The sequence below is a fragment of the Narcine bancroftii genome, chromosome 5 (genome assembly GCF_036971445.1).
Source record: "Narcine bancroftii isolate sNarBan1 chromosome 5, sNarBan1.hap1, whole genome shotgun sequence".
NCBI lineage: Eukaryota > Metazoa > Chordata > Chondrichthyes > Torpediniformes > Narcinidae > Narcine > Narcine bancroftii.
The window spans coordinates 149,182,937-149,255,025 of record NC_091473.1 but is presented as its reverse complement, the minus strand read 5'-3'; positions in this window follow the sequence as shown (position 1 = coordinate 149,255,025).

Here is a 72,089-nt window from a genome sequence, read left to right as displayed (position 1 = left end):
AGATTTAAGTCCAGGGGTTATACAGGAATGAAAATAATTTGATGAGGTCAAGTGGCAATTCCGGGCAAAGAATCTCAGGTACTCCATGGTTTATCCAGTGACCTTACGGCTGGAGGGTTTTCAAGATAAAACAAGAAGCAGAAGAATTTGCTTGTAGACTTTAAGAAGAAAAATGACTATGGAAGAGAGATTTGAGAAGATTGTATTTTTGTGAACCTAGTAAAGACTTACTGAGGGCCCAGGGAAATGTTAAATGTTGAATAAGATAATAGCAAGGAGTAGAGACTGGTCTAAGTGGGGGGGTAAGAGTGTCAGGAGGGAAGTTTGTTTTAGGGTGGGGTCTTTCCAAGGCTTTTTCTGCTGACTTCCAGGGTTTCTTGTTTATGTCACCATCAGAGCTAATGCTTTGCAACTTTTTTTAAAAGGGAAGAGTTCACGAGATGGTTTAATTATTTTTTGTGTCTCTATTACCGTGTAATATTTGTCTAAAAATCAATATGGATAAGATGTTAAAGTTTATAAGTTTTAATGTTAACAGTTAAGTAATCCCTACGCCATCGATGCTCTGTGATTATTAAAGGATTGCTTAAGGTGTGATATGGGTGGAATTAAAAAGTTTGAAAACCACTGTTTTAATCGTACCTTATTGACTCATTATGTGCACGGTTTCAGAACTCCAAAGGAAATGGTCCAATTATCATTTTTTTCAAGCCAAATATTTCAGTAACAATTGGGTCTAGAGCAGTGATTCTCGACCTTCCCTTCCCACTCACATCCCACCTTAAGCAATCCCTTGCTAATCACAGAGCACCAATGGCATGGGGCTTACTTAAAGTGGGATGTGAGTGGAAAGGAAAAGGTTGAGAACCATTGGTTTAAATGGACAAATCAAGCGGTAGGCCTTAGCTCACTTTAAAAAAAAAGGCAGATGTGGTATTTTTACAGGAAACAGATCTTACTAAGATGGAACATGACAAGTTAAAGAGAGGATGGATGGGGCAGGTTTTATTTTCATTGTTCAATTCTAAGGCAAGAGGGGTTGTGATTTTAATAAATAATACTAATCCGGCTACTGTAGAGAACATATCAAAAGATCAAGTAGGGAAATATGTGATGGTAAATTGTAAGATTTATTCAGAATCGTGATGTTTATGAATATTTATGTGCCAAACTGCAATGGAAAAGAGTTTATGAAGGATATATTTTTGAAAACTGCGAAAGGGAGACAAATAATTTGATAGGGGGAGAGTTTAAACTATGTTTGGATCCAATATTGGATAAATCTGCAAGAACAGTGACCAGGGCTGCTATAACAACATTATCCTTAATGAAGAATTTAAACTTGATTGACATTTGGAGGCAGCTTAGCCCAATGCAGAGGGATTATTCTTTCGACTCAAGAGTACATGTCTCACACACAAGGATCAATTTATTTTTACTGTCAGCAGGATTAAAAGATAGGGTGATGAAATCAGAATACTTATCAAGGTTACTTTCTGACCATTCACCACGTATGTTGACTATTTCAATAGCAGAAAAAAACAAGAAGGTGTTTATCTGAATCGATAATGTTTAAACAGAAGGATTTTAAACAATTTATTAGGTGACAATTGGAAATCTGAGAAACAAATATGGGTTCAAAAGATAATAACTTTTTAATATGGGGCACAAGGAAGGATTTTTTGAGAGGTCGGATGATTTCATTTATGAAAAATGTGAAGAGGAAATATAATGCAGAATTAAATAATTTGGAAAGAGAAATATTAGAATTAGAAAAAAGTATATCAGAGAACAGGGGAACAGGATAAATATAGAACAATGGATTTTTTTAAAAATGACATTATAATACCTTACAAACATAAAGAGTGAAAAAAAAATACTTAATAATATTATGAACTAGCGAACGGGTTCATAGGTTTGACATGGAAATTAAAAGCAAGATTCAGCAAGGGTGATACATGCAAAACAGAAGGAAGCCAATGTAGTTACATATAATCAGAAAGAAAGAAATGATGCCTTTGGACAATGCTAAACTGAGCTTTATAAATTGGATATACCTCAGGATGAAAACAAAATATATGAGTTTTTAGAAGGGGTTGAATTATCTAAATTGGATGAAAATGATAGGAATAACCTAAATGTTGCCTTTATAAGGGAGAAGATTAAGAAAACACTGAGTATTTTACAGGCTAACAAATCTCTGGGAGAAGATGGGTTTCCACCTGAGTTCTATAAAGAGTTTAAAGATACATTAATGGCATTAATGATGGATATATTGGACCAAGAGGTGGCAGACACAAACAGTTCCAGAATATTTTTCAATGGCAATAATTACAGTATTATCTAAAAATAATAGAGACCCATTAAAAAAACATCATCATACAGACCAATTTTTTTTCTCAATGATGACTACAAAATTGTAGCAAAGGTACTAGATAATAGGCTAGAGCAATATCTACTGAAATTAATCCATCCTCATCAGGTAGAATTTGTCAGGTTAGACATTCAGTGAATAATTTATCCAGACTGTTTAATATAAAACATATGGCAAAATTGGAGTGTAATCCAAGTATAACAGTTTTTCTAGACACAGAAGAACCATTCAACCAATTAGAATGGTCTTTTTAGTCTAAAACATTGGAGATATTTAGTATAGGAAGGGGATTTATTAATTGGATCAAGGCACTTTATCAAAATCCACAGGCAAAGACAATTACAAATAGTCAAATGTCAAAGGTATTCCCTTTGAATAGATCGAGTAGGCACTGTTCATAATGGCAATTGAACCTCTAGCTGCAATTATTAGAAGAGATCCAGAGATTAAGGGCTTCGTGGTCAGACAGGATGAGCATAAAATGTGTTTATTTGCAGATGATGTATTATTGTATCTGTCAGATCCGGGAGAATCCCTGGAAAAGTTACAGGAGATTCTTAAAAAATAGAGTATCTGGTTACAAAATTAATACAGATAAAAGTTAAATAATGCCCTTAACAAATCATAATTATGACAGATAGAAAAGAGATAGTAGGTTTAAATGGAAAACAGCTGGAATTAAATATTTGGAAGTAGTAACAGACAATAATTTACAAAATCTGTATAAGTTTAACTACGTTCCTCTGCTTAGTAAAGTAGAACAGAATGGAAGGATTTTTCATTAACATTAAGGGGAAGAGTGAGTTGTATAAAGATTAAAGTCATGCCGGGACTTCAATACTTGCTCCAATCATTGCCCTACAGCTGTATCTAAGAATTTTTTTTTTAATTGTTAAACAATCAAGTAAGACAATTCAGATGGAATAACAAAGTGTGCAGAATTGTGTTGGGCCTGGGATTATAAATTAAGTGGGGGGTTGGGGGGAGAGGTGGTGAGACTTCTAGATTTTAAAAAAGTTACCTGGCTGCACAGACAAGATTTTTCGCATCTTTCTTTGAAGGGAATTCACCAAAACTGGGTTCGTATTGGGCTGCATTCGATGAATGAAGAAATAAATAAAGATTTTATCTATAAGTGAAGCCTTAAATCAATAAAAAAAAGACAAACAATCCTAATTTGGTACACATGGTATAAAAAAAAATGGCAGGAAATTAATGAATGTATCGGGAGAAAAGCAAGTATTGCGCTAAGAGCAAAAATAATACCTATGAATTTGGGTAACAGGATTCTAAACATATAGTTAGAAAAGGCTACACATTATATATTAGACTGTTGGTGATGTAAATAGCTGGGATAGTGTAACTTCAACTATGAAAGGTTCGATTTAATTTTTTACCCCATTTGTATCTTACTCCACAGAAACTGCACAAACCTCAGCCAGAAATGTCAGAATTGAGCTTTAGGTGCGAAATAGAAGAAGGAACATTTTTTTCATGCACCCTGATCCTGCGAGAAGGCAAGAAATTTCTGAAGTATTAACAAGAATCACAAGGGTGACCTTTCCGGGCGATCCAGAACTTTATTTATTAGGCAATTTTAAAGATATAAACAAAGATCTCACACAGTTTCAAATTTTGTTTGATAAAATTGCATTGGTAGTGGCCAAAAAGTGTATGGGAGACGGACTCTCTGGTTACCTTGGCGAGACGAACAGCGGAGATGGATAGTTGCACACCAATAAAAAAAAAACATACATTTAAGGAACAAGTAGAATATGTTTCTTAAAATATGGTGACCATCCTTGAACTATGTCAGTGCTCAACTTCAATAATGCTTCAAAAGTGATCTCTCCCTTAGTTCGAAGGTCAATATAAACTGTGAGCTCTGGCGGTGGACAAGAGTATTTAATAAAGAGGGAGGTGGGAATAAAAGTGGGCGGAGTTAGGGGTTTTTTTTATGTGTCTTTTTGCTTTACATAAAATGTAATTTTTTTTGTTGAAATTTTATAATTGTTAAAATGAGAAGCAACCTCAGTAAACATATTTAAGGCAAGGTTGAATAGATTTTTACGTATAAAGGCAGGGAGGTGGAACTGAGCCTATCATCAGATCAGCCATGATCTCATTGAATGGTGGAGCAGGCATGATGGGCCAGATGGCCGACTCCTGCTCCTATTCCTTATGTTCTTAAGTTTTTATGCTTGCCTTCTTCAATCAGGGCACTGTGTGTTGGAGCAGAGACATCATGTCACACTGCACAAGGTATTAGTATACAAAACATTAGCCAACAGGCCAGTTTCTTCCCCACATCCATCAGGTTCCTGAATGCAGAATGTTATGTCTCTGTGTTATTCGGGAAGCTTCTTAAATAACTTAGAGATGCAATAATCAAATAACAGAAGAGACTTTACTTACTGATGTCTTCCACCATCTCTGGAAACTGTTCACACCCTTGCACATACATATACATACAGGCCACAGTGCGGCACTACAGTTACTACAGTGAGAAAGGTGTATTCTTACACGGTTACAAAATAGGTCACATTATCCTGATTATGTAACACAGAAGGAGGCCCTTAAGCACACCTGGTCCATGCCAGTAAACCCACCCATCTCATCCCTATTTCCTTATTTCCCAAGAGATCAATAACAGTTTCTCCCCCATACCTACCAACTTTGATTTAAGAGTCTTCTAAGTATGAATATGCATATAATAGATGGATAATGATTATATTCACGCTCAAGAGTTTTTGTGTAATTTGGCTATCACGCTTGACACAGACATTGTAGGCCATAGAGCCTGTTCCAGAGCTGCACTGTTCTGTTCTAGGTTCCCGATGCACCATCAATGTGTGGTGAATCTATGTTGAGCTGTCAGTCTACCACTCTGCCTACCCCTGCCTTACTGACATTGGACCACTTAATACACTCCCCTTGGGTCTAACTGTGTAGGCACCCATTGTCTTTCATTATTGAACCATGAGTTTCTGCTAATAAAAGCCATGATTATGGACTGACTACGTCGCCTTTGTCTACTTCATCAACTGGCTCTTCAATTTTCTTGGCAGAAATGGATGCAGCCCTCAGGCCAGAGCAGCTGATAATCGACCAGTCTGCCCCGAGGGCCAGAGAAATTTTCAACCACTGGTTTGGTTAAGTTTCAATTACTACATGGCTCAAAACAACGTGGTCAATGAGATGATGCTGTGGATCCACCTGAATTCCCTGCTGGGTGAGGTCCCTTTCGCCGTAACGCAGGGAGCTACCACTCTGGCTATAGCCCGGGAACGTCTGACTTCTTACGATGCAGCGCCACGGAATGTGGTGCTTGCTCAACACCAGTTGCTGACTAGACGCCAGAAACCCGGGGAAAGCGATGCTGCCTTTGCACTGGCCTTCGACTCACTGGCAAACGAATGTGATGTCAGGGCAGTCAATGTGCAACAACACCGCAATGTCTTGAAGGTGGATGCTTTTGTCAATGGAATCGACTCCAGTTACATCTGACAGAGGCTGCTGGAGATGGAGCCCTTAACCTACGACCGGGCAGTCACTCTAGCCAAAACACTGAGAAGTGCCATTCAGTCCAGGGAAATGCTGGAAATTGAAAGGGAAACATCCAGGAGTGATGGAACCCCTAAAGGGAAAAAGGGGCAAACCCCAAACAAAAGTGCTCAGCTTGATTTGCTACCTGCAGCTATTGTGGGGAACTTGGTCACTTCACTAAAGCATGTAAGGTGAAAAGTACTCCCACTGATAAGAAGAAGAAGAGAAGCACCAAGAAAATTCATCCTGAACCTGCTGGAATGGAAGTCAACTATGAAAGGGAGGAACCTTCAGACGAGCAGGCTGAACCGACTTCAAGTGACGGCGAGGTGACATCAACACAAAGGTCTCCTGTGATAGCTCGATTGACTGTAAAGCTTGGGGGTTGTGATGGACTGGAACGGTTGACCATGAAGGGGGAGGTTAATGGTGAGACTGTCGATTACTTAATAGACTTCAGGGAGAACTGACAGCTACATCCATGAGAAGGTCGCCAAAGCCTTAAATTTGCGGAGATATCAAGCAGACAGAAGGATATTGATGGCTTGTAGTGAACTTAAAAAAACTATACGGGATAAGTATAAGGTTACTTTGAACTTTCAAGGACATTGTCTCGCTGATGTTTGGCTCTTCGTAATGCCTGATCTCAGCGCTCCCGTGTTACTGGGGTTGGATATTCAATCTCAGATGAAAAATGCAGTGTTAAATTTTGGTGGTCCACTACCCACACTTACCATCCCCTTCACTAGTCACTGCAGCCTGTCCACACTAAAGATCAAAGCTCCCTCGCTGTTCAGTAATCTGTCTCCCGAGTGTCGAACCCAGTAAGAGTCCATGGTGAGCTCAGGTGGTAGTTGTGAAAAATCACACTAAGAAACAACTGGCTATTGACTACAGCCAGACAATTAACTTGGATGTCTAACCGCTGCCACACATCAATGAAATGGTTAATCAGATTGCACAATACAAGGTGTACTCGACTATCGACCTCAAGGCAGCTAACCACTAAAACCCCATTAAAGAAAGTGAACGACCCTATACGGCCTTTGAGGCTGATGGAGGGGGGGGGGGGTTATGCCAGTTTAAAAGGGTACCTTTTGGAGTCACTAACGGTGTGTCAGTGTTACAGAGCGAGATGGATAAGATCGTTAGAATGTATGAGTTGCAAGATACATTCCCCTATCTGTATAATGTCACTATCTGTGGGAGGACCCAGAATGAACATGATAACAACTTAAAAAACTTCCTAGGAACAGCTAAAAGACTCAACCTTATATTCAACGAGGGCAAATGTGTTTTCAATGCAACCGAACTACCCATTCTGGGCTACATTGTCCGCAAGGGCGAAATCCGCCCCGACCCGGAAAGAATGTCCCCCTTAAGAAGTTACCACCCCCAAACTCAGCAAAAGCCCTTAAAAGGTGTATGGGATTCTTTTCCTACTACTGAAAATGGGTTCGGAACTACACCATGAAGGCACACCCTCTGTTTGACACTAAATCTTTTCCTCTCTCTCCAATGGCCAAGAAGTCTTTGGAGAGAATTAAAGCTGATATTGCCAAAGCTGCACTCTCGTCCATTGACGAGGATGTCCCATTCCAAGTGGAAACTGATGCCTCAGATTGTGCCTTGGCAGGAGCTCTTAATCAAAAGGGCAGACCTGAGGCATTCTTCTCCCGCACGTTAGACGGACCTGAACTTAAACATCCTGCCATTGTAAAAAGAAGCCCTGGCCGTTACCTTCTAACAACAAAAATCTATTTTTCCTTACTGTAATCGATGAATATTCAAGATTTCCCTTCGCGATACCTTGCCCCGATGTCTCAACAGCATCTGTCATAACGCACTTGACAGAATCTTCAGTATTTTCAGTTTTCCCAGTTACATTCATACAGTCGGAGGCTCAGGATTTATGAGCACAGATCTGTTATGAGCCAAGCTCTGTTACACAAGGGGATTTCCACCAGCCGCACCATGGTAATGACACTACAGTCTGGAAGACTGTTAACCTCGCGGTAAAGACACATGGGTACCCTGTTACCCGGTGGCAGGAGGTGTTGCCTGAGGCACTGCATTCCATTCGGTCTCTACTATGTACAGCAAAAAAAATCAAACACCTCATGAAAGTATGTTTACTTTTCCTAGGAAATCAGGAACCAAGATGGACTGGCCAGCCTGTCTATCTGAACCTGGAACCATACTGCTGAAGAGGCACGCTCGGACACATTAAACGGACCCTCTAGCCCAGCCAGTTCAACTACTGCACACTAACCCCAATTATGCCCACATTAAATTCCCAGACGGGAGCATGGGCACAGTACCCCTAAGAGATCTATCCCCGCCTGCTTCTCCCCCTCCGTACGCCCCCACTCGGAGTGATCCTGAGAGGTTGGATGCACCACCCCAACCTGTGAATCCCAGTAAGCATTCAGACGGCCATGTCGAGGCCCCACTACTTCACGCTGGTGATTCTGGAGCGGGTCCAGAAGTCCTACCATCTCCCACTACAGACTTACTGGTCATGCATAAAAAAACTGTATCCATACCACCAGTTCCCAAGGTTTCCATTCCTGCACCTGTTTTAATAAGGAGGGCTACACATATCCATAAACAACCTGAGAGGCTTCAGTATTCATAAACATCTCATTACATTCCGGTTGCCCTGCTAGTTTCTATCCTTGTTTTGGCTATGTCAGTGAATCCTCAGTGCCATTTATTTTATTGTTGTATCGTTGTATAACGCTTGCAGTAGATTTGTTTGCTTGCTTGAATTCGACTCGGCAGTTGTCCCTTTCACTTTAACCCTTGTTCTGCCGGGGGGAGACTGTGGTGAATCCATGTCAGTCCACCGCTCTGCCTAGCCTTGCCTTACTGACATTGGCCGTGTATTATCTCTACCACTTAATACACTCCCCTTGGGTCTAACTGTGTAGGCACCCATTGTGTTTCATTATTGTACCATTAGTTTCTGCCTAATAAAAGCCATGATTATAGTCTGACTACGTCGCCTTTGTCTACTTCACTAACTGGCACTTTACATGATTCCAAAAGACTGAAGTTTGCAATAGAATGAAGGCACATTCCTCTGAACTGAGCAGGGGGCTGAGGAGCAGTCACCTTTATTCTGGAGTCTGTGGGAGGGGCCTCAGGTAACAGTCGGCCAAGTGGGTGGGCCCAGACAGTGGTTTACCACAGTTCCCCTCTGAACATTCTACCTGAATGGGTAAGACACAGCTGACATCCCCAGGAGAAAAGAGGACATCAAACTCAACAAAAAAAAATCAGAGATTCATTTAAAGACTCCTTACTTCGCAGATTACTTGTTACCGAATATTTAGTTTCTGTATTGCACAGTTTGTTTACCATGATCTCTTTTGTATACCTGTCTTTTCTTGAGTTCCATTCATTCAATCGATAAGTAAAAATTCTGCCTGGCCCGCAGGAGAAGAATCTCAGAGTTGTGCGTGATGTCAGGTAGGTTCTCTAACGATGAATATGAGTGTTGAACTTCGAACGGTGGCAAACAGTGCAGAATAGGGAAAAGTACCGTTATAAAAGGCCAGTTTCGTTTTTGTTATTTTGTAGTTTTTCATTACAAAGAACCTGTTCAGATTTCAGATTTCATTTTTATTATTAGATTACATACATGGCATCTCATGGAGATTCTTTTTTTCTGTGGGTGAGACAGAATTAGCACTTAGTGGTCTTGCATAAAAAAAAACGTGCAGAGTGTATACATGTAATCAAATAAAGAACTTTAAACAGATAATGAATGCAAACTGTGCAATACAGAGAGAATAAATAAAATCGATACAGTGCAAAAGTAAGAGGCCTTAAATGAGTCCCTGATTGAGTTTGTTGTTGAGGAGTCAGGTGGTGGAGGGGGAGCAACTGTTCCTGAACCTGATAGTGTGGGTCTTGTGGCACCCATACCTCTTCCCTGATGGTAGCAGCGAGAACAAAGCGTGTGCTGGCCAATGTGGATCCTTGATGATGGCTGCTGCTCTCCAACTGCAGCCTTCCCTGTAGATGTTCTTGATAGTGTGGAAGGTTTTACCTGTGATGTCCTGGGCTGTGTCCACTGCCTTTTGGAGGGCTTTAATCTCAGGATTATCGGTGGCCCCATACCAGACCATGATGCTGTATAAAGAAAGGTGATGAGTGAGCATAGAGGAGGGAGATTGAAAACTTGGCTGAATGATGGACCGACCACAACCTTGCACTCAATTTCACGAAAACTAAGGCAACTGATTGTTGACTTCAGGAAGGGAAAGCCAGAGATATACAATCCAGTGATCTTTGGCAATTTGGAGATAGAGACAGTAAGAAAATTTAAGTTCTTAGGTGTCACTATCTTGAAGGAGCTTTCCTGGACTCAACACGGCATCATGAAGAAAGCACGTCAGCCCCTCTAGGAGTCTGCGGAGGTTTGGTATGACATCAGAAACCCTGGCAAATTTCTTCAGATGTGAGAGGGAAAATGGTGTTGCTGTAGCAATTAAGAGTTTCAGAGCCCATCTGCATGGTTTAACGTATAGGACAATATAGTCATATCATCTTTTGCCAGGGAGAGGCCCATATAAGTGGCTGACAACAGCAGGAAAGTAGCTGTCCTTGAATCTGGAGGTTCATGTTCTCAGACACGTATACCACCTGGCTGATGGTGGAAGGAGTCACTTGGGTGAGATATGCTTGCCCCAGGCCCCAAGCCGCCTAGATGAAGTAGAAGGAGGGGAGGTTGGTTTGAGCTTGATGTTCATATCTCTCTGCAGTTTCTTGCGGTCTTGGACAGTGCAGCTCCCGGTCCAAGTTGTGATGCATCTTTGTCAGTCTGGCTGCTTCCTGTGGGACAGCAGCATGAATTTGTAAAAGATAGTGGCGGCAATAGAAAGGTCACAAGATCCTTGTTGGACATTTAGCTTTGGAACGAGTGTGGGATAGACATTCTCAAGAACAAAGGGTTAAATTTCAAGGGAAAGCAACATAAATAAGGAATAAGGTCCAACAAAAGTCTGCAGACTCTGTGGTTGAAGTGTGCACACAACGCTGGAGAAACTCGGCAGATCGAACAGTGTACTTGATAAGATAAAGATACATAACCAACGTTTCGGACTTGCAACCTTCATCAAAGTATGTATGTATAAAAAAATAAAACTTTCCGACACCAGAAATTATGCCATAAAACGGCAGTTGTTTATTTTAAGACTGAGAGGATTTTTTTTTTAAATAGCCGCAGGCATGGTGGAAATAGTAAATGGGGAGTAACCGAGGGGACAAATCAACCTCATCTTCCTGAATGAAGGATGAGATTCCAGAAGATATGTTATTCCTTTTTTTTTTTTTTATTTTTCACACCATAAATCACATTAGCCATGATATACACTTTTTCTTTTTCACACATATACAGTGACTTTTTCTCCCCCCCAATCCCTCCTCCCAAGCCACCCCCCCACCCCCCCCCCTCATCCATTTTAGGTATACAATCTAGGTTGCATTAAACCAGTCAGACAATGTTATTTCTTAGCGGAAGTGAGCTCCATGGAAGGTAGTGCCTGAATGGCGTTTGTGAGACGGTCACCCATTACGCAGACCACCCAACGGAGACGAGGGTTAGGGGAGTGGAATTTGCAAGGAAGCAGGTGTACACCCCCCCGCACCAATCAACATGTTGTCATCTGGTACGGGAGAAATTTAAATATCGAGTCCCCAGGAAAGATCAGCAGTGCAAATACCACACAGGACAGACTCACGTGAATGGAGGCCCTGAACATTTTAACCTGAATTAGTCTGTGGTTGGGTGGATGATAGTGTGGTGGGGGTAGGGGGTTGGGAGGGGGGTAGCCAGTTTATCAAAATGAGCTGCATACGGGCAGTAAGCCATTTGAAAAGAACACAGTGATGTCAGAGACTTTGTTCGGAGAGTAGAGTCCCAGAGAGATTTATAAATCCAGGACAACTGACATCTCAATGTTTTCCTTAAAGGGGGATAATCAGTTACTCTTGGCAGCTGTTGAAAACTGTTCAAGTTCATGAGATTTGCTTTATATTCATCTTCATTAACTGAGGATGCTGAGAGTAAGAGTGAATGATTACTTATTTGTAGCGGGCGCCATGGCAACGCACAGTGCCTGCTCCCTTCCCACTAGAGGGCTTGGAGAATCTGAATGGCAAACTGTAGGAGACTGATGAGGGACTCAACTACATGTGCTCCTGGTCATCTCCTTTGAATCTTCCAGGAATCATTTACCAACATTTGACTTGCTCACATTAAAAACGTGCAAAGGACGTGAGTTTTGTTATCGACGATCAATTTCTGAAGGAGTGCCAGCGAGGAATTGGGCTTCGCTCACCAGCGGCTATATTTGCGTCATCAGGTCTGGAAAGGAGGTGCCAATGCACAGGACAGGAAAAGGCTACAGAAAGAGTTGTGAACTCAGTCAGGGCTTTCATGGGTATCAGTCTTCACTCCAGTGAGGACATCTACAAGAGAGTAACCTCTATTATCAAGGACTCTCCACACCCCCCCTGCCCCTCCCCAGGCCTGTTCTGACTGCTACCATCAGGAAGGAGGTACAGGAGCCTGAAGGTACATGCCCACTGGTACAAAAGCAGCTCCTTCCCCTCCTCCATCAGATTTCAGAATGGACCATGAACCACAATCACTACATCACATTTTTCTCTTCAATTAAAAAAAAATTAGGTAGTGTATTTTACGGAAATGTGAAATATAGCAATTTTTGCCCCTGAATTACACAGTAACGACACCGCAAAACAGGAAATTCTGTGACAGGTTCACGGGCAATAATCCTAGTTCCGATTCTGACTTTGCAAGAATATCCTGTCCTTTTCCAACACCTTTCCTGAAGTAGCTGATCCATGGAGGAGTGGGTGGAGAACACATTTAAGACCTTTGAATCATACCAACACATTAACAGTCCTTTCAGCCCATCTTTTACAGAAGTGGTTCTCAACTTTTTTTTCTTTCCACTCACATCCCACTTTAAGTTTTCCTTATGCCATCGGAGCTCTGTGATGAGTAAGGGATTGCTTATGGTGGGATGTGGGCGGAAAGAAAAAGGTTGAGAACAACTGCTTAATCGTCCCTCATTGACTCGTTATGTGCAGGGTTTCAGAACTCCAAAGGAAATGGGTCAATGACAATTTTTCTGAAGCAAAGGTTTTCAGTAACAATTTGGAATAGAGCAGTGATTCTCAACCTTCCCTTCCCACTTACATCCACCTTAAGCAATCACTTACTAATAACAGAGCACCGATGGCCTAGGGAATACTTAAAGTGGGATGTGGGTGGAAAAAAAACAGTTTGAAAACCACTGTTTTACACTATCCTTGACCCAGTACCTTCAAGAAGGAGGTAGAGGACCATCAAAATCAGAACTGCTGGGCTGGGAAATAGCTTTATCCCACAGGCTGTAATTAATTAGTGTCCCATAACCTTGCGACTCTAATACATGAAACTAAATTATTCCAGAATATATATTTATATATATTTTATATGATATTTCCATGTATATATGTGATTGTTATGTGCTGTGTGTAAAAAGTACATTATGAATGCGTGTGTGTGTGTGTGTGTGTGTGTGTGTGTGTGTGTGTGTGTGTGTGTGTGTGTTTATGTATCGGAGCTCAAGTGTATGTCTGTACATATGCATGTGTGTGTGTGTGTGTGTGTGTGTGCGTGTGTGTGCGTGTGTGTGCGTGTGTGTGCGTGTGTGTATGTTTATGTATCGGAGCTCAAGTGTGTGTCTGTACATATGCATGTGTGTGTGTGTGTGTGTGTGTGTGTGTGTGTGTGTGTGTGTGTGTGTGTGTGCACCTTGGTTGGAGAAACACTGTTTCACCTGCTTGCAAATGATAAAAAAATCTCTAACTCGTGCCAAACTCGAAGAGAATTGGAAAGGGCTTCAGATCAGTAATTGATGACGCTTGAACCATTGACTACACTGAGGTCAGACAATGGGAGGTAGCATCAATCAATGGTCATGCCACCTCTCAACCTGGCTTAAGGAAGGGGGATGCATCCCATAACTCAGGGGCACTTCCATTGTTTTTTCACTGCTTCCCCCTCAAATGATCGGGAGGTGGTCCTCATCTCAGCTGCCATCTCTGTGGAATTTGCACATGACTGTGTGAGTTTCCTTTGGGTTCCGCCAACATCTAGATCACTAGATTAATATAAATTGCCCCTCATTTCAGGTCAATGGGATGCATAAAATTAAGAGAAAAATTGATAAGAAACAAATAGATAAGATGTAATTGGGTGTATTTAAGGCAGAGATTGATAGGTTCTTGATTAGCCAGGGCATCAAATGTTATGGGGAAAAGGCTAGGCAGTGGGAAAATGGATCAGCTCATGATTGAATGGCAGGGCAGATTAAATGGGCTGAATGGCCTATTTCTGTTCCTACATCTTATGATCTTAAGAATGAAACATAAGTTGATGGTATATATAAGAGAGAGAAAAAGGGATGTCGGGGAATAAGGAGACAGAGAATAGGACTGATGGAAGCTGGCACAGAACTAATGGGTATTGGTTCAGCTTGCATGATCTGTTAAACTAATGCAGAACATCTGAACTAAAATTGGAAAATGCAGAGAATATTCATCAAGTCAAGCAGAAATTGTGGAGAAAGAAACAGATATCAGGAAAAAATGACCTTTGATCTATTGGGAGATTCTAATTATGGTCTTCCACTTGAAATACCATCTCTTTTTCTCTCTCCGACCTGCCTGTCCTACATTCCAAAATATTTCCTTTGGAAGGCTTTGTATATCAATGGGTAAGTAAGTAGGCAAGTGAAACAATTTTGCTTCGAATGAAATCCTCTTTGGTGAACGCTGAATGAAGGGTTTTTTTTGTAATAGACATGTAATCATGTACAGTGCCAACATTCTCAAATGGTGAAGCTACACAGATACATCAAAAGCATAAATAACCACAATATCCCCCAAGAAAGAAAAAGATAATAATACATGTCCTCTTGTACGTGACCTATCTATCAACATTATAGTTCATAACATAATAACATAACAATTACAGCACGGAAACAGGCCATTAGGCCCTTCTAGTCCGCACCGAACCAAACACCCCTCTCTAGTCCCACCTCCTTGCACAATGCCCATAACCCTCCATCTTCTTCTCATCCATATACCTGTCCAACCTTTTCTTAAATAATACAATTGACTCCGCCGCCACTATTTCTCCCGGAAGCTCATTCCACACAGCTACCACTCTCTGAGTAAAGAAGTTCCCCCTCATGTTACCTCTAAACCTCTGCCCCTTAATTCTTAACTCATGTCCTCTTGTTTTAATCTTTCCTCCTCTTAACGGAAATAGTCTATCCACATCCATTCTGTCTATCCCTTTCATAATCTTAAATACTTCTATCAAATCCCCTCTCAACCTTCTACGCTCCAAAGAATAAAGACCTAATCTGTCCAATCTCTCCCTATACTCTAGATGCTTAAACCCAGGTAACATTCTGGTAAACCTTCTCTGCACTCTCTCCACTCTGTTTATATCCTTCCTATAATTAGGCGACCAGAACTGCACAAAGAAATCCAAATTAGGCCGCACCAACGTCTTATACAATCGCAACATCACCTCCCAACTCCTATATTCCATGCAATGATTGATAAAAGCCAGCATACTAAAAGCCTTCTTCACCACCCTATTCACGTGAGTTTCTACCTTCAGGAAACGATGTACCGTTACTCCTAAATCTTTCTGCTCTTCTGTATTCCTCAATGCTCTCCCATTTACCATGTATGTCCTATTCTGATTCTTCTTACCAAAATGAAGCACCTCACACTTAACAGCATTAAATTCCATCTGCCATTTTTCAGCCCACTTTTCTAAGCAGCCCAAATCCCTCTGCAATCCTTGAAAACCTTCTTCATTATCCACTATTCCACCTATCTTAGTATCGTCTGCATATTTACTAAAAAACATAACAATTACAGCACGGAAACAGGCCATTAGGCCCTTCTAGTCCGCACCGAACCAAACACCCCTTTCTAGTCCCACCTCCCTGCACAATGCCCATAACTCTCCATCTTCTTCTCATCCATATCCAATTCACCACCCCATCATCTAGATCATTAATGTAAGTTAATGTAAGTCAAAGTTCAATGCTGACATTTATTGTCAGAAAACCTACGTGATATCCCAAACAACCCTGAGCTTCTTTTTTTCTGCAGGCCAAGCAGAATTTCTAATTACTGGCAAGAATTAACTTACTGTTCATTTTTGCAAACAAATTCACTCTGGTCCATGTTGAAATCCAAATTAAAACTGAAAATTAGTTGACCTTTCATATCCCAAGAAAATGAAACACTTTCCATCACACGCAGAGCGATACAGGAAGTCACACATCCAAGGTTGCTCAACGCGCTCTGAAAATGGGATAGTGATAATGGATGACTTATATTTTGTGGTTACATGAAGGATAAACGTATACCAGGTTCCAGGGATAACTTGTATTTTGTTCTAGTTATGTTCCAATCTTTTATATCCAATTGAAAGAATGGGCAAAAGTTTGGTTTCATTCCAGAAGGCAATGTGTCAAACTGCGGTCTCATTCCTTCAGTTCTATGCAGTCAGATGTGATTCCACAAGTCTGAATAAGAGGCAAGAGTGACATTTCCTGATGCTTTACAGATGCATCTGACAACAACAGATCTGATTGAAACCTTTCCCTCTTGTGTCGCTAAAAAAAAGAATATCTGCAGACGCTGGGGTCCAATGGAGTACACAAAAATTCCGGAGAAACTCAGCAGTAACCATGGGGAGTAAAAGGTAACCAGCATTTCTGGCCTGAACCCTTCATTGGGAATAGGTAGATGCCTGCATAAAACGGTTCTGGGTGGGGTGGGGGGAGAGAGAAAAGGGTAGGGGGAGAAGCACAGGCTAAGAGAGGATACGGGGGGAGGGTCGAAGAGATGGAAGCTAGGAGTAATGGGGTGGGGGAAGAGGGCTAAACAGAGCAGTTCTCTGAAAGGAGAAGGAGTGGAAAGGGGTGGAAGCTGGAGGAAGGGAGACAGAAGGATAAGGAAAGAGAAAGAGAGACCAGGTAGGGGATTAAAGGAAATTGGAGAAGTTGTCATTGATATTGTCTGTTTGGAAACTGTCGAGACAGCATGTGCCGTGCTTTTGCTGTTCAATCACTGCATTACCTTTTCATCAATTTTTTCTCATATTCTGTTCTCTCCACAGTTTTATATTTCCTCAAAACCCTAATGTAAGTTCATCATGTGGTGATTGAAAAATCTGCCTGTTATACTCCAGTAAATTGGGAGTTCATTGGGAGTGCTCCTGCATGAATTGCAAAAAGGTTGGTTTGCAGATGTAGCAATGGAACGCTGGCCTTCATTGCCAGAGAGATTGAATTTTAGAGCAGGGAGGTTATGCTGCAACTGTACAGGTGTTATGTCTCTGGAGTTACTTGGGAGGCTTCTTAAATAACTTAGAAATGCAAGATTCAAATAACAAAAGAGACTTTACTTACTGTTGCCTTCCACCATCACAAGGAACTGTTCACACATACATTTTCATATACATGCACCCCACAGTGGGGCACTACAGTTACTACAGTGAGAAGGGTGTATTCTTACGTGGTTACAAAATAGTTCACATTATCTTGACTATATTACACAAGGTACTGGTGAGGCCACATCTGGAGTACTGCTTGCAGATCTGGTCTCCTTTCTTGACAAAGAATGTACTGGCTTTTGAGGTGGTGCATAGGAAGTTCACAAGGTCGATTTGAGGGGTGAAGGGGTTAGCCTATGAGGAGAGATCGAGTTGGGATTTGGAGGTGTAGAAAATAAAAGTCTGTGCACAGCCTACACATGTAAACAAATGTGAACAAACAGTTCAGTAGAGCTAGGGGGGCCACTCTCCACTGACCATCGATGGCTCCATTGTCCTTCAATTCTTTGGCATATACCTGGCAGAGGAACTCTCCTGGTCCCCCAACACCAGATCTATTGCCAAGAAAGCCCAGCAATGCCTTTACTTCCTGCAGAGGATGAGGAAAGTTCAACTTCTTCCCTCTACCCTCCTTTGTAACTGCATCACTGCCCGGTTAGGGAGGCAACCCAGAACTCAAGCCCCTGCAGCGGATAGTAAAGACTGCTGAGGGGATTATTGGGGTCTCTCTCCCTGCCGTAATGGACATTTATAACGACCATTGATGGCAGAAACCCAAAAAACATCGTGAAGGACTCCACACACCCCTCCCACAATCTATTCTCCCTTCTGCCATCCAGGAAGAGGTACTGAAGCATTCAGTCCATCGCTACCAGATTACGAGATAGCTTTTATCCCCAAGCCATGAGGCTTCTGAACTCCGGGGAAACAGGGCTAGCACATGTAACATGATATTTAATAAGTGATATGTTATTTATAAAAATAGTTTCTGAGGTAATTTAGCCATGTAAATAGCCTGCTCCACGGTCCGGACGAACACTACCTCGTTTTTCATTGTACACTGCGATGGTTCTGGTATGAACAACAAATAAACACGACACGACTTGGCAATGCAGAGAGGGTAAAAACCTTGTATTTCCTTTTAAATATATTTTTATTAGGTTTAACATGTAAATATAAATACAAAATTTACAACTAAATAATAATTAATTTGTATACAATTAAGCACACACACAAAAAGTGGCAATGGAAAGAAAAGTAGATAAAACTACATGAATAATTGCTTGTAATACCTCAAAAGCATTAATTGAATTGTTCTATGCAAACATGCTAAACCCATTTATTGAAATAACATGTATAACATAAAGGAAAAACAGAAAAGAAAACTTAAAAAATCTAATCTACCTACCCCTCTCTCAAATCAAAGTCACTTTATGAGCTAAAAGAAAAATTAATATAGTGGAACCACCGACGACCCCTGGAGAACAGGCAATGAACCATCGGAACATGCAGCCATTGTTAATTCTTCCAGTTATAAATAAAATTCTAGGAATGGGCCCCACAATTTCAGAAATTGAAACATGCTGTCTTTAATCTTGTATCTAATTTTGTCCAAACTTAAATAGGACATTACATCATGTAACCACAGTGTATGAGTAGGGGATGAATCATCTTTCCATTTCAATAAAATTGCTTGTCTGGTTATTAACGTGGTAAAGGATAAAACTTTTTCCTAAGATTCTGATATAAGTTTATCTGAATCACGAGAAAAGCAAAACAGAGCAAGGTTCCAAATTAATCTTAAAAATCACTGATAAAGTTTGGAAAATGCCTTTCCAGAATATCTGTAAATTTGGGCACTCCCAAAATACGTGGATCAGAGAAGCTTCAAAAATTTTACTTTCTCATACAGTGGATCAATATCTGTGTTAAAAATGGTATTATGGGAGGAGTCACGTGATGGAGTAGTGGCCGGACACTGAACTCCAGCCCTCTCCAGAAAAGTCGGGAAAAACAAAGGAAAACACAAAGGCACAGAAATAAAAGTTAAAGAAAAGTGAGTATAAAGGTGGAAAGAAGATGGCGACAAAAAAAGAAAAATCGAAAGCAACGGTAAGAAGAGAGGAAGAGAAGACAACGGAGGAAGAAGGTGAAGGCCTTACCTGTTCGAAGAGGCCCGCTGTGGAGAGAGAAGCCCGCTCCCTCAGGTCGGTAGATAATGGACTACAAAAATGGCTCTCGGAGCCGAGTAAAAATGCGCAACCGCGCATGCGCGACTCCTCGCGCATGTGCGATGCGCATGAAAAAAAACACACCGACGGGAGGGGGGACCAGCTGGGGAGTCGATCTCCACAGCCGGCAACGACAGCTGCAGAACACCTGCAGCAAGAAGAGACCACAGAAGACAATAGAAACAAGAAAGAAGAGGAGGAAAGGGCACCAAAGAAACAACAGATGGCCAACCCAGAGGAAGAAGAAGAGGAAGAATACAGTGAAATAGATAAAGGGAAAGGCAAGGTAAAGGATATACTTGCTCTTATTAAAGAATACATGGAGTCATTTAAAGAATGGCAAACACAGGAATTTAATGATTTAAGAAAAAGAATAAATAACACAGAAGAGAAAATGAATAAAATAGATATGACCTTAACAGAAATGGGAAAGAAAATGGACAAGATGGAAGAGCGGGCAGTAGCAGCAGAAATGGAGGTAAAAGACTTAAAAAAGAAATTGGAGGAATCTAATAAAAAAGCAATAGAGACACAAGAACTGTTAGCTCAAAAAATAGATATAATGGAAAATTATAACAGAAGAAATAACATAAAGATAGTGGGCCTTAAGGAAGATGAAGAAGGCAAGAATATGAGGGAGTTTATAAAAGAGTGGATCCCTAAGACCCTAGGATGTCCAGAACTACAGCAAGAAATGGAAATAGAAAGGGCACATAGAGCATTGGCCTCTAAACCACAACCACAACAAAAACCAAGATCTATTGTAGTAAAATTCCTAAGATATACTACAAGAGAAAAGGTACTGGAGAAGACAATGGAAAAAGTAAGAGAGGGCAACAAACCACTGGAGTATAAAGGGCAAAAAATCTTCATTTATCCAGATATAAGTTTTGAACTCCTAAAGAAGAGAAAAGAGTTCAATACAGCAAAGGCGATTTTATGGAAGAAAGGGTATAAATTTATACTAAAGCATCCAGCGGTATTGAAAATATTTATTCCAGGACAACAAAACAGACTATTCTCGGACCCAGAAGAAGCACGAAAATTTGCAGAACAATTACAAAAATAGACTGAGGGATGAAGACGGGTAATGAGAGTAAAAATGATCACGATTGATATGTATGTGGGTAAAGATGTATAAGAGTGAATAGATAAAATGTGCATACGTGAAGGTATCTGTACTTAGAGGAAAATATAGATAGAATAGACAAGAATGAATAAGGGAAGGTAATGGAATAGAGAGAATAAGGAGGGAATTAAAAGAGTGACCTTTGTTACATATGAAAAGTGAAATCTTTTCTGGGGAGGGCTGGGTGGGGAGAAATAGCGGTCATTGCAAAATCAGTTGACGCTTGCGAGTGAATTCGCAAACCCAAATGGAGAGGGGAGATGTGGTTGTCCGACAAGGGATAAAGGACAACTCAGGAGGGGAAGGGGATATTGGGGATAAAGAAGATATAAATAGGAGAATAAGGAAAATGTTGGATGTTGTAGGAATGTTGTCTTATAAAGAGTTGAAAATAAGAAAACAGAAATGGAAAAGGAGGAAAGGTAATGATGGAAAAACGGAAGGAGAAGATAAACAAAGTATAAAATGGCTACGCTGAACTATATGACTTTAAATATTAATGGAATACATAACCAAATTAAAAGGAAGAAACTACTAAATTTACTGAAAAAGGAAAAAATTGATATAGCATTTGTCCAAGAAACACACTTAACTGAATTGGAGCACAAGAAATTAAAGAGAGATTGGGTAGGACATGTAACAGCAGCATCGTATAATTCAAAAGCAAGAGGAGTGGCTATATTAATTAGTAAAAATGTGCCATTTAAAATAGAAGAGGAAATAATAGATCCAGCAGGGAGATATGTTATGATAAAATGTCAGATATATTCGGAGTTTTGGAATCTACTTAATGTATATTCACCTAACGAAGAAGATCAAAAGTTTATGCAAGATATCTTTTTGAAGGTAGCTAATACGCAAGGGAACATAATAATAGGAGGGGATTTCAACCTGAATTTGGATCCAAATATGGATAAAACGGGGAAAAAAATTAACAGGAAGAACAAAGTAACCAAATTTATAATTAAATCAATGCAAGAAATGAAACTTTTGGATATATGGAGGAAACAAAACCCAAAAGAAAAGGAATACTCATACTACTCGGCTAGACATAAAACATACTCAAGAATAGACCTATTTTTGTTATCAGCTAGTATGCAGGATAGAGTAAGAAAAACAGAATATAAAGCGAGAATACTATCGGACCATTCACCCTTAATATTGACAGTAAAGCTAGAGGACATCCCTCCAAGAAGGTATAGATGGAGATTAAACCCCATGCTACTTAAAAGACAGGATTTTAGAGAATTTATTGAAAAACAATTAAAAATGTATTTTGAAGTAAATACGGAATCAGTGGAAGATAAGTTTATACTATGGGACGCAATGAAAGCATTCATTAGAGGGCAAATAATAAGCTATGTAACCAAGATGAAGAAGGACTATAATCAGGAAACAGAGCAGTTGGAAAGGGAAATAGTAAACATAGAAAAAAAATTAGCAATGAAGGAAGATACAACTAAAAGAAGAGAATTGGCGGATAAAAAAATAAAATATGAAACATTACAAACATATAAGGTAGAGAAAAATATAATGAAGACAAAACAGAAATATTATGAACTAGGGGAAAAAATGCACAAAATTCTAGCATGGCAGCTTAAGACAGAACAAGCTAAGAAAATGGTATTGGCATCAAGGAAAAAAGACAAACAAATTACATATAATCCAAAAGAAATTAAAGAAAACTTTAGAGAATTCTATGAACAATTATACCGAACTGAAAACGAAGGGAAAGAAGGGAAAATAGAGGAATTTTTGACTAAAATTGAACTACCAAAACTACAAATAGAGGAACAAAATAAATTAACAGAACCATTTGGAATAGTAGAAATACAAGAGATAATAAAAAGATTACCAAATAATAAGACACCAGGAGAGGATGGATTTCCAATAGAATTCTACAAAACATTTAAAGACCTATTAATACCGCCCCTCCTGGATGTAATCAACCAGATTGATGAAACACAAAGCTTACCAGATTCATGTAAAACAGCAATAATTAAAGTAATACTAAAACAAGGGAAAGATCCACTCTTACCAGCATTATATAGATCAATATCTTTGCTAAACACAGATTATAAGATAATAGCTAAACTATTAGCAAACAGATTAGCAGAACAGGTACCAAAAATGGTAAATTTAGACCAAACTGGATTTATCAAAAAAAGACGCACAACAGACAATATTTGTAAATTTATTAACTTAATTCATGCAGTACAAGGAAATAAAGCACCTATAGTAGCAGTTGCTTTAGACGCAGAGAAGGCCTTCGACAGAGTAGAATGGAATTATTTGTTCAAAGTATTGCAAAAATTCAGTTTACCGGAGAAGTATATTAATTGGATTAAAGCATTATATAAGGGACCGTTAGCGAAAGTGACAGTAAATGGACATGTATCAAAGCAATTTAACTTAAGCAGGTCAACGCGGCAGGGATGACCACTATCACCTTTATTGTTTGCGCTAGCTATAGAACCACTAGCAGAATTGATAAGAATATATCAGAATATAAAAGGAATAAAAATAAAAGACAGGGAATATAAAATCAGTCTATTTGCGGATGATGTTATAGTGTACTTAACAGAACCAGAACTATCAATAAAAGAATTATATAAGAAATTGAAGGAATATGGAGAAGTGTTGGGTTACAAGATAAACGTAAATAAAAGTGAAGCAATGCCTATGAATAATGCGGATTTCTCAAAATTTAAGAAGGAATCTCCATTCAGATGGCAAATGCAGGCAATAAGATACCTAGATGTACAAATAAACAAAAATCTAGGCCAATTATATAAACTCAATTATAATCCACTAATGAAAAAATTACAGGACGATTTAGAGCATTGGAAAGATCTACCACTAACACTGATAGGAAGGATAAACTGTATTAAAATGAACATTTTTCCAAGGATATTATACTTATTTCAGGCACTGCCAATACAACTGACAGAAAAATTCTTCAAAGAGTTAAAGAAAATAATAAGGAAATTTTTATGGAGAGGGGGGAAACCGAGGATAGCACTAGATAAATTGACAGAATGGTATAAACAAGGAGGCTTACAATTGCCAAACTTTAAAAATTATTATAGAGCCGCACAATTAAGATACCTATCAGATTTTTATCAAACAAGGGAAAAACCAGACTGGACGAGATTAGAATTAGATAAATAGGGGAAAAGATACCTGAACACATATTATATAAATGGGACGAAAAATTGGTACAACATAGAACTTCTCCAGTATTGCATCATCTCCTCAATATTTGGAAGAAGTTCCATGTAGAAAGAAATAAAACAAATTATCAATTACCAAAACTAATATTGACGCGAAATAAGCTATTCCCTTTACAATAGACAACCTTTCCTTTAGAGAATGGGAAAAAAAAGGGATTAAAAGAATAGAAAATTGTTTTTCAGGAAGTAGATTCTTATCCTTTGAACAAATGAGAGATATAATATAACAATATAACGGGAGATACAGCGCTGGCATATTACCAACTGAGATCCTACTTGAAGGATAAATTAGGAAGCAATCTGAGTTTACCAGAGGGAAGTAACCTTGAATATGTGATTACAGATACAATGTTAATCAAAAGATTTATAACAAATATGTATATTAAACCGCAAGAAAAGGAGAATGAGGAAACAAATGGTAAAACTAAACAAAAATGGGAACAAGATTTAAATATAAAGATAAAAAAGGAAACATGGGAGAAATTATGTTCTGGAACGATGAGAAATACAATAAATACGAGGCTACGTATGATACAATATAATTGGTTACACAGACTATACATTACACCGCAAAAGTTAAATAAATGGGACCCAACAGTATCTGATAGATGTTTTCGATGTAAAAAAGAAATGGGAACAACAATTCATGCAATCTGGACATGTGAGATAGTAGAAAAATTTTGGGATGATCTCAATCAGATATTAAATAAAATAACAGAAAACAATATACCAAAGAATCCAGAGATCTTTCTCCTAAGTAACATAAAAAACAAAGAATTTGGAATGGATTTGGAGGATGCACAAAAAAGATTTGTTAAGATAGCCCTAGCCGTAGCAAAAAAATGTATTATGTCAACCTGGAAATTGGAAGATAATTTGAAAATACAACAATGGTATATAGAAATGAATAAATGTATTCCATTAGAAAAAATAACATATAGTTTAAGAAATAATATTGAAATATTCGAACAAGTATGGGAGCCTTACATTAAATACAATAGCAAAAACCTACCGGGGACAAACATTACCTAAGTTGATGGAAGGAGAAGGAAAGAAAAGAATGGACTCAGTAGAATTTCTGGTGTATTTTTGTTGAATGACAACATTGTCTGACTGGTTTAATGCAACCTAGATTGTATAACTAAAATGGATGAGAGGGGCGGGTGGGGGGGTGGCTTGGGAGGAGGGAGGGGGGGGGAGAAAAAGTCACTGTAAATGTGTGAAAAAGAAAAAGTGTATATCATGGCTATTGTGATTTATGGTGTGAAAAATAAAAAATTTAAAGAAAAATGGTATTATGCAGAGAGGGCTTAAATCAATAAATTGCAAGAGTCCCTGATTGAGTTTGTTGATGGGGAGTCTGATGGTGGAAGGGTCTGGTGGTGCGAGTCTTATGGCACATGTGCCTCTTTCTTGGTGCTGGTGGTGGGGGCACTGCATGTGATGGGTGGTGTGAATCTTTGATGTTTGCTGTTGCTCTCCGATGGCCAGCATTTGACTTCTTTTTGGGCACTGTCTTGCTGCCTTAACACGGGTCACTTGATCGCGCTTCTCCTCCGGTGGTGAAGTTTGATGTGCCATAACCATGGCAGAATAGTTCTCGGGTTGGTGTGGCTGAAGTCACCAGTGACGATCGTGGCATCGTCAGGGTGTGACTTCTGGGATTTGCAGACAGCACTGCAAAGCTCCTTCGTGGCTTCATCCTCATTTGCCAAAGGTGGAGCATAAATTTCAGCAATTGGCATGGCCAAGAACCACAGGGTTGGACCCAGAAGGAACCTTGGCTTTGTGGATAAAAAAAATTGGCAGAGAATAGTAGTGAATGGAAAGTGTTCTACCTGGAGATCAGTGACTAGCGGAGTTGCACAGGGATCTGTTCTGGGACCCCAGCTCTTTGTGATTTTTATAAATGACCTGGATGGAGAGGCAGAAGGATGGGTCAGTAGGTTTGCAGATGATATGAAGCTTGGAGGAGTTGTGGATGGTATGGAAGGTTGTCATTGGTTACAAAAGGATATAGACAGGATGCAGAATTGGGCAGAAAAGTGGCAGATGGAGTTCAATCCTGATAAGTGAGAGGTGATCCATTTTGGAAGGTCAAACCAGAAGATTGAGTACAGAGTTAATGATCGGTTACTTATGAGTGTAAATGAGCAGAGGGACCTTGGGGTCCAAATCCATTCATCCCTCAAGGTCGCCGCACAGGTTGATAGGATAGTTAAGAAGGCCTGTTGGATGCTGGGCTTCATTAGTCAGGGGACTGAGTACAGGAGTCATGAGGTGATATCTCAAATCTACAAATCTCTGGTGAGAACACATTTGGATTATTGTGTTCAGTTCTGCCCACCTCATTATAGGAAGGATGTGGAAGCTATGGAGAGGGTGCAGAGGACATTTACCAGGATGCTGCCTGGTGTGGAAAAGAAATCTTATGAAGCAAGGTTAGCAGGGCTGGGATCTTTCTCTTTGGAGAGGGATAGAGGATTCTGAGAGGTATAGATTGGGTGGACACCTTTTTTCCCAGGGCTTGAATAGCAAACACCAGAGGAAATAAGTACAAAGTGAAGGGAGAAATGTTTAGGGGACATGTTTAGGGATTAAGTTTTTAACACAGAGAGTTGTGGGTGCCTGGAATGCATTGCCAGAGGTGGAATATTAAGGACATTTAAAAGACTCTTAGATAGGCACATGGATGAAATAAAAATAGAGGTTTACGGGGTAAGGAGGGCTTAATGCTTTTTTTTGGTAAGAATATATAAGTCAGGCTGAAGGGCCTGTACTGTACTCACTGGAATTTAGAAGGATTAGAAGGGATCTTATAGAAGCATATAAAATTATGAAAGGCATAGGTAGGATTAAGTTGTTTCCATTGGTGGACACAACCAGAACTAAGAACATAACCTAAAGATTATGAGGAGGAACTGCTTTTCCCAGAAGGTGGTGATTCTGTAAAATTTGCAACCCATTGAAGCAGAGAAGGTAACCTCAGTAAATATATTTAAGACAACGTTGGATAGATGTGTACATTGTAATGGAATTAAAAGATATGGGGAAAAGGCAGGTCGGTGGAGATGAGCCCATCATCAGATCAGCCATGATCTCGTTGAATGGCGGAGAAGCCTCGACGGGCCAGATGGCCGACTCCTGCTGCCATTTCTTATGTTCTTAAATAATTACCGATGGCCAGTTCTGCTTTTTGTTTGCAGTGTTTCAGTAGCTTTGCTAGTCCTCTATTCATTTTCTGTCACTTCCTTTCCTGTACATGGTAAATCATTCCTGTGAGTATTCCCCATATTTACAAATTCAGTTCATATGATTTATTAATGGGAGGGAGTTAAACATGAGCTACTGGATTGAGTGTATCCCAGGCCTATGGTGTTATGCTTCAATAAAACATTCCAGGGTTAATTGAGACAGCTATGTCCAAATTAATGGCATCATCCATTATTCAGCGGAGTTACGCACCTTCAAATTCAGTTAGTGGTCTTTCACCATTTAAATGTTAAAAAAGGCATCATGAGGAATAACATTCTGTCACTTTTAGTTGTAAGAAATGATTAGTTAAACACTAAGCCTCTTCGTGTGTTAAAATGCTGTCACTATCGAAAAATTGTATTAAATCTAAGTTGGATCAAATGGATTATCACTAACATCAATGTTCATTAGGTAAGATACCAAATTCACAAATATCATCCTGGAACTGCTCCAGACCAGAAACAATTTTACAGTATTCCCATTATGAAAGGTATTGTTCCCTCGCTGAATCTTGACAGGATCACAGAACGATTACAGAGTCGGAAAAGACCACTTGGCCCTGTCAATTTGCATTGATAGAAATTCAACACGTGCCAATCCCAGTCTGAAAATATAGACGAAGAGCAGGCCCTTCGGCCCAAACGTGATGTCCGAAGCAAACTCAAACCTTACTGCTTGCAACTGATGGACATCCCTCCGTCCCCGCCCACACATTCATGTGCCTGGCGAGAAGCCTCGAATGATCCTGTTTTATCTGCTTCCACCTCTGCTTTTGGCAGCTTATTCCAGACACCCACCACTCTCTGTCTCTCTTCCCTTCTCCCCCTGTCTCCTTTCATGGAGCCAAAATCACCTCTCCTCTTATCAGATCCAATTAACATGGTCTGGTCTCCTTCCCCTCCCATTCTTCCCCATTTCTCTCCCATTGTTTAATTCAGTCACCTGCCTGCTTTTTGCTTATACCTTGAAGAAGGGTCTATATTTTACACAGAGAGTTGTAGGGGGCTGGAGTGCCTTCCTGTGGATGGTGGTGGAGGCTGAAATATTTTGTTCATTTAAGATGAAAGAAAAATAGAGGATTATGGGGTTAGGGAGAGTTTAGTATTTTTTTTTGGCATGGAATATCTGGGTCAGCACAACATTGAGGGCTGAAGGGCCCGAATGGTGCTGCATTGTTCTGTGTTCTATGCGTGTACTGTCTCATTGTGTGCCTGCATGTTTTGCGCCGAGGACTGGAGAATGCTGTTTCATCAGGTTGTACTTGTGCAATCAGATGATAATAAACTTGAACGATAGGAGACTCTCGAGCAGTGGTTCTCAACCTCTTTTCCTCCCACTCATATACCACCTTAAACAATCCCTGACACATGGCATCCATTGTCCTTGGTGCTCTGTGGTTAGTCAGGGATTACTTAAGGTGGGTGGTATGTGAATGGGAAAAAAAGTTTGAAGACCACTGATCTATCAACAGACAGGAAATTCTGCTGTCGCAGGACAATAGACAGTAGGTTTTGTGGCCATGGAAGAGATGCTGGGATTGTGTATTGCCTCCTGTGTGCTGGAGCCAAGGAGTACATTCTCAATGGGGAAGATGGGCTACCAATTATTGTTGTACAGATTGCTACAAATGATACAGGTTGAGTAAAGTATGAGGTCCTGCACCATGTGTAGAGACAGTTGGGTAAGAGGTTGAGTAACGGGACCTCAAGGGCAGCGATCTCTGGATTTCACCTGCTGCTATGTGTGTGTGTGAGTGAGCTCAGAAATGAGAAGATAGGCTGAGGGATTGGTGTGGGGAGGAATTCAGGTTCTTGGATCTTTGGAATATTTTCTGGGAAATAGATGAAAGTGGTTTGTTCTTGAACCAGAGAGGAATCAGCATCCTGGCAGGCCCTTGTCGGGATTTGTGAAATCATCATGGAAGAAAACACAAGTTCTGAAACCTCCATGAAAGGGTGGGAAAATCATTCGTGTGAAGGAACAATTCCCTGAAAACAAACCTACAGGGATTTACGAGTTTGAAAACTTTTGAACAGCAGTGAAGACTTTTGAGTTTCAACACAAAAGCTTTCTGAGACTAAACTTTAAAATCATCTCTTCTGAATTATGCCTAAACTCTAATGGTTTGGACTTTGCTACAGACATACATATAGACATTTGCGCAGAGTGGGGTTAAGTTAGAGTTAAGTAAGAAATGTTATTAATAATTTGGAATTGTATTATTATTAATCTTTAGTTATTATATATTTCTCAATAAAGTTATTTTGTGGGTTTGGATTCAGAGGCACAGACACTGAGGCAAAGAAACCATTTTGAGAGATGAAATGTCTACTGGTTTATTGTTGATTGAAGCTGTATAAACAGCCATAAAAACTGTCCATTGAAATGTTAAAGACAATGGTGTTGGCTGAGAGATGACATCTGTTCAAACAAGTTGGTTTTTTTCTTCAATGATCTGTATACACAAAGCCATCTGCTGAGAAGACAAATAAGAACCATCTACTCATACCTTTGGAAGAGATGAGACCAAATAAAATATCACATCATGCGATTAAAAACACTTCAAAGAGACCATTTTAATATTGCACCAAGAAACATCTGAAGTCAGAAATGCAGTAGCCTCTAGAGCAATGGTTCGCAACCCTTTTCTTCCTCTCACATCCCACTTTAAGTAATTCTCTATGCCATTAGGGTGCTGTGATTAGTAAGGGATGGCTTAAGGTGGGATGTGAGAGGAAAGGGAAGGTTGAGAATCACTGCTCTAGACCCAATTGTTACTGAAATATTTTGCTTCAGAAAATTGGTCATTGACCCATTTCCTTTGGAGTTCTGAAACCGTGCACATAACGAGTCAATCAGCTATGATTAAAACAGTGGTTTTCAAACTTTTTCTTTTCACCCACATCCCACCTTAAGCCATCCCTTACTAATTACAGAGCACCAATGGCATAGGGATGGCTTAAAGTGGGATGTGAGAGGAAAGAAAAAGGTTGAGAAGCACTGGTCTAGTGAGTGAGATACTGTTCTTTTTGCATTCTCTTTACCATGGGAGATACACAAATCAGTGGCAAGGAAGAGCTCTCTTTGAAAAGAGGACAGTTTCACTGTGTCCACTTTTACATTCCTTGTCGGGATTTGTGAAATCATCATGGAAGAAAACACAAGTTCTGAAACCTCCATGAAAGGGTGGGAAAATCATTCGTGTGAAGAATCAATTCCCTGAAAACAAACCTACAGGGGTTTATGAGTTTGAAAACTTTTGAACAGCAGTAAAGACTTTTGAGTTTCATCACAAAAGCTTTCTGAGACTAAACTTTAAAATCATCTCTTCCAAATTATGCCTAAACTCTAATGGTTTGGACTTTGCTACAGACACACATATAGACATTTGCACAGAGTGGGGTTAAGTTAGAGTTAAGTAAGAAATGTTATTAATAAAAATTAATCTTTTTTTTTCACAACTTTATTTATTTGATTTTAAATTTTAAATTTTAAAAATTGGATTCCCCAGATGTTGGGGGAAGAGTCTTTTCCTGATGGATTGGTATTGGAAAGAGCACATAGAACTTTAAGAAGAACATCTTTATTTACCTGGTCAACCTCCAAGAGCTGTGATAGTTCGCTGTTTGAACTGTTTGGATAGAGAGACAATTCTTCGACTTGCAGTTCAAAATGCAAGACAAAGTCAAGCTCCAATGATGGTTCGGAATAGTAGAGTTTTCTTCTACCCTGATTTGAGTCAAGATGTCATCAGACGTCAACGTGAATTTAATCTATTTAAAGATGTTTTATGGCGTAAAGGTTACAAATTTGCTTTCCGTTATCCTGCTGTGTTGAAAGTGTTTTATGGAAACTATCAGTCTCAATTCTTTGAGAATGACCATGAGGCAATGGTTTTTGCTAATTCGCTACCAGATGTCAGAGGACAAAGAAAGAGTCCACCATTATTTCCTAAAAGAAAATCTGATGGTGTTGGAAATGGGAAAAATGGCAGAAATGGAAAGAATGGGATTGGAAAGAGTTCATCTACTCTTGAAATGAGTTCACCACCTGGACTAGAATCTCAAGGCTGAACATTTTTTTTTAATATGTTAATATTTCTGACTGGCTGGCTGGGGAGGAGTCATCAGTCACTAGTGGGTAATCCACACCCAGATTTTTAGGGAGTTACTACCTTTTGGTAGGATATTTTGTTGTTTTTTTCTTATTAACAAATATTTTTTTTTGGAGGGCCTATATATTTTAATTTGCCGGTTCTATATATAAATGTTTTTATTTATTTTTTCTTTGTTATTGTTAATTTTATGATTATTTTTGGTATTTAGTGATTGTATTAGATATTTCGAATTTGAAATTTGCTGCTTTTAACATTCAGGGATTAAACAACCCAATCAAGCGTAAGAAAGTTTTGGCATATATCAAAAAGATGAAAATTTGTGTTGCTTGTTTACAAGAGACACACTGGAATGAAAAGAAAATATGAAATTGAAGAGGGATTGGATTGGACATGTGTTTTTTCTTCATTTAACTCTAAAGCTAAGGGAGTATCAATTTTAATACATAAAAAATAATCTTTTGAATTACAATCAACGGAAATGAATTCAGGATGTATTCTTAAATTGAATTGTAAGATCTTTCATGAATTTTGGACTTTACTCAACATTTATGCACCAAAATTAATAGTTATTAATAAAAGAGTTATAATTTAAAATGATTGCTTTGAAGATATAATTGTCTTTGTGAATTTCTATTTCTGCAGGTAATTGTAACAGGCAGATTCACTAGTGCTACTTTGATGGGTTTAAACTCGTGTGGCAGGGGGTGGGACATGAATGAAGACAGGCAGGTGAAAGTTAGAAGCTGGTAAGGAGGGTGACGTAGGAAAGTTTAACGGGCAAGAGACAGGCAGGAATCGATGAAGGATTGTTGGCTTATGAGGTCAGGGGCATGGATGAACTCGTGATTGGGACATGGCAGCTGTGACAGAAACCTGGTTAAAGGACTGGTAGCATTGCAGGTTATAGTTTGTTTTTTCAGAAATGACTGGTGGGGGTAACAGAGGGTGTGCAACTTTATTGGTCAAGGGGGATATTGTGGTAATGGTAAAGATGTATTTACCACGCCAGCGATCAGGGTTCAAATCCTGCGCTGTCTGTAAGGGTTTGTTCATTCTTCCAGTGCCTGCATGGGGTTTTGCCTGGGGGCTCTGGTTTCCTCCCATCCTTCAAAAACATACCGGGGTATAGATTAATGTGATGTAATTTGGAAGACGTGGACTCGTAGGACTGAATTGGCCTGTTACAGTGTGCTGCATGTCTAATTTAAATATATATTTGTCTCTTGTCTTTGGCTTGGCTTCGCGGACGAAGATTAATGGAGGGGTAATGACCACGTCAGCTGCAGACTCGTTTGTGGCTGACAAGTCCGATGCGGGACAGGCAGACATGGTTGCAGCGGTTGCAAGGGAAAATTGGTTGGTTGGGGTTGGGTGTTGGGTTTTTCCTCCTTTGTCTTTTGACAGTGAGGTGGGTTCTGCGGTCTTCTTCAAAGGAGGTTGCTGCCCGCCGAACTGTGACGTGCTAAAAAGCACGGTTTGAGGCGATATCAGCCCACTGGCGGTGGTCAATGTGGCAGGCACCAAGAGCTTTCTTTAGGCAGTCCTTGTACCTCTTCTTTGGTGCACCTCTGTCTCGGTGGCCAGTGGAGAGCTCGCCATGTAACACGATCTTGGGAAGGCGATGGTCCTCCATTCTGGAGACGTGACCTACCCAGCACAGTTTGATCTTCAGCAGCATGGATTCGATGCTGTCGGCCTCTGCCATCTCGAGTACTTCGATGTTGGAGATGAAGTCGCTCCAATGAATGTTGAGGATGGAGCGGGGACAACGCTGGTGGAAGCGTTCTAGGAGCCGTAGTTGATGCCGGTAGAGGACCCATGATTCGGAGCCGAACAGGAGTGTGGGTATGACAACGGGGGTGTGTGTGTGTGTGTGTGTGTGTGTGTGTGTGTGTGTGTGTGTGTGTGTGTGTGTGTGTGTGTGTGTGTGTGTGTGTGTGTGTGTGTGTGTGTGTGTGTGTGTGTGTGTGTGTGTGGAGTTGAGTATCTAGAAAGGCATGTTCACCTTGTGGGACTGTACTACAGGTCCACAGATAGTCAACTGGAATTAAGAGGAGCAAATATGCTAGGAGATTGCTGCCAGATGTAGGTCAAGTAAGGTTTTCTCAGTTGGGGATGTTAACTTTCCAAATATTGAATGAGAAAGTTGCAGAGTGAAAGGTTCAGACAGGGTGGAATTTGTCAAATGAGAGAAGACAATTTAAGTGGATGCTGCCAGGACTCGGGGTGCCTAAGGTACAGGGAGAGGTTCAGCAAAGTGGAGCTCAATTCATTGGAGCACAGGAGAATGAGGGATGATCTCATAGAGGCGTGCAAAATCCAGGGACTAGTGTGGATGGGAGATTTTGGTTGGTGTGGACAAGTTGCGCTAAAGGGCCTGCTTCCATACACTGCGTGAACTCAACATATCTGGGCACATGTAAGCAGGAGGGTGAAAGTGGCCATAAAATGTCCAAGGTGAGAAGGAATAAGAAAAATCCCGACGTACTCCGCATGCATTAAAAGCAAGTGGGTAACTCGGGAGAGGGCAAGAACATTCAATGATAAAGGATGGAATTTGTGTCAGGACCCAGAAGAAGTGGACATTAATAAATGAGTACCACGCTTTGGTGTTCACCAAGGAGAAGGGCATGAGATCATTGTGGGGCTTGCTAATATTCTGGAGATTCTTGGTATCAAAGCATAGAACATTACAGCACAGAAACAGGTCATTCAGCCTTTCTAGCCTGTGCTAAACATTTTTCTTTTGCCTAATCCCACTGACCCACAGCCAGTCCATAGCCCTCCAAACCACTTCCGTCCAAATCCTGCTTAAATGTTAAACTTCAGCTCACATTCAGCCCTCAGCTCTTCAGCACATTCCACACTCCCACCACTCTCTATGTGAAGAGGTTCCCCCTCATGTTCCCCTCTAAACTTTTCCCCTTTCACCCTTAACCTTAATCCTCTGGTTTGTATCTCACCGACCCTCAGTGGAAAAAGCTCATCTAGATTTACTCTGTCTACCCCCCTCATAATTTTAAATATCTCTATTAAATCTCCCCTCATTCTTCTACGCTCCAGGGAATAAATTCCTAACCTGTTTAACCATTCCCTATAGCGTTGTTCTTGAAGTCTGGGCAACATCTTTGTAAATCTTCTCTGCACTCTTTCTACCTTATTGATATCATTCCTGTAGTCAAGTCACTAAAACTGCATGCAATACTCCTTATTTGGCCTCACAAATATCTTATACAACTTTACCACAATATCCCAACTCCTACACTCAATATTTTGATTTATGAAGGCAAACATGCCAATGGCTCCCTTTACAACCCTATCCATCTATGACACCATTATCAGAGAATTAAGAATTGGCATTCCCAGATCCTTCTGTTCTATCGCACTCCGCAGTGCCCAACCATTTTTACCGTGTATGTCCTTTCTTGGTTTATCTGTCCACCTAACTATGGACATCAAGAAAGAGGAAGTACTAAATACTTTGAAAAACATTTTAGGTGGAAAAGTCCTCGGGACCATTTGGGATCTATGTTGGGTTGTTGAAAGAAGTAAGGTGGACATCTTTGTATCCTCTCTTTCTCATCATGGACAAGGATTGAGAGATCTGTAGAATAACTAATATTGGTCTTCTGTTTAAGAAAGGGAATTGGGATAATACAGCAAATTGTCAGTTCATGAGCCTAACATCAGTGCTAAGATTATCACCCAGGAGAGAATTTGGAAGGAACTTCACCCCATAGAGTGGTGAAAATATTGAACAGAGTGTTTGAAGTGAGTAATTTTAAATTTAGACATACAGCAGGGTAATAGGGCCTTTTGGCCCTCGTGCCCGTGCCACTCATTTACACCCAATTGATCTACTCCCCTGTACATATTTTGAAGGGTGGGAGGAAACTGGAGCACCTGTAAGAAACACACACAGACACGGGGAGAATGTACAAACTCCTTACAGACAGCGCCAGACGCGCACCCTGGCCGCTGGCGCTGTAACAGCATTGAGCAAACTGTGCAGATGTATTTAGGGACAAGGGAATGGAGGTCCTATTGATTCATCGAGGAAATAGGAATGGAGCAGGGTCAGGCTGAACTAATTCCAAACCATCGGCTCAGGATTCAAAACCCTTTTTATTAGTTTTCAATAATGATAAACAAGGAAAAGCCATTAAACAGAGTAAGCCCTTAAAAAGGAATATAAATGTGTAGTAATTATATGTAGAAAAAAATCTGTTATATGTAGAAAAAAATCTGACTAAAAGAATGACAAAAAAGGTTAATGATGTGGTGAAACAAACATAAAATGGCTAATTGAAAAAAAGCAAAATCAAATCTTCAAAATCTACCTCGTTCCCTTCCGAAGTTGTTGGTCATCGCATATAGTTCACTACCATATAGAGAAGACTAACATTGCAAAACAATATCAGAGTATTCCTAAAAATTATGAAGATAATTAATAAAAGGGCCCCATTCAGAGCCAAACCAACATGATCAGTGCCCGAGGGCCCTCTGGAGCCCCTCCCGCATCCCGGTTCTGATTACCAGGTACCCCTTTCAGGCAACCTCAAACCAGGCTCCAGCCATCCACAGTCTGGTGCAGGTCCCTCAAATTAAAAAAAAATGGCAATAAATGCAAACGATAATAAATATTCACAGTTACCACAGAAGTAGGGAGAAAAAAAGTGCAGACGGGCCATTTGTGGTGACTTGAAGCGAAGGTTCTGCTGAAGAGCAGAAGGGAGGACGAGATTGGGCCAATAATGATAAACAAATGTGTGCGAGGGTTATTTAAATAGCTCTCTTACTTCCTGTAATGTGAAGGTGAATGAACACTAATTGTCTGGCCATGGCTCTGAGATGCTTGGCAGCTCGCAATTTGAGTGGAGTGATATTAAATTGACCAAGTCAAAAATTCTTATCAATGATTAATTCAGGCTAACAAATCCCAACAGCAAAAAAAAAATCAAGTGCCATGTAAAACCATGTGGTAAAGGCTTCCCTCTTGTCTGATAAGGAACTGTCTCGTACATATCTTAAGCCTGCTGTGCTCTAAATCTTTTAGAACAGCTATATTTATCATTGTTGGGTTTAAGTGTTCATACAGAGGAGCGCAGCGAAGATTCCATGCTACCTGCCAAATGTTAGGCTTCTCTCTATCTCATTAGCAAGAATAAATACCGACCATGACAGACAGTTTGAGCTCTCTTTTAACTCAGCAGGACTGGAATGATCAGTGATTTTACCCTGGCTTCACTTAGTTTCTAAGATAATCCACTTAATTTTTCACCCACTTGAAACATTAGTGGATTGGAATCACGCTGTGTTATAAATAGTAACAAATGTATTAACATCAAGATTTGCAGACGGATTAGTTAAAAAAAAAACTGGAGATCTTGGGTGGGCAAATATCTGGATAAATAAAGGATTAAGAAGATGCTACGGAATTCTAAGGTGGATTTCTCATTAAGGATGAGAGTGAAGTTGTAAATTGCATTGGGTAATATCAAACTGTTCTGAAATCCCACTTGACCAGTCTTTTCATCAATGGATAAATTCTATCTATATGGCTGTGCTATGGAATGTTAGTGCTGTTATATAGCCAGCTCAGTGGTCCTCAACCTTTTTCTTTCCACTCACATCCCACCTTAAGTAATCCCTATGCCATAGGTGCTCTGTAAGGGATTGCTTAAGATGGGATGTGGGTGAAAAGAAAAAGTTTGAAAGCAACTGTTTTAGGCGTCCCTCATTGACTCATTATGTGCAGTTTCATTACTCCAAACGAAATGGGCCAGTGACAATTTTTCTCAAGCCAAATATTTCAGTAACAATTGGCTTCTAGAGCAGTGATTTTCAACCTTCCCTTCCCACCTTAAACAATCCCTTACTAATCATAGAGCACTTAGAGCATAATGATTACTTCAAATGATACGTGATTGGAAAGATAAAGCTCGCTCATCAGTCCCTTCTCAGTTCAGAGTGATTGGCTGACTTGATTATGACACTCGTACCAATTTCCACCCTCGCTGACTGGACAATTCCCTACTGCATCCAACACACTTCCAAAGCAGTGGAGCAAAGGGAGCATGTTCTGAATGAGCTGCCTCAAATCTTGTGGTGGCGGCTTTTGAAACATTCTGCCCTCTGAGTTCAGAGACTGCATGTTCCAGGCTCACTTCAGAGACCTAAATGCTTGGTGTATTCTGTTACACCCCAGAACTGCATTGCTGGAAGGTGTCATGTTCGAATATGACCCTTGGTCTAATCCTATCCTCTCGGGTAGATGCGGGAACAGACGTTTGCACAATTTTGTACCGCAAGATGTAGACCAGAATTAGGCCATTTGGCCCATTGACTCTGCTCCACCGTCCAATTATATTTTTTTTCCCTCAACCCCACTCTCCTGCCTTCTCTCCATAAATTTATTTTAAATGTAGACACACAGTGCAGTAATGGGCCATTTCAGCCCACAAGCCCATCCCACCAATTAGCCGACACTCGGCACTACATTTTGAGCGGTGAGAGAAAACTGGAGCCCTGAGGAAAACTCACACAGGCACGGAGAACCTGCAAAATCCATACAGACGACACGAGATTTGAAACCAGTTCCTGATCGCTGGCTCTGTAAAGGCATTGCATTAAAGGCATTAGCCGCTACTCCTACCGTGGCTAACAACTTCTGCTTTAAATATACCCAATGACTGTCCGTGGTAATGAATCCCACAGATTCACCAAGCTGGCTGAAGAAGTTTCTAGTCCAAAGGGATTCTTTGGTTCTGGAATCTCCCACTGCTGAAAACATCTGCAGTCAGTTTATCTCACCATCTCACTATCTGGTAAGCTCCAATGAAATTCCACCTCACCCTTCAAAACTCCAGAGATTACAGGTCCAGAGTCATCAGATGCTCCACGTACATCAATCCTCTCCTGCTCGGGATCATTCCCGATAAACCTCCACCCCAATGCCAGCACATCTTTCATTAGATGTAGGGCTCAAAGCTGCACCCAATAATCCGAGGTATTTCCTCACCAGCCGACAATTTTTGATGAACTTACATCAGTAAAACAGTCAATACAGAAAAGCACAGGGATAAACTCAACAAATTAAGCTTTGATGAAGAGCTCAGGCCCATAAATGGATTGAACATTGGATTGAACATTGGATTGAACATGGATTGAACATTGGCTGAAAGGGAGAGGCCAGAGAGTGGTAGTGGATAATTGTCTGTCAGGTTGGAGGCCGGTGACCAGTAGTGTGCCTCAAGGATCTGTATTGGGCTCATTGTTGTTCGTTATATACATTAATGATCTAGATGATGGGGTGGTGAATTGGATTAGTAAATATGCAGACGATACTAAGATAGGTGGAATAGTGGATAATGAAGAAGGTTCTCAAGGATTGCAGAGGGATTTGGGCTGCTTAGAAAAGTGGGCTGAAAAATGGCAGATGGAATTTAATGCTGATAAGTGTGAGGTGCTTCATTTTGGTAAGAAGAATCAGAACAGGACATACGTGGTAAATGGGAGAGCATTGAGGAATACAGAAGAGCAGAAAGATTTAGGAGTGACGGTACATCGTTCCCTGAAGGTAGAAACTCACGTGAATAGGGTGGTGAAGAAGGCTTTTAGTATGCTGGCCTTTATCAATCATTGCATGGAATATAGGAGTTGGGAGGTGATGTTGAGATTGTATAAGACGTTGGTGCGGCCTAATTTGGAGTTCTGTGTGCAGTTCTGGTCGCCTAATTATAGGAAGGATATAAACAGAGTAGAGAGAGTGCAGAGAAGGTTTACCAGAATGTTACCTGGGTTTAAGCATCTGGAGTATGGGGAGAGATTGGACAGATTAGGTCTTTATTCTTTGGAGCGTAGAAGGTTGAGAGGGGATTTGATAGAAGTATTTAAGATTATGAAAGGGATAGACAGAGTGGATGTGGATAGACTATTTCCGTTAAGAGTAGGAGAGATTGAAACAAGAGGACATGAGTTAAGAATTAAGGGGCAGAGGTTTAGAGGTAACATGAGGGGGAACTTCTTTACTCAGAGAGTGGTAGCTGTGTGGAATGAGCTTCCGGGAGAAATAGTGGCGGCGGAGTCAATCGTATTATTTAAGAAAAGGTTGGACAGGTATATGGATGAGAGGAAGATGGAGGGTTATGGGCATTGTGCAGGGAGGTGGGACTAGAAAGGGGTGTTTGGTTCGGTGCGGACTAGAAGGGCCTAATGGCCTGTTTCCGTGCTGTAATTGTTATGTTATGTTATGTTATAAAAGAACACAGAACTCTACAGCACAGCAAAGGCTCTTCAGCCCTCAATGTTGTGCCAGAACATTGTTCCACTGCCATCCCTGGCAAGGCTTTCCAGTCACCCACAACTCTGTATAAAAAAACATACACCTAAATGTTTGCCTCCTCTGGATATTGTTTCCCCTGCTGAGTTTCTCCAGCACTGGGTGTATTGATCACATCACCACATCTGCAGACTTCCTTGCTTCACATCACTAAAAGAGTGACCGTATAGAATGATCATCTATACTGTGCTACTATAGACATCAGTGCACATGCTAGTCTAGTGCAAGACTAACACCTCCAGGCTTGCATGCTGGGCTTATATACATCACTGCTTCTGTCACATGGACAGGAAGTGACATCATCAGTGATGTCATCAGCCCAGATTCAAATCTGCGTTGGATGGAGGTCAATTTCCCGCATTTTCCACAGTACGGCTGCCACTTTGCGAGCCGGTAAGCTTGTTGGTAAAAGTGGGCCTCCATAACCATTTAACTGGTTGTCAACTCATTTCTAATTGTAGGAAAGTCCTTACCACTTTGTGGCTGAGACTGGACTTTGAAAGGGTTTCCTGCCAATAAAGTGGCTTGAAACGTTTTGACCGCTTTTAGAAAAACGGAAATCTTCTCTTTTGCCATTTTTTTTTCAAGAACATTGTAAAGTGTCATTGTTAGTGTAGTGGTTGGCACAGCTGCATGACAGTGATCGCCACCCAAGTTCGAAATCGTCACGGTCCGTACGTTACTCCGTGACCCGTGTGAACTTGCTCAGGATGCTCCGGTTTCCGCTCACATTCCAAAGGTGTACAAGGTTAGTGGGTTAATTGGTCACGGGTGTAATTTGGGCAGTGCAGTCTCTTGCACCAGAAGGGCCTGTTACCGTGCTGTATCTCCAAGTTAAAATTAATTTCCTTTTGCTTTCGTGATTCACAGCTCCTTTGGGTCATCCTTAAAGCACAGATGCCCAGGTGAACGAAATATAAAGGTTTATCTTTGGAATTAACCTTGAACCTCCTTGAACCAAAACAAAATAAGATGAGGAGCAGATCATTAAATGACCCCATGGTCAGATTGTAAACAGGTAACAGAGACGGCAGGTTAAGATGCAAGTTCAGAACACAATGCCTTTTATAAGGCTAAATACACATGACTGGAGGAACCTAGTGGGATGACTGACCTTCTGAGTTCCTCCAGCTGAGAGAGGTTAGCTTCAGATTGTGTAACACTCTGTTATAGGAGAAACAACCTTACAGATATATTAAAACCCCTGTTACCTGGAATTCAAGCAACCGGCAAAAAAAGGAAAATAAATAAAATTAGGTAAAATATGGAACTTTAAAAGTGAAAAGCCAAAGTTCTCTGAAGTAACAGATAAATCTTCGGTGAAGTAAATATTTAGCCAGCGGAGGGCCTTGGCCATGCTTTGCTCATAGCATCTGTTTGAATAAAGTCATGCGAAACAGCAATGGCTTCGCCCAGGACGAAGAGCTGGTTGATGCCGCTTGCTGTTGGGGTGACTCTCTTAAAGAGCCTACTTATCTCAGCTTAGTAAGAGTCTCCCAGGTCAGAGGCTTTATCTGTAAACGTGCAAGAGGAGGGTGTTTAATTATCTGTAATGTTATTGTTCTTCTTTCGAAGTGCTCTGTGTTGGGGAGGAACCTGCAGATGCAGCGACGGTTAAATGTTTTCACAGAATGTGACTGAAAATAAAGTGAAATGCCAGTGAAGTTTGTTCAGTTAAAGTACATGTTTTTTTTTCTTTGGCTTGGCTTCGCGGACGAAGATTTATGGAGGGGTAAAGTCCATGTCAGCTGCAGGCTCGTTTGTGGCTGACAAGTCCGATGTGGGACAAGCAGACACGGTTGCAGCGGTTGCATGGGAAAATTGGTGGGTTGGGGTTGGGTGTTGGGTTTTTCCTCCTTTGTCTTTTGACAGTGAGGTGGGCTCTGCGGTCTTCTTCAAAGGAGGTTGCTGCCCGCCGAACTGTGAGGTGCCAAGATGCACGGTTTGAGGCGATATCAGCCCACTGCCGGTAGTCAATGTGGCAGGCACCAAGAGCTTTCTTTAGGCAGTCCTTGTACCTCTTCTTTGGTGCACCTCTGTCTCGGTGCCCAGTGGAGAGCTCGCCATATAACACGATCTTGGAAAGGCGATGGTCCTCCATTCTGGAGACGTGACCTACCCAGCGCTGGGAAAGTACATGTAGTGCGCGTCAAAATAACCAAAGACGTTGATCCAAATCAAGGAATTTATTAACTAAAAGACTGGAGCAGATCACAAGTAGGTCGACCAGTCCAGAATTACCTGGTCTGGCGCGGAGCAATCCTTTAAGACCTGCCAGTAGGTGTGGCTACCCTCTCAGCCAATCACAGTCATCCTACACGACCATCTGTACATAGACACATTGGTGATAGAATCTGGACTATCACTGTACAGTGTATACATTTGTCTTTTAAAAGGTTTATTCTTAATCCAGATGTATTAGTTAAGCATTGTAAGATTGTCTCAACCAATGGGCAAATATTCTTATACAGCATCTGCCATAGGTGCAGATACCAGAGTTTAAACTGTACTTGAATATATGAGGTCTTCCTACTGTGGATGAAAAAGGAGAGAAAATTTGGTTCATGCTTACTTGTGCATGAAGCAGTTGTTGGAAGCATGTCCATGATTTTTATTCTTCTTGGACAGCAGGCCAGGGCTAAAGGTGGCTCAACCTGCGACTGGTAGCTGAGTCCCTGTGTGAGATCCACAGACTTCGTCACGAGTGGGGCAGCCAGTCCTTGATGGGGTTACTTGGATTGCACTCCCTTCTACATATTTGGCATGTCCTCATCTGCTGGCAATGAGATGAGGTTCTCCCTTCCTTCCTGGATGTTCCTTCTCCATTTTGGGGAGTCATGGGCCAGGATTCTCGTGGCTCAGTGGGAAATCATTTTTCAAGTAGATATTTCGAGGGTCCTTGAATATTCAGAATGGTGCACCTATTTTGAGTGTCTGGCATGCCTATGGTGGAGTTTTGAAGGATGAAGGAGGAATCGCGTCGAAACCTACTGAATATTGAAAAGGCTGGATAGTGTGCATGAGAAGGATATATTTCCAATGGTGGGACTGTCTGTGACTAGAGACTCAACCTCCGAATAAGACGTCCCTTTAGAACAGTGATAGAGAAAAAATTCTTCAGCCAGAGGGCAGTGAATCATAGGAAATTGTCGCTGCAGGTGGCTGTGAAGGCCAAGTGATAGAGTGTATTTAAAGCAGATATTGGTTGGTTCTTGATTAGTCAAAGATGAAAGGGAGAATTGACATGAATGGGGTTGAAAGGAAAAATGCATCAGTCCCGATTTGAATGGAAGTAGATATACAATGGGACGAATGCCCTAATGCTGCTCCAAATTCTTGTGGTCTTGTCATGCAAGAAAAGTGGCCCATTCTTTAGAGCTGTTTGTAATCTCAGTGCTGAGGATTCTTGCTCTGTGCAATTGCAAAACTGCTCCAAAGCCAGCACGGCGAAAGAAAGCACTTCAGCTGCTTCTCATTAGCTCTGAACCACTTTACACCACAAAGGCATGAAAGATGTTTTGCAAACCCCTGTTCCTTTGCCTTGCTTTCACCTGCCTAGGAATGTTGACTGGCCATTTCTATCCATCAATGCTTCCTGACCGGTTGAGTTCCTCCAGCAACTCATGGTTTGGTGAAAGCACAAAGTTGGATAAACGCTGTCAGTAAGGAGGTTGTACTTTCTCCCTGTGACCTGGGTGGGATTCCTCCCACCCTCTGCAATGTGAGGTTCTGTTCAGTTCGTCGGATGCAATAGGTCGGCGCGGGTTTCATGGCTTTCCACCATGATGTTTCATTATAATTTTTTTCAAATTTAAAATCCTCTCAAGGATTATAAAGGATGGGTAAAAACATGAGGCTGGAGAAACTCAACAGGTCCAACACCGTAGTGCTATTACAGCGCCAGTAACCAGGGTTCGAATCCCGCACTGTCTGTAAGGAGTTTGTATGTTCTCCCCTTGTCTGAGTGGTTTTCCCCAGGGGCTCTGGTTACTTCCCACCATTCAAGTCAAGTCACGTTTATTTGTCGTTCATACCACAAACCTTAGAGGGTACAGTGACAACGAGATAGCATTTCTCTGGACCGTGAAGCTGGTTATTTGCATGGATAAATTACCTCAGAACCTTTTTTATATACAATATATCACATAAATATGCTAGCCCTGTGGCCCCGGTGTTCAGATTCCTCATGGCTTGGAGGAAAAAGCTGTCTCGCAACCTGGTAGTGAGGGCCCAAACACTTTGGTGTCACTTCCCAGATGGCAGGAGGGATTGGGGGACGGGGTGTGTGGAACCCCTCCCGATGTTTGTGGCTTTCCGCAAGCAGCGGCTGTTATAAAGGTCCATCATAAAAATCAAAAATGCACTGGAGGTTGCAGACTAATTGGACGGCACAGGCTTGTGGGCCAAAATGGCCTGTTACCATGCTGCAAGTCTAAAATTAAAATTGAATTTAAAATGATGAGAAGACAAACAGTGAAGAGCCTGTAAGGTAAAAACATCATGAGATGGGACCAGAGAAGGAGTCACCCAGTACTAAGGAGTAACAGAATGCAGATGTGACCTTGTACACTCAAGATAAGCTTTGCACTAACAAGAATGATGAGCAGCAGACTAACAGAGAAGGGTAGCAACAGTTTATTCATTGGACAATGTCATGGTATGATAATTTACTAAGTACGTATCCTGAGGTATAAAAAAACACCACTTGCTGATAACGGCAGAATGCATTCTCCGACTAACATGGTTAGTCGCAAGTGTTACAATCCGGTAATAAAGAACAAAGAACCCTGATTTCGACTCAGCCTGGTGTTTGTCTCACTCATTCATGAACAAAGCAGACCTAACAAGCCCAGAGTCCATTTGCTCAATCAGTGGTAAAGTTTTGCCTCCGATGGGAAGTGCAATTTGAGTTCTATCGTTTGATGCTCCCCAAGACAAAATATATTTCCTTTCTCACAAAAAGAAACAAACTATTAGAGAAACTGCATTTATTCTAACTGGTTGATTTGCAAGAATGCAATTTCTCTGGCCCCAATCAGCGACGAAACAATGAGTCAAAACCAATCTACATAATAATTTGTTTGGGCTTCTCAATTTACATGAGTCCAGAGTCCAGCTGTGGAATGTACAATTATTTTAGAATTTGTCTGAATAACAACAGAAATGCTCATTTAGCCACAGTGTCTGGAAAGTGTAGGGAAGCATCACAATGGAATAATCTACAGGAAGGGATCAGTTCCACCTCAGGCAAAGGAGACATTTGAGATCACAGCAGGAACGAGATTAAAATGAAACAAACACCAAACAACGAGTTCAACACGAAAGTCTGCAGATACCACGGTTGAAGTTAAAACACGATGCTGGAGAAACTCAGCAGGTCAAACTGTGTAATTTATATAGTGTGACAGATTATGTTATATTTTATATTGCACATAGATATGTTTCAAAGAAGATAGATTGTGGAGGTTTTTTTCAGTGTAGGTCACACACAGATACCAACATTTCAAAACAGATCTCATTTAAAATGCAGGAGCTCTGCTCAAGGCAGGCATTCCGGGGGTCCGGGTGCATTTGCAAAAACTTTGAAGGATGCCTATCAGGACTTCACAAGTAGGTGTTAATTGGACATGTTGTGGAGAAAAGGATTATTGTCTTGGAAAGCAACAGATGAATGGACTCAGAAGATTGGGTCTAAGTGCTGTAGACTGTCTGAATGCAGTTTGCTGTTCTAAGAGGGTTATGTGATTTAGAGAGAGAGAGAGAGAGAGAGAGAGAGAGAGAGAGAGAGAGAGAGAGAGAGAGAGAGAGAGAGAGAGAGAGAGAGCAAAAACAGTTCTACTGTTCAGCAGCAGCAGATGGATCTGGAACAAGACGAGCTGGCAAGCTTGTGGAAATACCCCATTTGGAAGACAGGTTGTGAGTGCTTAGTTCATCAGCCTGGTCAAAGCCCTTGTGGTCCATACAAGAGGAGAGGACTGGCTGCATAATATTTCACTTGAAATGAGGGAAACAGGAAAGGAACTCTGTGGTGACCTGAAAGAAAGAGGTGATCATCTGGAGAACCCTGAAGGGGCAAGTTTCTTCAGTAAGGCACTGAAGTGGTCGATCGGAAGGAATAAGTTTGTGTCCAATGAGCAACAAATCTCTCTCTGAAAACTGACAAGAACCTTCGTGAGTGGTAACCATTTACCTTTCAAGTACCAAAGCCTGGTGAAGATTCATAAATGTTAAATTCTGTGCACAGTCTAAGAATTGCTTGAGACCAGTGAACTTGGAGGAGTGAGATGTGAGATTGGACTGTGAATCAAAGAACTTTTCTGAATTTACACACACACATTACATACATGTGCGCTTGGAATTAGAAGAGGATTAAATTAGGTTAATAGTATCAAGTTAGAGTTTGATCCTGTTTTCACGTTTAAAGATAATTAAAAGCAACTTTTGTTTAAGTAACCATTAGTCTTGGTGAAATTTTATTGCTGCTGGGTTTTGGGGTCCTCTGGGCCTGTCACATTAGCAAAGATAAAGATACATGGGGTAAACTGGTAATGCAGAATTATCTGGTCAAGCATACCTATTGGCCAGTTGTACCTGGGTCCCCTCCCCACAGGCTCCTGTATAAAGGTGACTTTCCATAGCCCCCTGCAACTCAGTGCAGGACAAGCGAACAGTAGGGATATGCTCTGTTCTCAAGTGAATTAAAACTTATTGGTTCCTCCACAATAGTATCCTCAGTGATTGATGAGGATTTTAATTCACTTGAAGTTTTCTACAATGGAGCAAATCCTTAAACCAGAAAAAGCTGGAAATCGACCCTCAATCGCCTGAGGCATCGACCAGCTTCAAACTCTTGTTCCGCTGTTTTGAACCTCCTGCAGGCCTCCTCTGCCTTTGTGCGATCAGAGACTGACAAACTGCAAATGTTACACTCCGAGGACACCACATTGGTATACTCTATGATCAGAGACGGCACAACGTATCAGGCGGCCATGGACATCCTGAAAGAGCAATACCTGCGCCATATCAACGTTGTCTATGCTGGACACCTTCTCGTGACTCGAAAACAACGTCCTGGTGAGTCAAACTCAGAATATCTTCAGGCCCTGCGAGCTCTTGGGAGGGCCTGCGAAGGCAAAGTAGTGTTCACCATGGAGTATACAGAGGTCCTGATCAGGGACACCTTCATCACGGGGATCAGGGTGCATTACGTATGACAGAGACTCCTGGAGCAAGAGGAACTCGGTCTTCAGAGAGCTGTTGACCTGGCAGATATGCTTGAAGTGCCTCTCCAGGTCATGGAGGCCTACTTGACCGGCAATGCAGCCACCCTGTGGTCACAACCCCGGTCACAGCCATCCTGGGACACGCCACCATCCTCTGCTCCACTAACAACCAGACTACAGCAGCAGTGCTCCGCAAAAGCTTCCTGACCCTCTGGACCCACTCGGATAATGACCCAACCTCAGCTGTGGTGTTCTGGGAACCCCCAAAGTGCTACTTCTGTCACCTGGGCAAGCATCAGAGGAAACGTTGCCCAGCTGTGGAAAGAAAGGCCACTGCGCCAAAGTGTGTAAGCCCAAACCCCTACCTAGCAGTCCCCATGAGGATCACGTGTGGGCCATCTTCTGCACCACAGCCATCATCCAGGGCCAGCAGTGCCATGTGCAATCCATGGGGGCCACCATTGTGGACGCCATCTTCAGGACCCAGCTGCGCCATGTGCAGGCTTCAACCTACCGTACTCTATTGTTGAGATCGGGACCATGACAAACGACTGCCAGGTCTGCGCTGAGTGCTTCTACCGTCCAGACTGAGCATAATTTATTAAAGTCACCTGCCCCTTCGAGCAACTCAGTGTCAACTTTAAAGGACCTCTGCCTTCCAATGACCATAACATAGACTTCCTTAACATCGTCGACGTTTTCCATTTGCCATCCCCTGGTCGGACATGGACTGCTGCCACAATCAAGTCCCTGCACAGCCTTTTCACTCTGTATGGCTTCTCCAGTTAAACTCACAGGGGGCTTTCCTTTATGAGTGACGGAGCTGCGCCAATACCCGTAGGCCAGGAGCAGGACCACTCGTTACAACTCCTAGGGTAATGGGCAAGTGGAGAGGGAGAATGCTATGGTCTGGAAGGGTGTCCTCCTAGGCTTGTAGTCCAAAGGCCTCCCAGTCTCTTGCTGGCAGGAGGTTCTTCCAGAGGCCATCCATTCTACCAGTTCCCTGCTGTGCTCTAGCATATCCAGATGGACACGAGGACACAGTTTCCATCAGGGATTTGGCTCCCTCAGGGGCCCTGGAGACCACCACTAATCACCCCACATCATGTGCCTGACATCCTGCCTCCGCCCCGAGGGAGGGTACACCAGACATGGTGCCGCCCCCCCTCCCTCCCCCACCACCAGCACAATACTGATGAACACGAACAGGTGCCTGAGACCATCCAGGTCTCCGCTGCTGCACCGCAGCCGCAACCGGTCCTACGACGACCCCAGCGAACAACCAGACCGCCTGATGGGCTGAACCTGTGACTTTCAAATTGTAAACTTGTAACTTTGTAAGTTCCCCTTCTCTCTGTGGGACTCCTTTTTTTTAAAAACAAGGGATGTATGTTGTAAACCACTGTGATGTATAATTATCTGGTCAAGCGTGCCTATTAGCTAGCTGTATCTGTGGCCTCTCCCCACAGGCTCCTGTATAAAGGAGAATGTTCCACGGCCCCCTGCAGCTCAGTGCAGGACAACTGAACAGTAGGGATATGCTATGCTCTCGAGTAAATTAAAGCCCATTGGTTTCTCCACAATAGTCTCCTGAGTGATTTGTGGTGCGCCAATACATGGCCAACATTTCGGACTTGAGCCCTTCATCAAATAGAGGGTACATTCTGCCCGAAACATTGGGTATCTTTATTTTAGCCGTATAAAGTACACTGTTTGACCTGTTGAGTTTCTCCAACATTGTGTCTTCACTAAACAATGAGTTGCTGGAGGAACTCAATGCACCAGGCAGCATCGATGGGTAGAAATGGTCAGTCAATATCCCAGGTCAGGACAGTGTATGAACATTATCTCAATAAAGCATCCCAACTTGAAACACTGGCTGACCATTCAAGATTTGTTTATTGCCATGTAATGGTAGAGTGCAGGTAATATCTCATGCTATCGCCTTCAGCCTGCCATAAAGCAGAAAAAGAGTGTACCTTAGTGTTGCGCGGTGTCCCCTTCAGTTAGAGAGAAACAGAAGCAAAAAGCAGTCCCTTCAGAGACACCAGCCATTTTCACACCGTGGGCGAGCGGTGACCTGACTTTGCCTCTTGGGTCTCTCATAAATCTCTCCCGTCTCACCTTAAGCCTATGTCATCGTGTTCAAAAATCAACCACCCTGTGGAGAAATGTCTGTGAATATCCACTTTATCGATGCCCATCAAGACTTGGCGAACCTCTACTAGATCATCCCTCAGCTTCCTTCACTCTTGGAAATAAGGACCCAACATATTTCCACCCCCTCCTCCTGCAAACTCATACTCTCCATTCCCAGTGACTTCCTGGATGGAATCTCCTCTACACTTTTTTTGTAATTTATTGGTGTCCTTCGTACATCTGGGTGACCAGAACTTGCAAATGCAAGGATTATAGTGAAGAATCACTGAGTTAATTCCTGGGATAGCAGGAGGTTTGTCCTGTGGGCCAGGATGAAGTAGTCTGCAACTACACCCTCTGGAGTCTTGCAGAAAGAGAGGTGATCTAATTGAATCCTGTATCTTGCTGATAGGGTTTACCAGAGTAGATAGAGCCAAGATGTTTTCCCAGACTGAGATGTCTTCACTGTCCCAAATTTTGTCTACAAGATTATCCAAGAGGCATAGATGGAGTTGACAGCCAACACATTTTTTTCTCCGCAGGGTGACAGTAGCAGATACTAGTTGACATCTTTAAGTTTTCATATTTTTTAAAAAGTTTAGACATACAGCATGGTAACAGGTCCTTCTGGCCCGAGAGCAAACGCTGCCCAATAACCTTACAACCCCCCCCCCCATACATTTTGAAGGGTTAGAGGAAACCAGAGCACTCGGAGGAAACTCACACAGACACAAGAAGAATGTACAAATACCTTACAGACAGCGGTGTATGCGAACCTGTGTCACTGGCGCTGTAATAGCATTGCGCTAGCCATTAACATCTGTACAAGGAGAGGGGAGGGAAGTTTAGTGGAGATATCAGGGGGAAGTTTTTTTTACAGAGAGCGGTAGGTGTCTGGAGTGCATTGCCCGGTGGGGAGGCTGGAACATTTTAAAGATTCCGAGACAGGCAGGCAGACACATGGATGCAAGAAAAATAGAAGGTTACGGGTGTGAGGCAGGGAAGGCTGGGATTGTTGAGTGCACCATCATGGACTGAATGGCCTGTACTGTGCTGTAATATTCTAGAAAAATGAAACACTGTTCAATATTGAAATGAGGAAAAGTTCATCATACAGAGGTGGTGAGTTTTGGGAATTCCTTCCCCATGAGGGAGAGTTGAGGTAGATACCACTGAGGGTAATGGAGTCCCAGCGGCAATCTCTAGGGTACCCCACTAGCAGCGTTCCCTATCATTTTTAATACTGAGTGTGTGCAAAAATCTTATGCTGTGATTTTTTTTTCCTGTGACAAAATTATGTGCCTGTTGATGCAAATGCAAACTTCAAATTGTTTCAAGATCATTTTGGCACAGCTATCTCTCATGCCTTATAAAACTGCATTTTAATCTAATACAATCATGCTTAACTACTTGTTTAACTTACTAACTAGTTAACAGTTAGCCAAGAGATTATTTTCAGTCAGTATGATTTTTAATTACTACATTATCTTAGGTGCGCACATTCATTTCCTTTGTGCGTTAGTTGCACAACGTGTATGCTCACACAGCCTGGAGGGAACAGTGGCATGAGGTGCATTTAAGGTGGAGTTTATGGAACTTGTGAATTTATAGGGATTTAAATGAGGGTGGAGCTCATTCATAAAATTGGAACTGAAGTAAAAGATCAATAATGGAGGCATAAGATAGAGCAGAGGCTGGAATATGGAGTAAAGAGCTAATAACTGGAGGAACTCCATGGCTCAGGCCGTAGCTGTGGAGGAAGAGGGATGTTTTAATCATCCTCATTGACTTGTAATGTGCACAGTTTCAGAACTCCAAAGAAAATGGGCCAATAATAATTTTTCTCAAGCAAAAAAATTCAATAACAATTGGGTCCAGAGCAGTGAGTCTCAACCTTCCTTTCCAACCCACATCCCACCTTAAGCCATCCCTTACTAATCACAGAGCACTGATGGATTAGGGATGGCTTAAAGTGGGATGTGAGTGGAAAGAAAAAGGTTGAGACCCACTGACTGCAAGTCGGCTTTATCTTTTGTGGGTAAGTGAGATACAAGTGAGAGGATGTGGATGAAGTGTAATAGGGGAAATGCTTAGAGGGAACAACAGGATTAATTTCTTCACACAGAGAATGGTGGGAGAGTGGTACAAGCTGAAAGCTGAAGAGGTGAATGCAGGCTCAATTTTAACATTTAGCAAAACATTGGAGAGATATGTGTATGGGGGGATATGAATAGGGTGCAGGTCAGTGGGACTGGGCAGAATAATAATTAAGCACTGACTAGAAGGGCTGAAGGGCCTATTTTTGTGCTGTAATGTTTTATGGTTTTCCCAGTAGTTTGTTTTCCATTTCATCAAATCCATCTTGGCCAACTGCATCACAGTTACTGCAGAAAATGGATCGTAGGTCATTCCACAGGGCCATAAGAGTGATAGAGAGGATTCATTGGAGTCTCCCTCCCACCATCAACTGGGGTTATTGTCAGAAGAGGGTTTGCTAAATCACTGAGGACCCCTTCCACCCTGCACACAATGTCTTTCAGCTGGTCCCATCGAGGAAGAGATGCAGGAGGATCAGAGCCAGCACCACCAGGCTGAGGAACAGCTTCTTCCCACGAGCAGTGAGAACGTTGAACGACCAAAGGAACTGCTCACACGAAACATCCCAGACTCTCATATGTACACTATTTATTTGTATAGATGAAATACTTGTCCTGCATATGTATCACATGTGTGTGTGTGTGTGTGTATGTGTGTGTGTGTGTGTGTGTGTGTGTGTGTGTGTGTGTGTGTGTGTGTGTTACGTCTGCTTGTGTATCTGCGTGTTTTGCACCGAGGGCCAGAGAACAATTTCATTGCGTTGTATTTGTACAATCAAATAACAATAAACTTGACTTGACAATTGTCATAGAATCATTGACTAACAAACAGAATAGAACCAATACCTTAGCCCAACTTACCCTTGCCAGCAAAAATGTCCCGCTCACACTGTTCTACTTGCCTTTTTTTGACACCTACCCCTCTAAATTCATTCTATCCATTCTGTCCAAAGTTTTCTTAAATATTGCAAGAGTACCTGCCTCAACCACCTCTGACAGCCCATTTTATAAACCCACTGCTCTCTGTGTCTCTTCTCTTTGGCTTGGCTTCGCGGACGAAGATTTATGGAGGGGTCAGCTGCAGGCTCGTTTGTGGCTGACAAGTCCGATGTGGGACAGGCAGACACGGTTGCAGCGGTTGCAGGGGAAAATTGGTTGGTTGGGGTTGGGTGTAGATAGATAAATAAAAGTGCCCCTCATGTTCCTGTAAATCTCTTCCCTCTCACCTTAACCCTATGTCCTCAGGTTACCAAATCACCCACTCTGGGCAAAAGATTCCATGTGTTCACCCGATCTACTCCTGTAATGATCTTGTACACCTCTTTAATTTCACGCCTCATCTTCCTGCACTCCAAGGAATAAAGCATCCGAAAGCTCAGGCCCCAAAGTCCTGGCAGCATCCTTGTAAACCTTCTCTCCACCCTCTCGAGCTTCTCTGTAGCAAGGTAACCAAAACTGAACACAATACTCCAAATGGGGCCTCACCAATGTCTTATAAAATTGGAATAGGATCTCCCAACTACTGTATTCAATACAACTGCAACATGTCTTATCAAATTGTACCAGAACTCCATACTCTCATAAACTACACCATGGCTAATAAAAACAAGTTCCTTTTACCCTTATTAGCTGTCCCAGCATTTATCACCTCACAATTATGATTAAATTCCATTTGTCAATGCCCATCTTTACCAACTGATCGATATTGTCATGTAGCTAAGACAATTGTTTATCAACAACACCTTAAAGATTTGCCACCTTCAAATTTAAATCCTAAATGATCTCCATCTCACTGTGGAAGGCTCAGAAGCCTGATGACCAGCATCTTTAAGAACAGTTTCCTTCCATAACACTGTCATGCTACGATTAGCCACTTCCGGCTGGACCCGCCTCCCGAGACTGATCCTACCCATAGTCCCTTGCATGCTCTACCTCGATCAGTCAATGAGGTTGACGGCTGTTCCAGTCTATAGTTAATAAAAGCCTATCTGTTTCACAACTTCAGTGTTTTGTGATCACTGATGGTGCGTCACAACCGCTATCCAGATGCAGCACTAATCATGGACTCCTCCGACTCCACAAAGGTCTGTCAGTACTATTGCTAAGTCACTTGTTTTGTTTGAGGATTACTGTGAACATTTTGTATGTATCAATTTTGATCAATTCAACTATTCTATTTGTTTTTTACTAAAGTCCTGCAAGAAATACATTTGCCAATTGCAACATATAGTGCGGCGGTGAGGGCAGCACTCTTTGGACGAGATGGCCACTAAGTAAGTATTTTGGTGCACATGTACACTGTGGGATGTTTATGACATTATTGTAGTCAGACAGATTACTACAGTCACTGAGCCCTCTTCCCCTATCGCTTCTCCCTCTCAGCTGCATCTCCTCTTCCCTGTTAGCCTGTGCTCCTCACCCTTCCCCCTCCCACCCAACCTTCCTATTCAGATGCCTGCCTGATTTTCAACTTGAATGATGAAGGGCTCGGGCCCGAAGCGTCGACTGCCTTTGGCTTCCCGCGGATGCCACGTGACCTGCTGAATTTGCCCAGCGCTTCCGGTTGGTGCACTGCCAACCATCTTATTCTTTGGTGAATTTACAAATCTGCCTCCAAGATGCCAACGTCCCCAGTGCGTGTTGACGCAAAGAGCTGGTGAGAAAAGTCCCTCTCCTCTTTACCCTGGATTTGGAAGGACCATTTGTACAAGGGGCAAATTGAATCAGCCAGCATAGCCTATTTCTGGAGCTTCTGAAAAGGCTGGATATAGATCACAGAATTAAGTTGATGGAAATACTTATAATCAGAGGATAAAAAAAAAACAGAGCAACTTTTAGCCCCTTACTGGAATCAAAGGTGCAGTCGGCCAGTTTGATATCCTGGGATGCCAGTTAGTTTCTTTGAAGCTATTAATAAATGTGCATTTGGTGAAATTTCTTTGTCAGCTCTTTTGATGAAGATGGGCAAATCAATTTTGTATGAATCCTTTGGTCTCTTTCCTACTAATATTTCTGTGTTCAAGTTCATGCGTTTAGTCTCTTTGAGCTTGTCAGAGTGGAAAAAAAAAAGTTTGACTGGAAATTTAATTCTGTTTCTTGTATGTAGTACATGAAATATTGGCGATGAACAATAATTATTGTGTTAGGCTGTGACTTTTTCAAGGATTGTTTAAACACTTTGAAGTTCAAAATTTGCGTGTAGAAAGTTGGACGGGCAATTTGTGAATGGCATTTCAATCGGCTGCAGGTGCCTTGCTGGGGCGGGTACATTCTGCATTGGACTGTGTTTGTGGTTAAGAATCCAACAGGTTCATGCATGTTATGCTGTCAGTGTAGAAGGAATACCGAAGAGTGCTGCCCTCACCACCACACTAACTGCGTCACCTTTATGTTGCAACATTGGCAAATGTTTTTCTTTTGACTCAAACCTTAAAGAACGGCTCTGGCCCAAAACATATCTTTATCTCCTAAGGACACCTCCAGACTGTGGTGTGGATTGTGGAGGGTCACGTGGCCTCTCCATCGGGAACCTAGTCGGAGGTCGCTTCACCTGCCAATCAAGGTGGGACTCTCCCCACCCACTAGTGCACACCTGACCGTTGGCCCCTTTAATCACTTACTGATTACCTGGGCCGGACTCCCCAGCTTCACTGCTCTTTAAAAGCTCACCACGTGCAACAGATCATCCTCTCTGCTCCTTGGAGTCCCAACTGCGAACGCTGCTCTACACCAGGTCGTGAACTGTGGACGTCGCTGGAGGAGTCATTGGAAAGGTGTGCACTACACTGAGAGCGGGACCTTAGTATTGTGTGGGAATATTTAGCACTGAGCCACACCCTATTGGTACAGGGAATTAGGAGTGCATATCTTGTAAAAATGTTCTAGTTACTGAATATTGCTGCATATGTGTAATAGAGAGGGGAGTTGGGAGATGGGAGAGAGGGGAGAGGAGAGGAGAGAGGGGGAGTGAGACTAGAGAGAGGAGATGGCCACTGGTATAGAAGGTCGCTGTATCCAATGTGAAGGACTATATTGTTTTAGTATCAAGTGTTGTTTTGTGTCTTCCCCATTAAAATTTCCCTGCGTATGCAGTAAAGTTTGTTCGCCTGTGTCTGGACCCACTGAACCTGATTTAAGTCTCACGTAGCCTGCTGGCTTCCTCCAGCATTCCCATGTTTTTACTACAATTACAGCGTAAGCAGACTTTAGTGTTTCACTCCTTGTACAGGAACACTCCTACAATTCAAGCATCTGGCAAAAACAAATCAAGGAAGAGAAATTTTAAAAGTAAGATTAAAAGAATAGGCAAGCATATGAAAGTTTAAAATTGTAAAGTAAATGTTCTCTGAAGTAACCTTTGGTAAAGATGGGAGCAACTATCCAGCCAGCGGAGAGCATTGGTCGGGATTTGTTCTTCGTATTTCTTTGAATAAAGTTGTTTGAAACAGCAATTGCATCACCCAGGACAAAGAGCTGCTTGATGCCGCTCGCCGCTGGGATCAGAGGCTTTATCTGTACATTTGGAGCTGGTTGGGGGGGGGAGGGGGTGTGGGGGTTAATTTTCTGTAATGTTATTCATCTTTCCGGCAGCTCTGTGGAGAGAGAGCAACAGTTAAATGTTTTCAAAGAACGTGACCGAAAGTAAAGTGCTTTAAGGTTTATTTATTCATGCAAGTAAAGTTTGTTCAGTGGAAGTACGGTGTAATACTTCTGTCTTTTAAACTGTTTTTTCTAAATCAGTGGTTCTCAACCTTTTTCTTTCCTCTCACATCCCATTTTAAATATTCCCTATTCCCTAGAGGTGCTCTGCGATTAGTAAGGGATTGCTTAAGGTGGGATGTGGGTGAAAAGAAAAAGGTTGAAAACCACTGTTTTAATCGTCCCTCATTGACTTGTTATGTGCACGGTTTCAGAACTCCAAAGGAAATAGGCCAATGACCATTTTTCTCAAGCAACATATTTCAGTAGCAAATGGGTCTAGAGCAGTGATTCTCAACCTTCCTTTCCCACTCACATCCTGCCTTAAGGAACCCCTTACTAATCACAGAGCACCGATGGCATGGGGATTTCTTAAAGTGGTGTGTGAATGGAAAAAAGTTGAGAACCACTGTTGTAAATGCAGGTGTATTAGTGAGGGAGTCTAAGAGTAAGCCTCAAGCAACTGGAAAATACACTTATCCGTCATCTACCAATCGCCATAGTATCTATCAATCCCCATAGTTTCCCCACTGGATACCAGGAGTTTTACTGTATTTCATTTTCACCTGTAGAGTCTACACCTGTAGGCTATGTTTTCTTTTGCTCTGCCAGCGCTGACTGATTTGTTAAGTATTTCCAGCACTTGGTGTTTTTATTAAAAATAAAGACCAAATGATGAATATTGACACAGCTGTTGGCTGCTCCCTTGCAGACGAGCCCTGCTCAGTAACATCTCATTCAAAAGAAGAATTAAAGCAGAAGCAAATGTTCTAACCCGATCCCGACAAAACAGGGCCAATGGAAAGGCACAATAAACAAATAAAAAAGACCAGGCTAAGTGCTGATCATGGGAACAAACTTGAGTAAACTTGGCAGGGATTGAGAGTGAGCAGAGAATGTGACTTGAACAGAAAACTCCACTGGCATGTTTAAGGAAGTTTCTGGAAGAATATGTAGATTTATTTATTGAATGAATGAGCTTTCGTGACCTTTACGTAAATACATTTTATAAATGTATTGGAAATCTTACCTGATGCCACTTCCCAGGTAAAACACACCAACATCAAGCCTAATTAACACATAACTGAAAAAAGAAAGGAGAAAGAAAATAATACATCTTCAGATTATTTTTAATAATTCAAGCATAGATGTTAAAGGGTATGCAACAGGCAGACATAACAAATCAATCAAATATATAAAGATGAAGACCATTGTTACGAGCCCAGAGGACCCCAAAACCCAGCAGCAATAGATATTTACCAAGACAAATGGTTACTTAAACAAAAGTTGCTTTTAATTATCTTTAAACATGAAAACAGAATCACACTTTAATTTATCACTATTGACTTAACTGATCTAACTTAACCCCCTTCTAATTCTAAGCGCAATATACAATATGTCTGTAAGTTCAGAAAAGTTCTTTGATTCACAGTCCAATCTCACTGGTTGCAGGCAATTCTTATACTGTGCACAGAATTTAACATTTATAAAGTTCACCAGGCTTTGGTGCTTGAAAGGTAAATGGTTACCGCTCAGGAAGGTTCTTGTCGGTTTTCAGAGAGAGATTCATTGTTCCAGGACACCTACAACTGATTTAATTCCATCAGCCACTTCAGTGTCTCGCTGATGAAACTTGCCCCGTCAAGGTTCTCCAGATGATCTCCTCTTTCTTTCTTGTCACCACAGAGTTCCTTTTTGTTTCAATGATTCCAAGTGAAACATTTGACAGCCAGTCCACCATCCTTGCATGAACCATAAAGGCTTTGATCAGGCTGAACTTAACTCTCACAACCCATCTTCCAAATGGGGTTTTCCACAAGCTTGCCAGCTTGTCCTGTTCCAGTCCCAGCTGCTGCTGCTGTCTGTAAAATTGTAGCACTAATCTCTGTCTCTCTGTCTCTGTCTCTGTCTCTCTCAATCTTTGTCTCTCTCTGAGAGAAAGCCTGTTTGACCCTCTCTGCTTGCAAAACCACATAACCCTCTTAGAACAGCAAGTTCTCCACCAGACAGAAGGCGGCTCTGACAAGTTCTTTCATCTGTTACCTTTTTGCAAACAACAATCTATTAGTGAAGTCTCTTGGACACTCTCCAAACCTTTTGCCAAGGCTGTGAGGTCCCGACATGTCTAGCATGAGCAGAGCTCCAGTATTTCAAATAAGGTCTGTTTTAAAGTGTTTGTATGAGACCTACTCTAACAAAACTTTCCCCAATTTATCTCCCAAAGACATATCTATTCTGTCACACCATGATTAACATGGGCCATTAGGGAATGTCAGGGTAATCGGGGATTCCCTCAGAATCCTGTTAGCAAAGACTGATGACATTGGACGAGTTCGGTAGATTTTGGTAATGTCACCTGATTTAGAGGACTCTTAATAACCTTTGGCCCTTGTGATTTGTGTGGAATTTTGGAAAAGAAGAGTCTTCACTGTTAGATGGGGAAAGGAGACACTATTTGATCAACAATCACTGCAGATGGGATGAAGGTATCATCAACTTTTAACTCCAGGTGTCCAGCATTGGTTATGCTGAGGGCTGCATGGAATGCCCCTGTTCCTAATCCAGATACCTGCACACATGTTTTGGCACCTCAGGCTGGTCAAAGCATTACCCAGGATGACATGCCAAATTCCATTTAAATTTAAATATACAGCATGGTAACAGGACCTTTTGCCCCAGGAGCCCTTGTCACCCAATTAACCTGCAACCTCAGTGCGTTTTGAGGGGGGGAGGAAACTGGAGCTCCTGGAGGAAACCCACGCAGACACGGTGAGAATGTGCAAAGTCCTGACAGACAGCACCGGATTCGAACCCCCATCCCAATCTCTGGTGCTGCAACAGGATTGCGCTTTCTTTGGCTTGGCTTCGCGGACGATTTATGGAGGGGGTAAAAGTCCACGTCAGCTACAGGCTCGTTTGTGGCTGACAAGTCCGATGCGGGACAGGCAGACACAGTTGCAGCGGCTGCAGGGGAAAATTGGTGGGTTGGGGTTGGGTGTTGGGTTTTTCCTCCTTTGCCTTTTGTCAGTGAGGTGGGCTCTGCGGTCTTCTTCAAAGGAGGTTGCTGCCCGCCAAACTGTGAGGCGCCAAGATGCACGGTTTGAGGCGATATCAGCCCACTGGCAGTGGTCAATGTGGCAGGCACCAAGAGATTTCTTTAGGCAGTCCTTGTACCTTTTCTTTGGTGCACCTCTGTCACGGTGGCCAGTGGAGAGCTCGCCATATAACACGATCTTGGGAAGGCGATGGTCCTCCATTCTGGAGATGTGTCCCACCCAGCGCAGCTGGATCTTCAGCAGCGTGGACTCGATGCTGTCGACCTCTGCCATCTCGAGTACTTCGACGTTAGGGATGAAAGCGCTCCAATGGATGTTGAGGATGGAGCGGAGACAACACTGGTGGAAGCGTTCTAGGAGCCGTAGGTGATGCCGGTAGAGGACCCATGATTCGGAGCCGAACAGGAGTGTGGGTATGACAACGGCTCTGTATATGCTTATCTCTGTGAGGTTTTTCAGTTGGTTGTTTTTCCAGACTCTTTTGTGTAGTCTTCCAAAGGCGCTATTTGCCTTGGCGAGTCTGTTGTCTATCTCATTGTCGATCCTTGCATCTGATGAAATGGTGCAGCCGAGATAAGTAAACTGGTTGACCGTTTTGAGTTTTGTGTGCCCGATGGAGATGTGGGGGGGCTGGTAGTCTTGGTGGGGAGCTGGCTGATGGAGGACCTCAGTTTTCTTCAGGCTGACTTCCAGGCCAAACATTTTGGCAGTTTCCGCAAAGCAGGACGTCAAGCGCTGAAGAGCTGGCGCTAACCGCTAAGCGAACTGTGCCGGCCATTTTAAAGCAGAGAAGATAATAAACCGCACAGCACACTACAGGCTTTGATGTTGTGCCGACCTTTATATTCCCACCAAAATAAAACTAAACCCCTTTGTGCAGAACCGAACATCGGATGCAGAATAAAGTAAAAGTTCAATAAAAAGTCACAACTTTGCAGTTAAGAGATTGCAGTAGGAACAAGAAGAGAAGGAGCATCCCTTAAGAGATCTCCTTGCCAAATGACTGAGATTACTGTGCATACATGTAAAGGTCCCCTACATTGTGAGAGCATCTATTACTTCAAGACCAATGCACATAGGTAGGTATCCTAAGGGAATAAGAATGCCAGACAGTGCAATTCTTAGGTTTGGGTGTTATAAGACAGACACTGCTTTGTGTTTATTTCCACCCAAGGCTCGGTCATTGTGGAATAGCTGCCAACTGTGCACAACACTGCTCGATCTGAGCATTCCTTGCTCATCAATATCTTCTTGAGACTGCACCTGTAGCAGAGAGAGAACACGTCAAATTTCAATATCGTCTCATTGCTTTGAAACATGGATTCGCTTCGAATGGCTTGATTCATTTTTTTTTTAACCTGAGTAGAATTACCCTACTGTCTTGATGCGTTCCTCCAAGACTCCATGCCTCGGCAGAGGTGAACAGATTACGCAGAGCTGCGCTGCAAGTGGCTCCTGAGCTCAGAGCACAGATCTACAGCCACAAGTAATCTGTCGACTCAGTTCATCAATGCTGCCAACAGATCAAAAGGCGATAAGAGGAACGGTTTGTAAGTGTGACATAACCTGCAAATAAAAATGCAGGTGTTTTCATTGAGACCTTAAAATTACCTGGAAAAATTGACGGCAGGAGAGCGAATGGCGCCCAATATTGAACATGCTGTTCACCGAAATTCTCGAGAAGGACATGCAGTTGTCCCAGTTGAACATTGCATTAGGCCATGCTGTGCATCGCCCTTGAAGGGATTATTGGCACATTCCTTTTGAGTTATATGTGCTTAGAACTAATTTTCTGGTAATATAGAAAGTGCTCTTGGAATTAATTTTCTGTCAGATCAGTGGTGTTGACGTGAATATTTTATGATTGCACATTAGCTGTATTTGTTTAAAGTTGTGACATGATTGAGCCATTTGCCAAGGAAAGCACATTAATAATTAAACTCTGTCCAATGCACTGTGTTAAGAATGACAGGATAATTGTGCATTTTCACGGGCTATTTCATAAGGCAGAAAATGAGAGTGCCCTGCCACCACTTAAATGTCAATTTCACCTTTCCTTCTGGAAATTAAACCATTGCCAGGCAATAAGTGAACATGTCAAATTTCAATATCGTCTCATTGCTTTGAACATAGATTAGCTTTGAATGGCTTGATTCGTTTCTTTTTAGCCTGAGTAGAATTACCTGCTGTCTTGGAACTTGTCTTTCATGAGTTATAGAGCCAACAGACATCCAACTTCTATCGGCACGTGGGTTTCCTCTGGGTCAGGGGTTCTCAACCTTTTTATTTCCGCTCACATCCCACTTTAAGCGATCCCTATGCCATCGGTGCTCTGTGATTAGTAAGGGGTTGCTTTAAGCTGGGATGTGAGTGGGAAGGGAAGGTTGAGAATCCCAGCTCTAGATCCAATTGTTACTGAAATATTTTCCTTGAGAAAAATGGTCATTGGCCCATTTCCTTTGGAGTTCTGAAACCGTGCACATAGCGAGTCAATGAGGGACAATTAAAGCAGTGATGTTGGAGAGGGTGACGGCCATATGGAATTTCTCGTCTACATACGAAGGGCTGAAAGTTTAAGAGGATGTGTCGAAGAGAGCTATTGTAATTATGCCCAAAATGTTTTGGCGGCATGTGTAGTTGAGGACTCTAACTCCCTCTTTAAGTTTACTCACAGAATTAACGACAGACACAGAGTTTCACCAAACCAATCCCAAACTCTTTATTTCTTTTTACAAAAAAGTGGAGTTAACTATTTATAGAAATTTACACAAGATTGACTTCAAGGCACAAGACAGTCTCGTGAGCCGTTCGGCTGATTGATGGCTCCAGTGGTAACACCCACCCCTGGCGACTGTGGGCCGCTCTGATTAGGGCATCCTAGCAGGAACACGGCTGCGTAGGTTGCGTTGAGAGATATCCATATACGTGCAGAACTGGGGAGAATGGGGCTATTCTATGGGTAGCTGAGGTACAAGGAGCTTCGGGGAACAATCTGACAGGAACTCCCGATGTTGTTTCTGAATTTTGAGTTTCACCAACATGCCTTTTGTTAACTTTCTCTCTGGAAGATGGTAATTTCTGAAAAATATATTCCTCCAGGACATTATCATTAATCATACAAAGTCTTGGTGCCTGGTTTGAAATGAAGTAAAAAGAAAAGAAAATGTGATTGCAATTCAACAATGATGTAAAATATTCTTCCTGTGTTACTCTTGTCAGACTGTCAGTTTAAGAACATGTTCCCTTCTTGCCTCACATAAAATACTGAAGCCAAATTAGGTGTGGTGACACTGCTCTCTGTGACAAAGACAGACTGTCCTACTGCAACAATATGTTTCAATCCACCTGCCTCTGCAGAAGTACTTTATTGTCGTACACTCCCATCATCTTCCCTTACGGCTGATCTTAGTGAGATTGGTTAATTAGCCTTGAATTGCAGGCAGTTCTGAGCTGTGAGCGTGTGTCAACTGGGAAATGAATTGAAACCGTCGCAACTAATTCCACTTAGGACGCTTGCAATTAGTCACAAGCACTTTCGGGGTTTTTTTTAAAATCTAATCCTTGTCAATTCCAGCCACGATTTTTTTTTGGATCAAATTAAAAACAAGGAATGCTGGAAACACAGTTTGCGAGTTAGTCAGCATTTGCAGGGAGAGGAAAAAAAAACAGGGTCCATGGCCCGTCAGCAGAAGTGAGGAAGCGTGAGCTTCGTGACAGTGCAAGTAGAGGGCGGCTGGTAGAAGAAAGGGATGGTCAAGTCAAGGTGATTGTCACCTGACTGTACAAGTACAACCTGACAAACCAGTGTTCTCTGATACTCAGTGCAAAACATGCAGACCAGGCATAACACATATAGAGACAAATAATACATATGCAGGACAAGTATTTCATCTATACAAATAAATAATGTTTTGTGAACATGAGAGTCTCGGATGGTTCCAGTGAGCGATTCCTTTAGTCGTTCGGCATTCTCGCTGCCCATCGGAACAAGCCTGGTAGTGTGGGCTCTGATACTCTTCTACCTCTTCCCCAACGGGAGCAGCCGAAAGATGCCGTGTGCGGGGTGGAAGGGGTGCTCAATGATTTTGTGCGCCCTCTTCAGACAATGATCTTGTTAGATCACATCAATGGGAGAGGGAGGGAGACTCCAGTGATCCTCTCTGCTACTCTTACGTCCCTGTGGATTGACCTCCGATCTATTTCCCTGCAGCAACTGAACCTACTCTGTGATGCAGCTGGCCATGACACTCTTGATAGAGCTCCTATAGAAGGCTGACCGGTAGCTTTGCCCACTTCTGTCTTCTCAGGAAGTGCAGTCACACTATTGCACTGGATTGTTAAATATGCTGAATGGCCAGGGGTGGGGGGTGGTGGGTGGGGAAGGGGAGGTGTTGGGTTTGCCAGCATTATTGTCTATCCCTAGTGGCAACTGCTCTGAAGAAGATCATGGAACGTAGAACATGGAACATTATAACACAGTACAGGCCCTTTGGCCCTCAATGTTGTGTTGACCCATAAATGCCTTCCTAAAAATATGTTCTAAATCCTCCCTACCCCATAGCCCTCTATTTCCCTTTCATCCACGTGTCTGCCTCTTAAACGCACCTATTGCTTCAGCTTCCACCACCATCCCCGGCAAGGCATTCTGGACACACACAACTCTCTGTGTTTGTAAAAAAAACTTCCCCCACCTTCACTTTGTATAGATGTCCTCTGGTGTTTGCTGATCCTGCCTTAGGAAACAGGTATTGGGTCTCCACCCTATCTATACCTCTTATAATCTTCTCAACCGCTATCAAGTCTCCTCTCATCCTTCTATGCTCCAAAGTGAAAAGTCCCAGTTCTGCTAACCTTGCCTCATAAGACTTGTTTCCCAATCCAGGCAACGTCCTGGTAAATCTCCTCTACAATCACTCCATGGCTTCTACATCCTTCCAATAATGAGTTGACTAGAACTGAACATAATACTCTCAGTGTAGTCGGACCAAAGATTAGTAGAATTGTAACATGACCTCACTACTCCTGAATTCCAGCATCCCATAGCTCTTCTTATCTATCCCATCAACCTGTGTGGTGACCTTGAAGGATGTATGGATTTGCACCCCAAGGTCTCTCTGTTCATCCACTGTAATGGATCTGTGTTAATATTAATATTTAGGTTACTGTTAAGCTATATTTCTGATAATATGTCTTGAGTTAGTTGTGGGTTGGTTACAGGGTTGCACACATAGGTTACAGAATATTTACAGAGAACCATTGTACTCAGAGAAGAGACTTCATTCTTAGAGTCATAGAATCTAGAAAGACAGAACAAATGGATCTGAAGTTGGTCTTAATTATTCAAGAACAATGCTGTATTAAAAACGGAAGTATCTAAGGAAAGATATAAACAAAATAGAGAGAGTGCAGAGAAGGTTCACGAGAATGTTGACAGGATTTCAGGGTCTGAGTTATAGGGGAAGGTTCTGCAGACTGGGGCTTTTTTCTCTGGAGTGTAGAAGATTGAGAGGGGACTTGATAGAGGTGCTTAAGATTTTAAAAGGGACAGACAGAGTAAACGTGGATAGGCTTTTTCAATTAAGAGTGGGGGAGATTCAAACTCGAGGACATGGTTTAAGATTGAAGGGGGAAAATTATAAGGGGAACATGAGGGGAAATTTCTTGACGCAGAGGGTGGTGGGGATGTGGAATGAGCTTCCGGCAGACGTGGTTGAGGCGGGATCATTGGTTACATTAAGGAAAGACTGGATCGTTACATGGATAGGAGGGGACTAGAGGGGTATGGACCGGGCGCTGGTCAGTGGGACCAGGAGGGTGGGGATTTGCTAAGGCATGGACTAGTAGGGCCGAACTGGCCTGTTCTGTGCTGTAAGTGGTTATATGGTTATATGGTTATAACTGCTGAAGGATGCCAAGTGTTTTTAAACAAAACCACTTAAGCCTCTTGAACTGATATGAGGTCAGAGGTTTTTATGGATATGGAGTGGTTTTGAAAAAGGTGGCTCATAAAATGGTTACTTCTATTTAAAAAATATCTGTCACAAGATTGCATCAAAAGAATTGTGAGTAAAGAGGCCTGAAGATATAATGTTTAAAAGCGCTTTACAATTATTTCTGAACTGAAAATTTAAGACCTTCAAGCAAGACTAAATGATGCAGAAGATTTAAAATTTGTCTTTTCAGAGTGGGACTTAATCACGTACACCCCTTTGCACATAGTGGGGTTCAATTTAGAGTTGAGTTTAGATATATGTAAGAAATGTTATGTTATTAATATGAACTATAATTATGAATTTACTGTTGTCTGGTGAATTTTCCATTGATGTTCCTTTGTTAGAGCTAACAAAAACCCATTAGTCCTAAACAAAATTTAAAGGGTTGTTAGTTCATAGCACCACACTCCTAAGTAACCGTGTACTCAACCTTCTGGATTTTCCTTCCAAAATGCATCACCTCACACATCCAGTTTGAAATCCATCTACCACTTTTCTGCCCAACTCTTCATTCTGTCTATATCACCTTGTAACCTTCGACAACTTTCATCTCCATCCACAACTCCTGCAAGCTTCATGTCATCTACAAACTTACTGACCCATCCTTCCGCCTCTTAATCCTGGTCATTTATAAACATCACAAAGAGCAGGGGTCCCAGAACAGTTCCTTTTGGTACTCCACTAGTCACTGACCTCCAGGCAGAATACTTTCCTTCCACTACTATGCTCTGCTTTCTTCCAACAAGCCAATATTTTATCCACACAGCTAATTTTTCACTTAACCCGTGACTCATGACTTTCTGGATGTGTCTCTCATGGGGGGAACTAGTTTAAAGCCTTACTAAAATCCATGTAGACCACATCAACTACCCAACTCTCATCAATTTTATTTGTTACCTCCTCAGAAAACTCATTTAGACTTCTGAGGCATGACTTTCCCTTCACTAAGCCATGCTGACTATCTTTGAGTAGACGGTACTTCTGCAAATATTCATAGATCCTATCCTTAAGAATCTTCTCCATTAGTTTACATATTACTGATGTAAGACTCACTGGTCTATAATTCCCAGGATTCTCCCTGATATACAAGGGGACTACACTTGCCATTCTCCAATCCTCCTGCATCTTCCCTGTGGCCAAAGATGATTCAAAGATCATAGCTACTGCCCCAGATATCTCTTCCCTCGCCTACTACAGTAACCTGGGGTATATTGCATTGAGTTCTGTGGACTTATCAATCTTGATATCTTTAAGAAGATCCACGGACTGATCCAAGCTCTAAGTTCATCCCCTTTACTGCAAATACGATAAATATTCATGTATAATGTGTTTCGTATAAAATGCGATCCCCCACTTTTTAGGGGATAAAGGAGGAAAAATTTTACCGCTGTGTATAATATGTCCCCCCCGCATGCCTGATTCACGTTGGTGTCTCTCTTCCCGCCTGAGTCGCGCTGCCTTCTCTACGCCCACCAGCATTTCTCCACCGGCTCATCTGCCCGGCCGCCCGACTCACGATGTCATCTGTCACAAACCCCCTCCCCTCACCTGCTCTGTCGTCTCTCCGCCTGCCTGGCCGAGTCGCGCTGCAGAAAAAAAAAATTACTCCAGAGCATAATGAGACCCTCCTATTTTTGAGGGGAAAAAGGGGGAATTTTTTTGATTTATACTCAAATATTTACAGTAGTCCTCGTGTTGAAATAGACAATCTAACTGGCTACTTTATATTTTGTTCCCTGCCTGACCACCCTCACCAACTCAGAGCACATAGCAACATGCTTTTGTCCTTCTACTCTAATATCTGCACTCATATCCTGATTCCAATCCCACCTCTCCACCTCCGCAAATCTAGTTTAAACCCTCCCCAATGGGAGCCTTACTAAAATGCCTACCAGGATATTGGTCCCTCTCCAGTTCAGATGCAGCCCATCCTTTTTGTTGAGGTCAGACCTTCCCCAGAAGACATCCCAATGATCTACAAATCTGAACCCCTGCCCCTTGCACCAATTTATCAGCCATGCATTCATCTGTACCATCTTCCTGTTCCTACCGTCTCTGGCGTGTAGCACAGGGTGCAATCCTGAGATCCTACTTTTTAACTTCTTTCCTAACTCCCTATCTTCCCTCTTCATGACCTCATCCCTACTCCTACCTAAGTCAGAGGAAACCTCATTACTTGGTCAGGAGTTGTGTGTAGGCCAGATGGTATAAGGATGTAATTTCGCTGGCAAGGGCGAAGATGAATTTCACAACAAAAATAGCTTCTTGACCTTTTGTCCCTGTTCCAATATTCAACAAGATTGTGTATCTCTTAACTGTCATTTTGTGGCATTGATCCTACAAAACCTGTCCTCGTTTAATTTCTGAAGATCTATTGATCAATTAGACTTCAGGAACTGAGTTACAAGGGAAAGTTAAATAGGTAGGACTTTATTCCCTGGAGCATAAAAGAATGAGAGATTTGACAGAGGTATTTAAAATTATGAGGGGGATGGACAGAATAAATATAGGTTGGCTTTTTCCACTGAGGGCAGGTGAGATACAAACCAGAGGACATGGGTTAATAGTGAAAGGAGAAAAGTTTAGGGGAACATGAGAGGGGAACTTCTTCATACAGAGAATAGTGGGAGTGTGGAATGAGCTGCCAGCTGAGATGGTGAATGCAGGCTCAATTTTAACTTTTAAGAAGATTTGGACAGGTATAAGGATGGGAGAGGTATGAGGTATGGAGGGCTATGGGCAGGGTGCAGGTCAGTTGGACTAGGCAAAAGAAAAAATGGTTTGGCACAGACTAGAAGGACCAAAGGGGCTTGTTTCTGTGCTGCAGTGTTCTATGGTTCTAAGGATTAAAGCAATCTAATGGTCAAGAAATTCTTAGCATCTTTATCCTGCATCTGGCCCCTTATTCTGAAGCTTCACCTCAATATGGGCCACATCTACTCATGAGAACCAGGTATTGGAACCGGGATTCAAGAGGATGGTGAGGGTAAGGAGGCCCTCGGCACTGAAGGCTTCCTCATCTGGTTTGAACTGACCAGTAGTCTGCACAGTTGTAGAGGCTGCAGGAGTGCTGGAGGGAGAATCTATGAACACTCGGTGACTCTGGGTGGACTTTTTTTTCTCTTTGCGACTGTAAGGGGAACCGGGCAATGCTAATTACAAATCTTTATTTGCCTTATGGAAGACTAAAGGCAATTTTGTTTAATATTACAGTTTTGTTATATTAATTAGTACAGTACTCCACACTTATCCGCAGGGATATGTTCCAAGACCCCTTGAAACCATGGATGGTACCGAACCCTATAAGAAAAAGTGTGAAAACCACGGTTTTAATCGTCCCTCATTGACTTGTTATGTGCACAGTTTCATAACTCCAAAGAAATGGACCAATCACAATTTTTCTCCAGCAAAATATTTCAGTAACAATTGGGTCTAGAGCAATGATTCTCAACCTTCCCACCCACATCCCACCTTAAGCAATCCCTTACTAATCACAGAGCACCAATGGCATAGGGATTACTTAAAGTGGGATGTGAGTGGAAAGAAAAAGGTGGAGAACCATTGTTCTATGTTCTCGATGTATGACCAGAACTTTGCATGATCTGACCAACGTCTTGTACAGTTGTAACATGAACAAGTGTCTTTCTGACTCCTTGCAGCCATTAGACCTTTTCGAACTCACCTACAGGGAGAGGTGAAGACACAACTTGATATCTGCAATTATTAGTAGCAGTTCTATAAGTTCATCACTCCCTCTGCATTGGATTATCAGCTCTCACTTTCATACTTCAACCTTTGGAGCAGGATTTGGGCAGCACGGTTGACTTAGTGGTTGATGCAATGCTGTTACAGCACCACTGCTTGGGACCAGGGTTCAAATCCCGCATGTTAAGGAGTTTGTATGTTCTCTACGGTCTGCGTGGGTTTTCCCTGGGGACTCCATTTTCCTACACTGTTCAGAACGTACCATGGGTTGTAGGACTGGGTGACGCGGGATTGTGGGCCGAAATGGGACTCTGCTGTATGACAAAATTTAAATTTAAAATGTAAAATTTCCTGGGAAGTCTGTCCCTGGAGGGTTGAGGATGAGCTACTTCTGTTCCCGTCCTGTTGGCCCTTGGGTAACTGATGAGGTCAGTGTGAGACGCACTCTATCCGCTACAGATGGGGCAGGAAGGAGGTGACAGAAGTGATATGTTTAGATTGTTCCACTGTGTAGTATCTCTGCGTATTCCCATCAGATAAACCCATAATCCCAAGACTTCCCAAACACATCCACTCCGGTGAGAGCAGCAATGAGCTGGGGAATGGATGATGATGTTCAAGGAGGCTCCAAGGACGCCCTTGAAGTGTTTTTTCTGCCCTCCTGAGAATCAGTGATAGATTCCAACTCAGAATCTTGCAAGCAGAGAATGCTTCTTGCACACAATTTAATCTCCCAGTTGGCATGGCTTTGGTCGCATATCTGTGTCAGTATTCCCAATTCAGTTTTGCAATGGTCGGCAGACACACTGCAATGGTCAAGTCAAGTCAAGTTTACTCTCAGCTGATTGTACAAGAACAACCCATCAAAACAGCATTCTCCGGTCCTCGGGGCTAAAAAAGGCAGACCTGCCACTAGACATAACACACATACATACAGACAATACACATGCAGGACAAATGCTTCATGAATATGTGAGTCGCGGATGGTCAGTGTGACCCGTTCCTTTGGTCGTTCAGCATTCTCAGTCCCCGTGGGAAGAAGCTGTTCCTCAGCCTGGTGGTGCTGGCTCTGATCTTCCTGTATCTCTTCCCCGACGGGAGCAGCTGGAAGATAGTGTGTGCGGGGTGGAAGGGATTTTGCACGCCCTCTTCAGACAACTACCCATTAGATCATGTTAATGGGGTGGGGGAAATGGAGACTCCAGTGATCCTTTCAGCCACTCTTATGGTCCAGTCCAGCAACCGGCCAGAATGCTCTCGATAGAGCTCCTGCAGACGGTGGACATGATGGTGGTCAATAGTCTTGCCCGCTTCAGTCTTCCTCAGGAAATGCAATCGCTGTTGCACTGTCTAGACAAGTGAGATGTTGAATGTCCACAATAGATATCAATGATAGGTTTGACCCACCAGTTGACAGTACAGAGTGATTTCTCAACTGTGCCTCCCCTATCTGTTGCCATCTTGAACATTGAACACAACTTGTTTGGTGTCTCTTTTGCTTGTGAATAAAACCACGGGCTATGTATCCCCATCACGGCCAGTGACCTTTTGTAAGCTCTCTCTGGCAGATCCTCTCCTTACATTCATTAACGGACCACCACGCTGCTGCCCTGCACTATTTATTGTCTCTTCTCTTTGGCTTGGCTTCGCGGACGAAGATTTAGGGAGGGGTAATGTGCACGTCAGCTGCAGGCTCATTTGTGGCTGACAAGTCCAATGCGGGACAGGCAGACACGGTTGCAGCGGTTGCAAGGGAAAATTAGTGGGTTGGGGTTGTGTGTTGGGTTTTTCCTCCTTTGTCTTTTGTCAGTGAGGTGGGCTCTTCTTCAAAGGAGGTTGCTGCCCTCCGAACTGTGAGGCACCAAGATGGACAGTTTGAGGCAATATCAGCCCACTGGCTGTGGTCAATGTGGCAGGCACCAAGAGATTTCTTTAGGCAGTCCTTGTACCTCTTCTTTGGTGCACCTCTGTCTCGGTGGCCAGTGGAGAGCTCGCCATATAACACGATCTTGGGAAGGCGATGGTCCTCCATTCTGGAGACGTGACCTACCCAGCGCAGTTGGATTTTTAGCAGCGTGGATTCGATGCTGTCGGTCTCTGCCATCTCGAGTACTTCGATGTTAGGGATGAAGTCGCTCCAATGAATGCTGAGGATGGAGCGGAGACAACGCTGGTGGAAGCATTCTAGAAGCCGTAGATTGTGCCGGTAGAGGACCCATGATTCGGAGCCGATCAGGAGTGTGGGTATGACAACGGCTCTGTATACGCTAATCTCTGTGAGGTTTTTCAGTTGGTTGTTTTTCCAGAATCTTTTGTGTAGTCTTCCAAAGGCGCTATTTGCCTTGGCGAGTCTGTTGTCTATCTCGTTGTCGATCCTTGCACCCGATGAAATGGTGCAGCCGAGATAGGTAAACTGGTTGACCGTTTTGAGTTTTGTGTGCCCGATGGAGATGTAGTTATGGTGGGGAGCTGGCTGATGGAGGACCTCAGTTTTCTTCAGGCTGACTTCCAGGCCAAACATTTTGGCAGTAAAAAAAAATATTGTACGTTTCTGTTTAATACTATACCCTTCATTTTGGTCTCGTGTAACAGCATCCCCAGATTATTGTTTTTATTTCTGGACTACTAATGAGCTCAGTACAGGTTGAGTTGCCTGGATAGCACACACATAAAAAAGTATCTCACTGCATCACTGTAAATGAGAAAATTGAGTGAATTCAAATGCTGTTGTTCCGTTCATTTGCCATTGCAGACATCTGTGCAAGTAGCAGCTTCAATAAGGCAGTTGCATCCTCAAGACCCCCCATCACCCTGGTCACAACCTCTTCTCATTGCTATTTTCAGGTAGAAGATACAGAATTCTGAAGAACAGTGCCTTTGTGTTCTTATCCAGAAATGTTTATCCAACAACTATCGGGCTCTTGAACCTCCTCTACTTAGGGCAATACAGTTGCTGTTAGTGCAATGCTTTTACAGCACCAGTGGAGGGATCTGGACCGGGGTTTGAATCCCACGCTGTCTATAAGGAAATTGTACATTCTCCCTATGTCTGGGAGCTCTGGTTTCCTCCCACCATTGAATTGATACTGGGGGTGTAGGTTAATGGGGTGTAAATTGGGCGGCTCGAACTCGTGGGCTGAAATGGCCTGTTACCGCGCCTCTACGTCTAATTTTTTTAATTTAAAATTTGAAATTTAATTTAAATGTACCCTAACCCATTAACTACACCAAGACAATAAAAATAACTGTCTGCTCAATTAAAAGGTCACTTTAATTTTGCACTAACCTCAACTAGGAATTTTATCCCTCCTTTTATATTTATTTTCTCTTTTGCTCTCTTGGAACATTGTGGCAATTATCGAAGTACTCGAGATGGCAGAGGCCGACAGCATCGAGTCCATGCTGCTGAAGATCAAACTGCGCTGGATAGGTCACGTCTCCAGAATGGAGGACCATCGCCTTCCCAATCTCGTGTTATATGGCGAGCTCTCCACTGGCCACCAT